We start from the raw sequence: 52230 nt of genomic DNA on the forward strand, positions 1-52230 counted from the left end.
CTTTGGCTGCCAAGGAAGATATTCCCTGACTCCACAGTCTCCACAGGCAGCAAGCAGCCGAGCTCCCATGCTGCACAGTTTGTGCAACAGACTGCGTTTGCACTGTGAGACTCAATCCTGCCTGCTTTTAGGGACATCCTTTCTTTTTGAAAACTTGGGAATGAAGTTTTACATTATCAAAGGTTTGGGTTTTTTTTTCCCTCCCCAGTTAGTGTAACACAAGCTGCATGTAGCCAGAATCTGTGGTGACTATAAATTCCGGCTGCTTCCCCGGTCAGTGCAGTGGTAGGATGCTGCTGAGGCAGTTAAACATGGAAAAATGGAAGCTTTCAGAACCTCAATTTTCCTGCCATACCTAGAGCCAGCCTTGCCCCTTTCTCATCCTCCTGTTCCGTTTTGTATCACCACCTCCACTGCTGACAGTCCTTTTTTCAATGGGAATATCACAGCTGCAGCCACTGCCAGAATCTCTTGGCAAAGGAGCTGCTCTCTGAGTCAGAGCCTAATGCCATTACAAGGTCTGCAACAGCTGCAGCAGTCAGACATCTGCAAGTCATTTGAACATTTTATGATGAATAAAAACTATCCATTACATAGACCTATACATTATATGTTAACCCTAATACTTATTCAGTTACACTAACAATAACCTTTTCCCTCTGCATGCTGTAAACTTCTTTGGCTGCAGCACATGGTAACAGAGATACTCAGAGCTCCAGTCTGGTGGAGCAGTCCCTGTGTACATATTACCTAACTTTTCTACCTATTTAACCATGAAATGATGGAAAGAAAGAAAGAAAGTGAATGCAAAGCTATAAAAACTCATACCATGCATAAGGAAACCATTTTAATATAATTACATGAGACTGCATACAAATGGAGAGGATACAAAACAATGAGAAATGCAGAGGAAAAATGAGAACATGGACTCAAAATATATAATGAAGGGATCTGATTGTCATGTGCACAGATCTCAGACCCATCCAGATGTCTCCAGCCATCAGCCTGATCCTCAACACCGCAGCTAAGCCATCAGACATCTAAAAAATCAAAATACCAAAGACAGGGGAGCGAGGCTTATGGAAAAAGAAACTGGAGTTTTAAGTAGTTAAAATCCTTTTAAATAGTAACAACAATAAAGAAACATAAGTGTGGTTTCATGAAGGAAATATATCCACAGCCACAAATTATGAAGTCAGCCCTCCAGGACATTACATTCCTCATGCAACCTGCTGAGCACATAAAGAGGTGTAAAATACACTCACTGGGTGACTTCAGGAATGGAGCCCCATATGTGATTCCCTACACTGAGTCCTCTACATATGTTCACTTTACAACACTAGATGCAAACTGGGCAAGATATACCTCTCCCTCAGTTTCACCAGAAGAGTTTTAAAGAGACAAGGTGTAAGTCTGGCATGACAGAAATTACCATAAATTCTCCATGAAGTTCATCCAGAGCCAGAATTATCCTAGCAGTCCATATGCATGTCAATGTGATTTCATGTTTGTTCGTTTGTGTCATTTGCAAACTCTTTGGATTCTCAGAAATACACCCCTACTGCTTCCCATTCACTTTTACTCTGTATTTCATGTGGCAGTTTGGTGCCCATCATAATACCAGGATTGCTTTGGAGGAAGAATGTCAATTAACTTCCACTTTCACACCAAGTTAAATGTGTGGATTAATAAACTGGAGAGCAGTGTAGGTTTAAGTAAGAATCAGCCATTAGAATTGCCTTACAGTTAGAAAAGTGACTTTTAGGAAATGTTTTCTTGACTTGATCTGCTTCCTCTGTGCAGTCAGAGGCCAAACTGTTTATTTTACTGGCAATCCATTTTTATTGCTTGTGTTGGCTTTAATGTTTCCATTCAGACAATCCACACATTAAATATGAGAAAGGCCCTAATATCCTAAAATCCTAATACGTTTACAGACCACTCATTTAAAGGGGATTCAAAAGAGTCCAACAAAGTTCTTTTTTTTTTTTTTTTAAGGGTCAGAAAAGCATTACATTTCAAGGATGAAAACCCACTTTGCCTCTGACAGATGGGACGCTTCACTCGACGTCACCAAAATCCCCGCCATCAATTTGTGGAGCACCTACCTCCCAGAAAATAAAATAAAATAAAATAAAATAAAATAAAGTAAAAATAAAGTTAAAATCCTGGCCCTTCTGATGGCAAAGATAACTTACCCGGCGTGACGTGACGCAACGATGCCTTTCTAAGTCAGCAGCCAGCCAGCTGTCTCTCTGCTGCTGCTCCTGCTTTTCCCATGCTCCAGAGGAGTGGGGCTGGAGCAGCCAGGCCACTTGCACAGCCGCTGTCAAGTCAAAGGGCAAGAGCAAAGCTTAGAATAAACACGTTGTTTTCACCCGCTCGCTTGAAGTGCTGCCAAATCTCTTAACATCAGCGCACATAAATGGAGGAGGATCACGGAGCCCGAGGCCCGAGCAGCAGCTGGAATCCTGGAGCTGTTACCTGGAATCCTAACGTCCCAATAAACAGCTTCCCCATTCCTTGAGGCTACATGGAAAAAAAATCTCAAAAAACCACAATCATCAAAGCGCAGCCAACACCAAGGAAAAGAACCCCCGATTATTTCTTTCTTCGGTTCTCGTTTTTTACAGTCATCTCAAATTTGCAGCGATGGAAGCAGAGGGGGGAGGAATGGGGTGTCCTTTCTGAGATCTTTAAAGATGCTGGTTTTCCAAGACTGTGCAGAAGAAAGCAGCCATTGATTCTAGAGATAAATACTGAAGTTATTCAGAGGGGAGGAAGACTATGAAGATAAGCAGCTCTGGGCCCAGCAGTAAAACCCAAACAGCAGGAGCTGAGCAGCTGCAGGAAGGCTGGACTGGCCGATTTTTCTCAGTCCAATGGTGACCTTCAAGAGGCAGGAGTGGGGCAGAGTAGTGAAGTTCCTTCCCTGAACTCCAAAATTCAACAGCTTTGAAATGGTTCTTCAGCAAGGACTTGAGAGAAAAAGCTCCTTCTCCACATCCAGCTGCCAAGAGAAAAGGAGTTGAAAAACACCGATTTCTTATGGCTAACAGGAGGGTGATAGAAAAGATGGAGTCCATTGACTGGTGTCCAGAGACAACAACCTGGTATGAATTCCAGCACCATTCCACTTCCCAGCAGCTGGATTTCTCACCAGGGTGGATTGCTGGTTTTGGACACCTCCCCATTTTTTCCTGTCTGTTAACAGTCTTCCACTAGTAAGTATTTGGAACAGTTGTAAAGCTTTTTTTGTATCTCAACGGCCTTGCCATTGCCTGAATGCAGTTTCAAAATCTCTGGCATTTCTGCCCAGCCTATCTGAAGTGTATTTTTGTCACGCTGTTAATAAGCACTGCATCTCCAGGGAGAACCTCAGCTAGCTCAGAGCTCTTAAATGATGTGTGCCCCCAAGACAGAAGTTGTAAGGAAAAAAAAATCTTTCTCATTTTTTACTTGTTTTTATTCTGAGTTGCTCGCTCAAATAGATGTGATGTACAAAGTGAAAGCTGGGACCACTAACTCCTCATCTATAAAGCAGGGATGAGAGCCTAAGGAATTATGCAACTTGCCAGGCAGCCAGAGGTCTCACAAATGATCCAGTCCAGCACCTGAGTTATAAGGACCATCCTTGCTCTCAGTTCCTGCATTTTCCTCCTGTACTATGAGTTTCTTTCCAGCTTTTAGGAATACCCCAGGAGAGTTTGGGAAACATCCATGCAGTTTAGAATGGCCTTGTCTGGCATGATTTTAAGCTAAATAATAATAATTAAAAAAGTACGGAAGATGCCTTTTGGAAAAGGAGCACCTGGAAATGAGCATTGGGAACATGGAGGGATGGTGCTCTCAAGACCTTTTTCAGGCCTCCAGGGAAGAGTAACTCTTGCTCCCTTCTTTGGGGCATGACATGAGCATTTTTGCGTAGTACAAGGTGTGGCATGGCCTTCACCTTCCCTTTGCCCTGCCAGAGAGATGCTGTCACACATTTTAGAAACCAACTGTACCCCCATGGCCAAATGGAATAGCAAGAGCACCTCACTATCATGGACAGACGTGAGAGAGAAACAGAAAATGAAACAAAATCTGAACCAACAAAAACAATAAAAACAAGCAAGCATAAATTCATTATAAATATAAATTATAATTCATTAGCTCATTTTTTATATTACTGCTTTAGGAAGTGTCTGTTTGGGAAAGGGCACTGCCATTGGAACTCCATTTCAGACTGGAGTAATAAAAACAACCTCGCTAAGAAGTTAAGGTGTTGATTTTAACAGAGACTTGTGGCGTGGGCTCTGTGAATGATAGGACTTAAAATGCAGAATGTATTCTATGATGCTACAGACTTACAGAAACATGTTCCTGTCAATTTATTTTGCAGTTAAAAGTTTGTGGAGAGGGGAGAAGAGACCAAAATAAATTTTGAGAGTTGACCCACTGAGGCAAAGATTTTGGGATATTTCATTATGTATACATTATAAATTACATGTACTTAAACTTATGTCTCTAACTGTGCATTAATTCTACCCCAAAACTGCCACATAACCAAGACTTTCAGAGGTAGGTATGAATTTTCAAGTGTAATTGAATATGTGCAGGCAAAAATAAAAAAAGAAGAGCTCAAAAATATTTGTAGATTGTATTAGGAGTGATCCTGAACACTGGGGATAATGTCTAAGCTCTGAAACCATAGAATCATAGAAAAAAGTATTTACAATTCCATTAAAGAGAGGAAAGGAGAAGGATGATCTGGAAGCTTGGTGGGATATTTTGTTTAAAATCCCAAGAGTTTAATTAATGTTACTCAGAGTTGAGAGGAGCTCTGATAATGGAGTCAATCTCTCTGTTACAGAAGCATTTACAGAAGTTGGTGTTACAGAAGCGACCTGGTCTGAAGGGGACAATAAGGGGGATTCCTACCTTTAATCACCTCCTTGGAGGGTGCAGAAAGGACAAAGCCAAGCTTGTCAGAAATGTGGAGTAAGGATCAGCATCAGGAAACAAAAAAATCCAATTAGACAACAGGTAAAGGTGGTTTTTTTTTTGTTTTTTTTTTTTGTTTTTTTGTCTTTTAAATCACAAGAGTGTCCAAATGCTGCTCAGGTGAGCAGAGAGCCTGTAGGATCTCTATCCTTGAGTATACTCAGAACTCAACTGGGCAAAGTCCAGGACAACCTGATCTAATTGCAGCTGCTGCTGCAGAGCAGAGGACTGATCTTCTCAGAATTTCCAACCTCCTTTTGCACAATCCTGATGTTATGATGATACACACGATACTGGGAGTGTGTTTTCTGCTCGCTCACTGCCATCAGCCACTGACTGGATCCCCCAGGAATTCAAACTTTTTGGAACAGACAAGCAATGGCATCTCTTGTGGTGAGAGAAGAGACCTGGGGCAGGTTTTTAGGGCTGAGTGGATGTGTTCTGGGGATGTATGTACTGTGGAAGATCTGTCAGTGCACTCAGTGAAAAGTCTCATTCCCCAGTTTGAAAGAAAACTTGAAGAGATTCATATAATTTCAGTTCTCATTGTGACTGGAGGCCACAGGAAGCACCAGAAGGATTAAAAAAGTCTTGAACTTGTAATACCTAAAGCTGTAATGCCAGAGGCTGGGTTTGCAGTACCACTTCTGGACCTTTCAATGGCTGTCCAGAACCTTCTGGGTTCCAAGTCACTTTAAAAGATCTGTGAGAAAATTATGAAAAGCAATTTTGTTAGCAGTTCGCTGCACTTAATAAAATAAAATAAAAAAAGGATGTAAAGTTTAAAAACCATTCCCTTTGGTGAAGAAAGTGGTTGCTTCATCTTTCAATGAGAGGTTTCAACGAGAGGTTTCAATGAGAGAAAAGTGAATTCCACTTTCCAGATTTTCTAGTACTCCCCCAGTAAAGCAATTTGCATGGAAAACCCCACTTCTGAAGTCTGTGCTGGGCCTGAACAGCTGGTTTTCACAGTAACTAAGCTGAGACTTAATTTCTTTCCCATTTGAGGTTTTCCAGGAATTATGTTAGTATCCTGGATTATACATTCTTCCAAACAAGATCCCTGACTTATCAGACAAGTGCCTAGCACATCGAGACAAAGTTACTAACGTTACAGAATTTGAGCATATTGTGTCACATCCTGCTTGAAATTTAAATGTTAGCCTATGACTCAGCACAGCAACATCTGATAATAGCCAAGGACAAAAACATGAAGCTTTTTTCATTGAAGTCCAGGAAAACACAACAGTGGGAAAAAAGCCTTGGTGCCTTCCTTGCATTATCTGCCCTTCCCAGAGCAGACTGGTTCACTGAGCAGGGCAAACCCAAGACAGGCACCACAAGAGTTACGAGGTTATTTGACTTCCAGCTTCATTTCAGAGGTGCAGAAAGATCACCAGAAGACGCCAAGGCAGGGTTAAATGGATAGAAAATGCATCCACCATTAGTTTTTGCTGTGATCGTGAAACAAGGGTAGGAAAATGCCTGTCCCAGAATGAGATTAGAATCTCCTTAGTAAGAAATGTAGCTGAGCAGAGGGTGGGAGTTGACTGAAAGCAAGATACATTTCTACCTCAACCCACTCCTCCTGGGCTGATTCAGTCCCTGTTTAGAACACCAACCCTCCTGAGAAATAAAAAAGGCACGAGGTGAGCAAGTCTGACTCCCAACAGCCACCAGTGACAGCTACCGTGGGCAGGCTGAGTAAATACACATTTCACTTTTACTGCGGAGTCTGACAATGTGCAGCCTCCTCCTGCAGCCAGAGCAGCTCAGAGCACAGTTCAGCACCAGCGCAGCTCTCAGCTCCGGGGTCAGGTTACTCCGCGGAGTCTCAGGTAATAACAAATCACAGCTGAGTTACTGGGGCCCTCCCGTGGGCCCTTCACAAAGGAAGACCCCGATTCTTTCATGTTTTTAATGCTGGCAGCCAATTTCTGTCCCTTTGACAGGTAACAGAGTACATGGGACCATTGGTGCCGCCAAGTGACTTTCTGCTCTTTATTCCTCACCACGTGGATTTACACACGAACAGATTTCTAAATTTCAGTTGGAGTCACTAACATGCTCTTTATTTTTTTACAGGACAATAAAATTGCTTGCCAGGAGTTTCTGACTTAAAATTCTACGCAGCAAATTGATGTAGGCCTCTTGATCCTTCTCATCGCATTTTTGCCAAGTTACAGTATAAAATATCTGCTCTACTAATTGCACCCAGGGATTCACATCTAATATCCAGATAGACTCCTAAAGCTGACTCTTGTTTTCCCTTTGATCTTGCCTGGTCTGTTGCTTGAAAGAATACAGACAGGTGATGGAAAATGCTGGAGTTATTGCAAGAACTGCTTAAAGGCCAATTAACTCCAAAAAAACCCAAAATGAACAAGAAGCCAAAATGGAACTAAACCCACAACAGCTGGTGGCCATCAAGGCGATTTTCCCAGAAGGCAGAAGACTGTTACTAATAGGATGGAAATACAAAATTTACTGAGACCAACTGGAACTGCTGATAACATGTATTGAGAAGTGCCTCATGGCTCACATTTTCTGCAGAGCAAGACTGAGGCTGGACAGCAATTTTAACTTTTAGTGTGGGGGAAAAAAAGAAGTGGGAAATTAAACATACTCCCAACAATTAGTACCGGGAGCTGTTTTTATCCTTATGGTATTTTCATCACATTTAAAAATATTCATTCAAGTGTTTCTAGCCATAGAAATAGGTTTTTTTTCCTCAAAGTTTAATCAACATAGTAAAAGTCTATTAGGAACTGCCCACTGAGATTCTCTTACATTTAAAATTATTTCAATTACTGCAGAACCTGAGTGCTGGAGCCCCCAGCAGATGATTAAAGTTGTATGTTCTGTTCTCCCTTTACAAGAGCAGAGCTTTTGAGATGTTTCAATCACATTACATAAACTTGCATTCCTCCACTAACACAAAACATTCACTCTTGCCACAGGAGACAAATGCTTCTTGTGCTGCTCCCAGCCAATGATTTTAACTCCCAAATCCAGAGTAAACATTACCTCTTCAGAGCTGGGAACATGTTTGTGTGTATGGAGCACAGCCCTACAGATATGCCATGGAATTAAACATGGCACACAGTCCACAGGCAGTTGAATCCCATAGGATTCTTTGATGTGGTCCTGTAAAAAGGGTCAGCATCAAAGGTTTGGAGACACAGAAGAGTCAGGACTGTCACAAATAATATATATGGAGAGGTAGAAGACATATTTTTATTCAGTGATGATTCATTTGCAGTTCACTCATAAAAGTCAAGAAGTGAGGGGCTCCAAGAGCCGAGAAGAACTGATCAAAAGGCCATGTTATTACGTCTTTATTATTTATTATGTGATTGCAATTACACAGCTGAAGCAACAGTGCTCAAGAGAACGATTCATCATGGTGCCTGGGTGTTCAGTGTGGCTCTCAGTGCCTCGGTGATGGTCTCCCAGAGGATGGCTGAGGCTGCCTGTACTTTGCCAGGACAGCGATGTAATCGTGGAAGGTGAAGGTGTGATACTCATGGTGCTGCAGGTTCTTGTAGGTGGAATTGTCAAACTCCTCTGGAGCGGGCTCAGCCGTGGGCTCTGTGAAAACAAACAGCAACTGCTGACTATGAGGGTACCACACCAGAGGACAATGTTCTTAAGCACTGACTCAGCTTTCATCAACTGTCAGATCCCTCATCCAGCCAACATTGGAAAGGAAAAAAAAAAAAAAAAAAAAAAAAAAAAAAAAAAAAAAAAAAAACAGAAACTTTAACAAAAGGAGAAGTTCACTGAGTCCAGCTGGTGCCTTGTCTGGCCCTAAAGCAGCACATGACTGTGCAGTGGGGAACAGGGATCAGCACAAGGCATCTCCTACAGCACAGGTTTTTGACCCAAACCACCTCCTAATGCTGGGGGTGGAGGGGCAGAACATTCCATTTCTCTCTGGAAGACGTATGTCTGCATTTCCTGCCTTTCTCAGAGCTGCCTGGGTTTTCATTCCAGCCGGAACAGGAGGTGACATTCTTGGCAAACCAGAAGGGGCAAAGGAGCAGAACAAATGATGTATCATCCTGTCAGACCACGAGATACAGCTCTTAAGAGCTACTTTACAGGCTGAATTTTTGCCATGGGGACAAAGTGATGGAATTAGCAAGATCTCCACCATTTAATTTCAAATGTGGTTATACCAAACAGTAATCTATCCAGAGCCTTTGATGTAAACTCCTTTTCTTGTAAATATAATCTTCTAACCATTGTATTAGCTCTCATTCAAAAAAAGAATAACCCAATAAACTTATTTAGAACTCCTTACTTCCTGTTAAAGCCCACATTAATTCTTATGCTTATAGAATATTATGCAAATCTAGGCAGTATCATTTACATAAAGGTTCCTGTTACAGGCTGATTTTACAACCAAGCAAATTGTAAGAAATAAAACTTTACTCCCAATATCAATTTATTGTTGTGTACCCAGAGTTTTAACAATAGAAGAAGACACACAGTGTAGTGAAAAGCTTTGTCATAGAAATTTGTATGTGGTGGTTCAGGTTAGATTAGCCCTTATTTTAACAGGTCTATCTACAATAAAAACACAAGAACACGAACACCAGGATTTCCCTTATGTCATAATTACTGCAGTGTGCAGCTATTAGATTAAGAGAAATATCCATAGCATTTAGCAAAGCTTGCTCATAAAACTCGAAGTATTAAGTCATGGTTTCAGCAGAACATGAGAGGAAATATCCCTGTGCCTACTGCTCAGTTCCTCCTGACACAGCTCATAGGAGATGACACTCCAGAGAGAAAAGCCAGATGATGCAAAGAGCCCCAACAACAGGCAAGGGGAGGCAAGAGAACAGGCAAACCTGCAAGAGCCAGTTGTTCTAAATTCAGAGACAGATGTGCAGGAAGGAAAGCAGATGGAGCCCCGTTTTTCCTGCCCAAATACACCGCACTTGGCTTCTCCAAGGAAAAATTCATTCCCGAGTTCACCCTCCCCACAGTTCATCCTTCATCTCTGCTTTGTCTCTTAAGGATCAAACACTTCACGGGATGTTCTTCTGAAATGAATCACGGGCCTATTTCTGAGTGAGCAGCTACAACTTTGCTCCTCACTCAGCAGTTCAAGGCAGCAGCTTTTGCTGACTGCTCTGCAAAGGGATGACATCACCTGAACATCCAGGTTTGCACTGAGAAAAATTCTTTTGACATCTTTTGCGGGTGGCTGCTGCAGAGTTTGCAGACAAAAGGGCACAGGGGCAGGGCAGAAGTAGGAATTACAGGTGGTGCAGTCAGCTGTGAATGTTAAACAAGGAAAAACAGTGGCTGTTCTGAAAGAAGAGAGAACAAGATACATCTGGAGACAAAGGAAAAAAGTAGTGTTTGAGCATCTGGAAGTCCATTGTGGATGAATGGTGAGAAAATGGATGAATGGTGGTTTTATCTGTAGATAAAAACAAAGAGCTCTTCCCCAAATTTTTTTTATATTTAAAAGAAAGTTTATGCTGTTGACTGCAAGAAGGCACAAGCAAATCAAAATCTCACTTGCAAACAGAGCTGCATTTTGGTTTTTAAATTGCAGAATTATTTAGGTTGGAAAAAAGACCTCCAAGATGGAGTCCAACCTCTGGCTGATCACCCCCTTGTCAACTGGACCACAGCACAGAGTGCCACTGCCACTTATCTGAGTTGCCATCAAGGCAGAAGGTAAGGAAACAGATGGAATTATGAGGCCACTAACCCTTCTAACAGAAGACAGGCCTTTTATCAGCCCCATCTCCTGGAAGCTGACATACAAATGCAGTTGTCTCTGATCCTGGCCAGGCACTTCAGAGTCACAGAATGGCTGAGGTTGGAGGGCACCTCTGTAGGTCAGCTGGTCCAACCCCAAATGCTCAGGCAGGGTCAGCTACAGCAGGAGGCCCAGGGCTCTGTCCAGACAGAGCCAAGGACGGAGACCCCACAGCTCTCTGTGCAACCTGTGCAGTGCTCCATCAATCACTGTAAAAACACTGTTTACTGATGTTCAGGCAAAACCCTGCGTGTCAGTTTGTACCCACTGCTTCTTGTCCCATCACTGTGGACCACTGAAAAGCCTTACCTGTCTTCTTTGCCTTCTCCTGTTATTTCCACACCCTTCTCTTTTCTGGGCTGGACAGTCCCAGCTCTCTCTGGAGAGATACTCCAGGCCCTCCATCATTTCAGTGGTGCTTTGCTGGTCTCTATCCAGCAGCCCCACACCTCCCTTGCACTGGGGAGCCCAAACTGAACGCTGCACCCCCAGTGAGCATCACCAGGGAGGAGCTGCAGCTCTCTGAGCCTGCTCCTCCCTTGGTGGCCTTTGCTGCACGGGCAGACTGCTGGCTAATTTCCATTTGCTGTTTCCCTGGGCCCCAGGGCCTTTCCTGAAGGATGATACCCAAGCAACCTTACAATTAATGCTGCTTTTACTTCCAAGCAGGCAAATTCTTTAATTCAATGTAGCAATGAGAAGAGGGGTCTCAAGAATGGCAGATTTATACTGCCCAAGATGAAAGGCAGAATGTCGACAGATCAGGACAGAGAGACATCTGCTACTGAGATACACAAAATGAGATCAGCAGGACCATTAATTAACAGCATGGCAGTAAATAAGATGGGTAGGTCAGATAGGGAAGCACAGCTAAGGAGATGATTATGTGATGCATGATGGTCTTTCCTGAAAACACACCACTGTCTCCTCCCCAGCTCTCTACAAAACTGACTCACTACTTCCACACGGGCTGCTTGCAAGCTTCCAGTCTCAGAATCAGCAATGCCTGTTTCTGGCATTACACTGTGATTTCTCAAAGTCTTCTGAAATCTGAAACACTGACAGATTGAAAACAACATCATCAAGACAAAACCCAAAAAACCCCAAAACAAAACCAGAAAGATGGCAGGGTTTAAGCAACAATGACATGGCATCAAATTTGACTCATGAGAATGGCACCTACCAAATCCTTCCAAGAAAAGAGAAGAATGAAAACAAGTGTTGTCATATAAACCCCGTGATTTTGCTCACAGTGGAAACAATCTTGTTTCCATTTTATAAGTGACTGCTTTATGAAACTATAAATACAGAGAAATGAAACTGTTTCCTTTCACAGCATAGCTGGAGACTGAGTATTACTGACAGCTTAGAACAATTAGCAATGAACAATTTATCTTCCAGAAAGTCACTGCCACTCTGCCAATTTCAGTACAAAGATCAGAGTAGATGTGGAAAAACCTTTAAAAAAAGTCAAACCCTAGCCCAGATGAATCAATACAGTTCAAACAATTTAAAGCTGTACCCTCTGTCGTGCTGCCTTCTCCAGCCTGGCCTCCTGCTGCCTGTGTGGTCTCCTCCTTTGCTGTGGTGCCCATCACCAACACTGTGCTTCCAGAAGTCTCTTCCACTTTTGGGGCAGTTACTTCTTTTGCTTTCAACTGCTGTGCCTTCTTCACTTCTTCCTTCACTCCTCTGGATACCACATTTTGCTTTTTGTCTTCCTGAGTCACTGCTGAGGCTTTCAGCTGAACAGCTGCTCCCTGGGTTCCACTGGACTTTTCCTCCACACCATCAGATTTATAAGTGACATCAGTCAGGTCCAGACTTCTCACCACGTGTGGTTCTACAACCAGCTTCTGCTCTTTTGCGGTGGATTTTACTTTGGGGTCTCTTGCTTTGGATTTTGACGTTTCCTGGCTGACTGATGTTTTAGAAAATTTAGCCTGCTTTGCAGGAGCCAAGTTAATTTCTGGTTTACGTGGCAGCTTCTTAATTCCATATTCTTTGAGGGATTTCTGGGACAATTTCTCTTTTGCCACCATGGATGCCTTTACTGCTATGTTCTCATAAAGGATCGGATCTCGTCTGGGAAACTCAACTTTAGTTTTAGCGGCAACTTGCGAAACATTTTCGTCCTCGGAATCTGAGCTAGAATCTGACTCTGAGCTGGATGAAGAGGAAGTCTGTCTATCAGCTAACTCCTTCCTCAGGCCTCGTCCTGTGGCAGGTGTGGTGAGGTTTTTTTCCTCCTCACGGGAGGAAACAACTCCTCGCTGAGGAAACGCAACCACGGTTTTTCTTGCCATGGACATCCTCGTGTCTTCAGCAGGTTTTGCAGCTTCCTTGAGGTTGGGACTAGATGTGCTCTCACCTTTGTCTGCAGACAGCAGGAGAGAGCTAGAAGACAACATTTTACGAAATTCACCTGGTGCCTTCATGGCAAGCAGCTTGGTGCTTCCCTGTCGTGCCACTACATCTAGGAAACGGCATAAAGAGGATTATCATCATTGTATCTGACATTGCTGTTACTGATCTTACTAACACAGTTTTAACTTTCAGACATAATCTGCTACCAAAATAAACTGAAAGTAATTATAATGCTAAATACAGGCACTGCTAAGCAGAAAGTTTTTAGAGGTTTTAATTTAAGGAGGCTGGAGTTCTAGTAGCACGTAACAGTTTTTGCTGCTGCCATGCCAAAATTCAAGAGATAAACCCTTATGTTCCTCACTCTGCCAGACTCCTCCAAGAGCTGGTTCTCCCTGTGCTTCAACTCTGCATCACTGGGAAAGGTTTAGGGACACTTCCCTACCTCAGGTGAGCATTAGGGTGGCCTGTTAGCCAAGCTCTACAGACACTGGTCTGTGAACGAGCCAGTGAAGCAGACACACAGTGAAGAGACAGAGCCACAGCTGCTGGCAAGAGTTATCCTGGAAGCAGAAGGGAAGGATGATTCCCAAAAGGCAAAGCAGCAGGGTAAGAGATACCTGAGGCCATCCATGAAAGGATTACTTGTTCAGTGCCCACCAGAGCTGCCAGCTGAGGGGTGCCCCCACAGTTCAGCACTATTTCCCCAAGACCTCATCTCCTCCAGTCCTCACTTCCTATTTCTGGTTTGGGACCTCTGTGTTAACGAAGTCTTAGAGGATCTCCTGATGCTTCACGTTTGTTTCTGTCTCTGTTTCCTCTCCCTCTTTGATACCTGCATTAAGCTACACTCTCCAGACAAGGAACCAACAGTTGAAAGAGAGAAGGCAGCAATTTTCAGGTCCTTTCAGGGAATACATAATACCCCTTGGATGTTTATCATCATCCTCAAGAGGCTGAGCAACAGCAAATACTGTTGTGGTCACAGAAAACAGGATGTCAAGGAGCACTGGGAGCACATTAGGAAGATTCACCATGGCTGAAATTTGCTATAGCAAAGCCAACTCCATTATGAGTTGCACTACTTCCAACCAGCAGCAAAATCCAACTGATTTCCAGCCCATTATGCAGAGTTTGGAAATCCAGATCTACTTTATATGCCCATAAACCAGATACAGCTTTTCCCTCACTGGTATTTTACAGTAATACCTTGTATTATTCAAGGAGTTATTACCATTAGTTCTGAACACAAGCAAGTCTTTAGCAATGTCTAAATGGAAACACCACAGAAGAGACAAGAAAACAAAAGCAAAGTATTTAAGAAAGAAACACAAGAGTTTTTATCATAACAAAATGCAATGAAGAAAAGGCATCAAGTTTACAGGTAGCATTTTGAGTAATTCCAAGCACATACTTCTCTCTGCCAGATGGAAGGTGCAGGATGGGAAGGAAGGGCAGGGGGAGGCAGGAGGATGGGCAGCCACCTTTGGAAGAGGCCTGACTCCCTGCACAGAATGACCCAGCCAAGCAGCAGCCTGGAGAAACTAACAGGTGAGGAAGTGTCACTCAGGATGGAAGAGTTCTTCAGAGAGGCAGAGAAGAGGTTAAACTAACACAAGAAAGGCTGAAGGGAGGACAGACAAGGGAAAGCTGAGCAAAACCTGAAGAAGTATTAATGTTAAAACATCCTAAGGAACCAAGAAAGCAAGGAAAATTCAACTTGACTATTAGTTCCTGGAATAACGCTTTAAACAGTTAAGTTTGGATAAGTGAAAAATATAGATTTTATGATTAAAAGCTGAAACATCCAACACAACTGATACGCTTTAATTAAGGTACTTCAACCTTTGCACCAGCTAACCTGTACCTGCATCACTTTGCCCAAAGAACAACACATCCAAATCAGCCACAGAAATATCATTCCCAGATGTGTTCTGCCTGATGCCTGGAACATCAGCATCATTCCCAGCACGTGTTTATTTAAAGCATGTTCACACTCAGAGAGGTGACAGGCAGAAATTACAGGTCTATTTCCCATCACTGACTGTGTACGTAAACACGTGCATTTTATCAAAGCAAGGAAAATTTGCACATCCTGTTCCAGCCAGAATCTGGCAAAGGCAGCTGCATCCTACACATCTTAATTAACCTGGAGTGTTTGCAGGGGGAGCAGCTGCCTGGGAGAGCTCCTGACACAAATCAGAGCTGCAGGACAGGGAATCCAGAAACCAATATTAAAGCACATCTCAAACACACTTAGTGCAAAAAAATAAATCATAATAAAGAGCAATTTGCTGTTCAATCAGTGTGTGCAGTAAAGGCTTTCTTAATGGAACAGCCAGGCTTTTATTTGCTTTGGCATTTAAGAAGGTGGCAGAAGTCTGCCTTCAGCTACTCTTTCAGTGATCTTTTCAACAGCAGTCAACAAGTCTGATCACTCCTACATATGGTTCCATGGAGCTTTCCTGTTTCAGCACCTGGATCTCTAATTTGGGACAGGAAACCTCAGTGAACCACCAAGCCTCCAGTTATACAAACAAGGCATCAGTCTTTGAAATTGGTATTCCTGTTCTGACTTTGGTCAGGGATGAAAGGGTTCAAATAGTCCTCAATGCAGGATGCAGGGCAGCATCCAAACCAAGGCTTGGGCTTGCAAATCTATGGGGCAGGAAGCATTATAACCAAATTTAACACAGCAGGGCCATGGCAGCTTCTTACACCACTGCCTGGAGCTGCTACTGGGCATACTTGGATCTTGGAAGTCCTTCTCTAAGTCCTTCTATTTTTTAACCCTGATAACACAAACATTTCATAGGACAAGGGCGAACATCTAAAGTTAAAAACTAGATTTTGAACCTCATTAAGGACATTTCCGGGGATAGGGCATCTACAGCTTCTCTGGGCAACCTGTACCAGGGCCTCAGCACCCTCACAGTAAACAATTTTCCTCTGATATCTAATCTCATCCTACTTTCTTTCAGCTTGAAACCATTTGCCCTCCTACACTCTGAACAATCTGACACTGCCCCATCCACCCGCCCTTGAATATTAAGGTGAAGGGAAACAGGAAAGAAGTGACAAGCTCATAAATATAAACATATATAGGTGTACATACATATATATTTATATACCCATATATATGTGTGGCCTATAAATATACTCCACGCAGCCAGACCTTTACTTTTACTTTTATTACTACACGGTACATTTGATCAGAAACCCTCGTTTACACAGCGGTGACCTTTCAGTCCTTGTTTTTCCCAGCTTATGCAGCGCCTCTTCCGAGGCCTGGTGACCCTTCCCCAGCTCTCCTCACCCACTCCTTTTATTGACACCCCGATTATTCATCATCCCCGATACCTCTCACCACCAAACCACCCTCTTACTCTTTGGCGGCGCCGTCCCGGTGCCCACCGGCTTCGTGCAAAGCCCCCGCGCTTCCAGCTGCAGCACCTGCACGGCACAACGTAACAAGAGTTAACAGAGCGGGGGGAAACTCCGACAGCTGAGGGAGGGCTGAGGGGGCAGGAAATCGCCCCGAGGAGCGCCTTTACCTCGCGGCTCACCGCCCGCCCGCCGCCCCTCAGCGCCGCGGCCGCCGCCATCTTGCCCGGAACCCTCCCGGCGCCGCAACGTCCTCGCGGTGGGCGGGGCCTGCGCGGCGGTGACGTCACGCGGGCGCGGTGACGCCATCGCGCACGTGGCGGCGCGGGCGCATGGCGGGCGGCGATGGCGGCGGCCGCAGTCCCGGGGCCCGCCCGGCGCTGGCGCTGCGCGGGGCCGCGGCCGTGGCGAGCGGCGGGCGGCGGCTGCTGGCGGCGGGGCGCGGGCACAGCGGGTCAGTGCGGGGCGGGCGGGCCCGGGGCAGCGCGGGCCGCGGCGGGGGCTGGCGGGGCGGAGCGGCGGAGGCCGCCCGTGCCCCTGAGGGGGCTGGAGGGGGCCGTGTGTGGCACCGCTGGCTGCCCGGGGAGCTGCTGGGGCAGTGCGGGAGCCTCTCCGTGCTCCACTTCAGCGTTTTCTGCTACAGAAACATCGCTTTTCAACTTTTCTGTCATGGTTGTGCTCCCCCGGTTGGAGTATCTATGCCATAGAGAATTTATATATATGTATATATGCATGTGTGCATATGTATATATATATATGTTTAAAATGTACACACACATATATATATACTCATTTTAAAATATATATAGCATACATGTATATGTGTACATAAATTATAGAAAACGTATATGTATAACGTATGCATTATATGTTGCATAATATATGTTATGTATTATATGTTATGTAATTATATGATATGTAGTTTATATATAACGTATTTTTAATGCATATATATATAACATGTATATATAGCACATGTATTGCATGTATAGGTATGGCATTATATGTAAAACTATAAATGTATAGAATGTATATAATGTTATTTTATATATATACCCACATGTATCCATATGTAATAATGGTTTATTTTATGTCTATGAGGAAGGTGCACATAAATAGGCCCAAGGTGGGTGCCAAGGAGATGGTGCCAGACTTTCCAACTCCTGATGCCCAGTGACAGGATGAGGAGCAGTGGCCATAAAACAAAACACAAGAAGCTGCACCTCAACACAAGGAGGAATTTCTTTATGTTAAAGGTGGCAGGGCTCTGGAACAGCTGCTCAGGGAGGGTGTGGAGTGTTCCTCTCTGCAGACATTCCAGACCCACCTGGATGTGTTCCTGTGTCACCCTGCCTGGACAGGGGGTTGGACTGGGTGCTCTCCAACTGGAATGATTCTGAGATTCTGCGTGGTATCTGCAGGGAGGTGTCAGAGGATGGGCCAAGCTCTGCTCAGTGGTGCCCAGCAATGGGGCAGAAACTGATGCTCAGGAAGTTCCACCTGAGCATGAGGAAGAACTTTCTTTATTGTGCAGTGAGTGAGCACTGGATCAGATTGTCCAGAGAAGGTGTGGAGTCTCCCTCACTGGAGATATTCCAGAACTCTCTGGACACAATCCTGTGCCATGTGTGCTCTGGGATGACCCTGCTTGAGCAGGGAGGTGGGACCAGATGACCCACTGTGGTCCCCTCCAGCCTGAGCCATCCTGTGATTCTGTGACTGGGTAAATGCAACTGACACGTCTGCTGAGTCTGACAGACGTAAGGTTTATGCAAAATACAGAGTTACATCGCCAGCAGAGGAGGATTTCCTTTTTGACATGTGCATACAGTCCAAAGTTATAAATTCCTGCTGCCTCTGTAACACCTGGGTAGCCCAGTCAGGCAGAGATGGTTCCTTGGGATTGTGGGCAGTTGTGCAAATAGCTTTGAAACAAGAACATCTTACAGGAGAGTTGCCACTCCTCATAGTTCAGCTCCTGGTTGTTCTGGTCCCAGTAATTTTAGGTTTGTTTTTCCTTTGCAGTGATGAGAGTCTCTTCATGTACGACTGCAGCAGTGCAGAGAAGCAGCCCTTAGGAGAGAACGGGTGAGAATATCTGCTCTTTTCCTGCTCTTTCCCTGGAGGGTGCATCTCTGAGCTTGTGTGGCAGTGAAGGCAATAAAAGACTCCCACAGGATAACTTTTTGAGCAGGTGAAGGGTTGGTTTTGGTAACCCTGATGCATATATACGGATCTGTTTTTGTTTCCATTTCATCCAGAGTTTCATTCCACTGTGCACCTTTTTCTCTCTTTTTTTTTAACAGAGAAACAGCAGAGACAAAATCAAAATCCACAATTCTCTCTCTTGTCAGCCAAGACATTTGTGGAAAAGTCCTGCATTTTTTTGTTAAACATCTATGACCAAAAAAGCCCACAAAGCACTTACATAAGTTCTCCTCAAGATCTGTTCTTTAAGTCATGAGAGTTCAAAACACACACACACACACTATTTTTCTTAGCTTAGATTCACTGGCCCTTGTTTTATTTGCAGCCAAACAGGAAACATTTTACTGTTTTCCTCATAATTTATATCAGTATCTGCCAGCACAAACTTGTTTTCTAAAGGGGTTTTGATACAGGTTTAGATCTTCTATCAATTTCCTTTGCCTTGACTTATTTCTTTGCATTAATGTCCATGTTGACTCAATATTTTAAGCAGAAATAAAAGCATTTAAAGTTTTGCTTTGTTCCTCACGCTCCTGGTGGTTTGGGAACAACCTCCTCAGGGAATTCAGTAGCTCTCAGGTTGTGAACTGTTGGTATCTCTCTATTAGGCAGGATGGAAAAGGGACAGATAAAGGAAGTGATGACATCCTGGCTTTTGCCTTCTCCCCATCAGGAGATTATTTTGCCCTGACAGATGACAACAAACGCCTGATTCTGTTCCGTACGAAGCCTTCCTGGGAGTGTGTCAGTGTCAGGTAAGGAAAGCAGGATAGTGCATGCTGCTCTGGAGTCAGGCCTAATGGATTTAGGCTTCTAAAATGGGAGGATTTGGGATGCTGATATTTGTTATTACTTAGCTTCCTTTTTTTATTTTTTTTAAAATTCCCTCGCTCAAACAAATTTGATGTTTTTGGGAGTATGTGATTATTTGTATATTGTTTGGGGGAATTGATGTGTGGTCTTCCCCTCCCCAAGAATGGGAGTGCAGATGTTTAATATCACTGTCCAAGGAAGGATAATTTTCCTTATTCCAAACTCAGTGTTTTTTATCTTTAAGAACTAAAACTTTACCCACTCTTGGTACACTGGGGTTGGGCCTGTAGGAGTAACGCCAAGCAGTTCAGTGAGTGCATTCTCTATTCCTTCTGGTTTTGAGGAATTTTGGGGAGTTTGTGAACTTTCTAAGAAGTTGTGATCATTTCAAAAAGCACATCTTTAGAGATGCTGCAGCTGCTTTCCTTCAGTACATTCCTCTTGAGGGAACAGCCTGTAGCTGTCCACCAGAGGTCCTCCAGTTCCAAGTTTTCTGCTGCTGCTGGTGACAATTCTCTGTAGAAAAACCAGGACCATGAAGGGCTTCCTGAGAAAGTACCTGAGCACGTGGCATCTCTGCTTCTGTTGGTCTCTGACAAATGTGAGACCCTGGTTGCAAAAAAGCCCCAAGTGTGTGTAGCTTGTCTCTGTGTGTAGGATACAGGATGGACCAAGTGGGGTTTTAAGCAGTGTTGTAGTGAGGATGGTGGCATGAGGCTGTGCCAAGGGACATTTAGGTTGGATATTAAGAAAAGGTTTTTCACCCAGAGTGGCTGAGCACTGGAACAGATCCCCAGGGAATGGTCACAGCACCAAGGCTTACACAGCTCAGGAAGGGTTTGGACACTCAGGCACTGGGTGGGATTGTTGAGATGTCCTTTGCAGGGCCAGGAGTTGGACTCAATGATCCTTGTGGGTCACTTCCAACTCAGGCTGTTGTGTGACAAAAGCAGAAATGCCCAATTCTGTTCATTCTGTGTTCCTGCCTTCCCTGCTGCCCTGCCTTGTGTGTCTTACCTGTGACATGCCACTGGGTAATTGTTGGGTCTTTTAGTTTCTGCTGAATGTTTAACTAGGGCCACAGCTGGATTTTTTGGGAATGTCATTATCTCATACTGGGAAACTGGGAATACAGGCAGAAGGCTTTCTGCATGGATGACAATGCCAAACTTTGAGCTGTGTGACTTGTGTTGTGGCAAGCTGTATAAAGGTCTCACATAGTGATGGCCTTTGTAGTCAGCTTGTCAGACAAAGAGGAATTCTGAATCTTTGTGCTCAAGATCAGAAGTGGTACAATGAACTTGCAGCAAGACTTTCTGGTTGGCGAAGTAACCTTTTCTAGAGCTGTGTTGCCTGTGATCCTGTTGTGGTGTTGCTTTAAACAGCCACTAAAATGTCTGGAAATTTCTCTTTGCCTACTTGAGGCATAATGTAGTCTCCTCTTGCCTCCACATGGCCACTGAATTTCAGAGTAGGTGAACATAAATACCTATTTCCTATGATCCTTGGTGCCCACAGTCCTGTGCTAACACACAGGATGTGTTTGCTGGCTTCTTTGGTCCTTATGTTTATCTGAGTAACTGTTACCTGCTACACTGGCAACTGGAACTATGAGATGATGGTAGATGATGAGGGAAACTCAGAGTTTAGGTTCAAAGCTTTGTCTGGACAAGGAACACAGAGCTTGTGGCTCTGTGATTTGGGATATGAGGAGAAAAGAGTTCCAGGGCTCTCCATGAAGCCTTTACAGTACAGAGTGGCAACTGGAGGAGTAGTTCCTGCACAGTTTTTAAAGGTGTTGCTGCAAAGGACTCCTAATAGGACAAATCCTACCTTGTCTTTTCTATGTGTTTTATTCATGTTTTTATGGTGTAGAGTGCGAGGAAGTCTCCTAGCCTTCATTAGAGTCCTGGCATGCTGCCTGGGTGAGGTGCTCAATTGAGAAAATACCAAAGTAAAATGCAGTCATGCAGCTTTTAATGGTCTCCTGTTCCTCTCCCCACCCCAGGTGTCTGCTATTACATAATTCACTCATTTACTGGACTCAAAAGTGCTATTTCAGCCCCATAATGTTACTCTCATTGCTGCCATTTCAGTAATGTTTCATCTGAGAACTTTCTGCCCAGCCTCTTGGTCTGTTCAACTTCCAGACTTGCCTGAAGCTGCCATGCAGAACTGTTCAAGCTGGGCCATTTGTCTTTCAGGTTTGTGAACAGGAGATGCACATCCCTGGTTATCACAGCTGCAGAGGATAAGATTTTTGTTGCAGATAAGTCTGGTGATGTCTATTCTTACTCAATAACAGAACCTCAGGCAGATGGAAAACTTGAGCTGGGTCATGTCTCTCTGCTGTTGGATGTGGTAAGTGTCTGCCTCTGTGTATTTACAAACCTGCATTCCTGCTCGTGCTTGGGTCTCTCGTTGTTCCTGTTGACCCAGATTTGTGCTTTGCTTTCTTTTTTTTAATTATATAAATGAAATGTGGTCCAGATTTCTTCCTACAGAGTTTGCGTTGGCAGAGTTTGGTAAGGAAACAACTTATGAGTGTTGAAAAAGCCTTTATGTTACAGTCACAGAAGTCTTGGTGACACAGTGTCCACAGGAGTTCATCCACTCTGTGTCACAAGAGGACAGGAAAGAACCACACTCACCTGTCAGGTGGTGAGATGAAAAGGGAAGTTTGTTTGGGGGATCTCAACTTACATAGTTTTTGGAATTTGGTCAAGGATTGGGGGACGAGAGGAACACCCCTCTGACCCCAGTGGTCAACTCAGAAGTCCATCACTTTGTCCTTCCTTTAGAAAGAATGTTTTGTTTACAAAATATCACTCTTTGTTTTTGTCACAAGCATGAGAAACTCCAGTAGAAAAGAAAACAGTCTGAAAAATCAGGGAGACAACTCTGCCATGTCAGCCGAGCTCTTCAATGTGATAAGTTTCTTTTTAAGATGCAAGATGTCTTCCAGCTGTACTGTTAGGGCTCAGTGGCTTTCACTGGACCTGGAAGTCAGTGTTGCTCCTTGTAATGAGTAAGTTACTGTTACAAAGATTTAGGCTTCCCTTGTTGGTGGAAAAAATTGGCTTAGTGTTTGTACCTCCCTTTTAAGGTGAGGAGATATTTTTTTTCTTAGTTAAGAAGAATTTCAAGCCTTGAACTGCTGGGCACTAAAGCTCTCCTTTTCCCCCAGGCCCTGAGTCCTGACGACCAGTACATTATAACTGCAGACAGAGATGAGAAGATCAGAGTCAGCTTGACCAAGGCTCCCTACAGCATCGTATCCTACTGCATGGGACACAGAGAGTGAGTGCCCTGTGTGCCAGAGCCACTCCCTGCACAGCCACCTTCATCCACTGAAATCCTCTCCTCAAATCACATTAAACAGCAGCTTGGTCTGTGATAGAATCATGGAATGGCCTGGGTGGGAAAAAAACTTTAAAAGTTATCCGGTCCAACATCTCTGCCATGAGCAGGGACATCTTCAACAAGATCAGGTTGAATGTTTCCAGGGATTGGGCTCTACCGCATCTCTGGACAATCTCTGTTTCACCAACCTCATTCTAAAAAAATTCTTCCTTCCTTACATCTAGTCTTGAGTCTACAGTGAGTTTAAAGTTGTTATCACTCCTCCTATTGCAACAGGTCCTTCTTAAAAAGTCTGTCTCCATCTTGTGAGCAATGGATTTGTAGAGAATTCTCAAAGCCTGACAGAAGGCTCACGCAGCCTTGTGCATCTTTATGCAAATTTTGAGATAAAGTGTGCTGACTTAGAAAGGCCACAGAATAGGACAGACATTGTTGAGAGAGAAACTGAACTAAAAACAAGTTTCAAATGATGACCTTGCAAATAAACTAGATATTTTGGAGAAATAGAACTATGAAAGATGTACTATACCAAACCTATGTGGGGTGTTTTTATAGATGACTGGCTTAGAAGCATTAACACCATTGTTAATCAGGCAAAAGCTGATAGGCCAAAAAACACTTAAAATGCATTGTAATTAAGAAATAGTTTGGCTTCTGATTGTGATGGTGTGAATTGTAACATCTGTACTGTCTCACATTTCAGATGAGACTGAAAATGGAATAAAAGTCTTTAAAACCTCTCTCGGGAGCCCCATCTCTGGGTCAGAAAAAGGGTTTTTCCCTTTCTCTTTTATAGGACCCCTTTAGGAACTGGAAGGCTGCAGTAAGGTCTGCCCAGAGCCTTCTCTTCTCCAGGCTGAACAACCCCAATTCTCTCAGCCTTTCCTCACAGCAGAGGTGTTCCTGCCCTCTGCCTGTTTTTGTGGCCTCCTCTGGACCTGCTCCAACAGCTCCATGTCCTTCTTGTTCCCAGGACTCCAGAGCTGGACACAACCTCCTCTGGGGCCTCACCAGAGCAGAGGAGCAGAATCATCTCCCTCCACTTGCTGTTCACAAGAGGCTCCAGAAACTGTTAACTCAGGATGGAGCCTATCTTAGTCTTAGGAAGGGAAGCCTTAGGACTGGCCTTTCGAGGTTTGAACATATGCTAATTAAATTAATGTCATCTCAGTGCAGAACTCAGACTTGTAGGTTCAAGGGTGGTGAGGCGCTGGCACAGGTTGCCCAGAGAAGTTGTGGCTGCCCCATCCCTGGAAGCATCCAAGATGTTCATTAGTGGTAGGAGAGTGAAAAGCAGTGTAAATTAATTGAAATATATTCAAAAGTTCAAAATTTAAATTAGAAATTAATTAATTAATTAATTTTTAAAGGGTCACATAAAGCAATAATTGTCTTATTTCACAGTCCTGAATTTTCTTTTCATGATGATTCTTGCTGTGTCTGTTGTGTCTGCTTTGTCTTGGAAGTTTGTATTACAGTGACCAAATATCTTCCTTTTAGTTTTTTCACTCTATGGCTTTAAAGCTAAGCCTGTTTTCAAAGGCAAGACTGTCCCAGTCAGGTCATGTTCTTATTTGATATTGGTGAGCTCTGAGATAATAATGATCCCCAGAAGTTCAGGTCTTCATTGCTCACCAAAGACAAAGCAAGATCACCAACTTCTGGAAAACAGAACTTCTGGCTGAGTGCAGGCACTGGTAAACTGCCACATTAAAATTCTGTACAGATGCTTTTAAATTATCTCCCAAGTGTGGCTGGAGAGATGTGGCACTCTGGAATCTGAGCCATCTCCGTTGTGCTTTAAAGGAGCTGTTGATTCATGTTTTGAATGTGCATCATGAACTGAGAAAGGGAAATGTTCTACCTGAGTAAATCTGTCTCCGTTGGCATTTTTTGATCTAAATGACAGTGTTCTCAGCTGGGCAGAAGACAGTACAATTCCCTGAGTGCAAATGGGGAAATGTAGTTCTTTATTAAGTAGAAGGGCAGTAGTTTGTTTAGTGCATATTTAACTGATGACATTTTCTTCTTCCTCCTAATTATCTTGATGTGGAAAATCTGTTTGTTTATTGTAAGGTTCTCTTGAAAACTGCTGTTTTCTCTTACTCTGTGTGTTTAAAGAGCAGGGTGTCAAGGAAGAGAGTTCAACTTTTGACTGCTTTTCCTTCAGGTTTGTAAGCAAAATACTTGTAATACCCAACTGTCCTGACCTGCTGTTGTCAGCTTCTGGGGTATGTATTGCAATTTAAGTGTTGCTTTTTGTATGTTTGAGTGTTTTTATTATTTATACTTGTTTTGACCACATTCCTTGGGACACTTGGAATAATCTCTCATGATTTACAGCATGGTCTCCCTCCTCCTCCTGCCCCCTTTTTCTTGGTTCTGTTCAGTGTTCAGCCATTCTGTTGCTGGATCACCTGAGAACCTTTTACTGTGCTTGTAGTAAAAGGCATCTTTGGGATGGTGAAATAACCATCAACTCTTGCTCTGGAGCACAGACTTTGTCTGCTTGGATGAGAACTGTAGAAATAAATGTTCCCTGCCTTCCCACCCCAGCCCTTTTCCTGAACTGATGGCATCCTGCTGCCATGTCACACCTGTACAGAGATGGATTTGGCCTAAAAGAAGGGAAACAATATTCTTTGTTCCCCAGACTACCAAAACTGCACAGGAAACAAATGATGTTTCCTGTGAAGATATGGAGATCACAGTAACTCCTGGCATTTGGTTTCAGCTGCTGCTATTGCTTCCCTTGTTCTTGTCCCTCTAATTATTGAAGCAGTTCTTGTGCTAGTGTTGCACATGACTGTATTTCACTCTTGGCAAATGCTCTTGGCTTTGTTTTTCCAGAGAGGTGTTCAGCCTCTCTTCAGGAGGTTGCTAAATCAAATGAGAATTTGGTTGATAACAAGAGCATGGGGCAGAGAAGGGCAGCCTGAAAGAATTGCCATTAAAATGCTGAGCACATGTGTGACTGTGCTGTTGGAGACAGGCTTGAAAATGCCCTCCTCCAGCTACCCAATTTCCACTTCAAAAGGAGAATTAAAATTAGCATGATTGAATAATTTAGAATGCAGGGGGAAATTACGTTAATTAAAATGCTTTATCTGCAATTTGAGGTCTTAACCAAGTGACTATTTAGCAGCTTCTGTGGGGAGCTTTTCAGGGAAACAGAATTTAGCTGAAGGCCAGGAGTGGCCTCTCTTTGCCTGAGTGCTGGTAGTAATAGACTTGTGTCCACTTCCATCCATCCAGGACTCCACTCTGAGACTTTGGGAGTATAAAAGTGGAGAAGAAGTGCACTGCTGTCAGCTGAATGCCATCTGTGGGCCTCAGGCAACCAAAGCAGACCAGGTATGTCCATGTGTGCCAGTGCTTTTGTCACTGTTCTAAACCCTTCTGTCACTCGGTTTAAAACTTAGAAAACTGCTACAATAGTCTGGGGTTTTAGGAAGACAGTCCCTGAAATCCGTTCCTGTGTTTTGTGTGAATTTCTAAAATGTGCCAAGTAGTGACCAAAAGAAGATGCTTTTAATTCTTCCCAGATTTAAGTTCTGCACAGTGGACAGAGCCTTCACTTGAATTTTTTTTTTTTTCCAAAACCACAGGTAGTGTAGTCTCCTAGGCAGAAAAACCTCCTGTGACACTGGGAAGATCTAAAAATTCACTCATTTTTAAAAAATGCTTGGAATTTCAAGTGTTAAAGTTGCAATTTTCCTGAGCAAAAAGAAGCTTTGTAATATTTTTAACCAGCGACCTGCAGTCACTGACCCTGTGGAGTCCAAATGATGGGCTTGTTATTTTAGGTTCTCTTGCAGCTGGACAGTGTCCAAAATTTAAATGTGTGAGTCCTACACAAAAACTGAACACCCTAGGAGCTCTCCTGAGCTTCCAGTCCATCAGCAGCCTCACACACACCAGTTTGGGGTGCTGCTGTGATTCGAGATGCTCACCTGATGTGGGCAGTCCTTCTGCTGGAGCTTGAAATCTAGTTTTGTTTTTTTTTTTTCCCTTGTCATTTAATGTGCCGTAAGACCAATTAGCAGTGAAATAGCACTGTCCTTGTCCCTGCTGCCTGCATGGAATTAAACCTCCTCCTCATCTGCTGGGTTGTTTGAGTTCACCTCACCACCCATCCTGCTATGTGTGATTTTTCATGTGAATCTCTTAAGAACTCTGCTTTCCCTGCAGACCACAGCTGCCTCCCAGTTGTCAGGTGTCTGGGAAGCTCTTGAGGCAAACCCACTGTGGAATCCATATCCAGGCAGAAACTGAACTGAAAACTTCTGCCTTCCCTCCTTTGTGTTGTGGTTTTGGCAGTGGAAGTGTGTTGTACTTCACCTCCCTGCAGTTGAGGAGCCACTTTCATCACAGCTTTCCCGTTTAGATACTGGAAATCCTGGGTTTGGCCTAGAGTTCCTGTCAGCAGGAATTCAGGGTGATATCCATGTGGATAATTTAACCTGCTCCTTGGACTTGAGAGTCTTCTTGAAAACACACATGACCCACACACCTCTCACACACATTCACCAGGTCTCTGCCTCATTTCAGCTTGATGCCAGTGCTTGAAATCTTGGAAAAAGCTGTTCTTGGGGGTTTTGACAAGTGAAAAAGGTACAAGGTTGAGTGACAAGCCCATGTAACTGGTATCCACTGATACTCTGGCTGCAGCAGGATTTGAGCATTTGTTTTCGAAGGAAAAATGGGTTTATTTTAAAACACTTTGCCTTCTAGATTTAGAGGATCACTGAGGACAAGTAAGCAATTAACTGAAGTGGGGAATTCTATGATTAATAACAAAAATGCTATTGGTTGCTTAGATTGGCTTAGCATTATTAAAATGGCTCATGTGTAAATTAGCAGTGGTTGAACTGACACTGAACCATAATTCCACTGATTACAAACAAGTTAATAAAAAAATAATATTAAGCTATGTAATAAACCTTGAATGTAGCACTGGATAAACTAACAAATGTCAAAAACCTTGTTGCTGCAGGTAGGAACTGATCTAAGAGGATCTCTCCAACTCTCTTAGAACATTTTTCAATGTAGTTTAGCAATACTTATCTTGTCTCCTAATAAAATTCCTTCCATGGGATATTCTTCATGCTGATGTAGCCTCAGGAGGAGGTGCCCTTTGCTGAGGAGTCCCCATTTAGCTTCTTCACCTCAGTGTGAGTAAGCAATGACAGAAGGGGAAAGCCCATAGACTGTGGGTTAATAAATAGAACACAGCAATTAAGTAATGAACCTTATTCCTGCAGTGCTTTGCAGTTTTTCCATCCACTGCCACGTGTGGTGGTGTTGGAAGCCACATGTGACTTGAATCTGTGAAATCCTGGATGCTGCTCACTCTCTGTTCTGCAGTGAAAGGGACACCTGTGTTCTGCTGCCATCATAGTGCCAGAAATGGCAGAGGTGACATCTGGTGACAGTGTTTAGTCATGGTCTACGTCCAGGGATGTCACAGATCATCTCCACGGCCCAGAGTGACATTTGTGGCCTGAATTTAAGGACACAATCTCTCGAGTCAGCGCTTGCAGATACTAACAAGCACAGGGATCAGATGGGGACATAAATGCTTTTTCTTTCCTTTTTTTTCTTTTGTATTGTTACATTTCATTTTTTACCATTGATAGCCAGTGTGAATGCACTGGAGCTTCAAACACTGCTTGAAGCTCAATGAGGGTGGAATCATCACTAATGGTGGGTCATGTGAGCACAAAAATGTGGGCTTATTTTGCTTGGCAGATGATGAATATGTGTCTGTTTGGGGAATGTAGGAGTGTTTGGAGCAGTGTAGCATTGGTTTCAGCTGATGGCTTACAGATCCTCAGTTCATTTTCCCACTAGAATGGGAGTAATTCTCTTAATTCCATAGTGCTATATAAATATTTTCCTGCTTCAGAGCCTTCACCTCATCTGATCCTCTTGACAGCAGAAGCTTGTTTAAAGTCCAGAACATGAATTGCACAACTCTACCCCAATGCACCAGTACATTAATTTTTTATAGGGTCACTTCTTCTCACAGATGACATCAAAAGTTAATTTTAAGGTGTTGGCAGGCTGATAACAGTGTCATATAAACACTGATTTGAGTTCAGAGAGTATCAAGTGAACATCTGTTTATCACAGAATGTTCTTGTAGCCCTTCCTTAACTGATTTCATAGCCTTGTCCTTGACCACGATACTGCTGTGGGTCTTGCATTCATTTTGCTGATTTTTTAACTTACCCACACATGGAAAGAACTTGGAAAGAAGATGCATTTTCCTGTCTCTTTCCAGCTGTGAATAAAACGTGGTTTAAATCAAAACAGCCTCCTCCTCCCTCCTCCAGTGGGGTTGGGAGAGAGCTGCTGCCTAATTCAAGTTCACAGAACCCTTTGTCTCTCTAACAAAGCACTTGGCTGTGTAGGTGGGCACTTCCCTGCATGTTTGTCAGGCAACAGGCAGAGAGGCAGAGCTTTGTTATTAGAAATAAATAACACAGCTTTCAGCTTATATATATATATACATATATATTTTTATAGATATGTATCTTGGCTTGTTCCTTTAAGTGTCTGAAGAACCCACTCATGGCTTACAGTAAATAGGAGCTGTCAGTTGTACTCCAAAGCTGTGGTGTCAGTGGCTCCAGCCTGCACAAACAGCATTTAGCCACATTTGCTACAGAGAACCTTTCTGGTTCAGCCCACTCATCCTACCTGGTACTTGGAACCATCTTTTATGGTCTGTGTGAAACAGGGGTCCTGGGTTAAACCAGGGCTAAATATGGACTAATAAATTTGTATTTCTGCAGAGTAGCAGGAGATCAGTCCCATCTGTTCCCATCTGAACCTTATCAGTCCTTTTGATGATGTTTTTTATTAAGTGCTCCTCTTCTGTCCAAACAGGTGGTTGAGATGAGTGAAAAGTGTTTACATGCTGTTCTTGCTTTCCCCCTATGAAATCATTTCACACAATTTTTCTGATGTGCCAGAGGAAAAAAAAATTGTTTTCAGCTCTGTTATACCATGAATTAATTTTCTTTCCCACAGTTGGTTTATCTCCTAGTGGTTACATCATGTGCTGTTGACAAAATAGTTAGCTTCTGGTGTTAAACTTGCTGACTTGAATTTTTGGAAGCTGTACAGCTTGTTTTGCTTTCCTACATGGATTGCAAAACTGTGAAACAAGCACCCTGACAATGCCTATACATCAGCTGGGAGCTGCAAGGGTAAAATCCTGTGGTAACTCCCAAATTTACCCTAACTTAATGAACCTGAGGTTCTGTCCAGTCACCAGTGTCATGTTAGGGAAAGAGGTGGAAGTTAAAAAAAAAGAATACTTGGGGATACATCAGAATTCTGCCAGCAGAGTGTCAAAAAGATGTATTTTCCCTGCCCTAAAGGAAATAACTCTCTACTTTTCTTCTTGGAAGGTTTTAGTCATCAGCAGGGTTGGTGTTGTCGCTGCTTATAAAATACACATGAGAACCAGCTTTTTGCTGTTGCAGTTTTGCCATTCACATTATATAACAGATACTTTTCAAAAAGCACCCCAGGACATCATTTTGCAATTTCTCTGCTCCTCCCAAGTTCTTCCCACTCCAGGAGCCTCAAATCAGTTGTTTTATATTTCAAGTAGAATGGTTTGTGCAGCAAAGGTGCTGCTTCTGTCCCAGATAACCAGATAAAACTGTGCAATTTCTAAATTAGGAGTGTGATGTAGGGTTTTTTGTTTGTTTGTTTGTTTTGTTTTGTTCTGTTGGTTTTGTTGGGTTTTTTTTTAAATGAGGAAAATGACCTCAGGCAGGCCTTCCTTGTTGTTGAGAACACATTTTCTGTGGAGCAGGATGGCTTCACCCAGACTCAGGTTGAAACAGAGGCAGCACAGCAGGGATATTAGGGATATTAGCTATGCATCACTATCTTGGTTTTTTAACAAACAGAACAGCAGCTAATAGCTTGTGTTTGTAATATCTGAGCTGTTGGAGTGATATTCTGCCTGAGCAGGCTTAATGTCAATGTTTTTGCCATTAGCATTGCAGGAGGAGAAAATGTTGGAGGGTGGTGTATTTTCCTTCAGTTGTTGGTTTTTCTGCTAAGAGTGGTTCACTCAAACCTTTACATTTGATCTCTGGACAGTGTAGAAGGGAGAAGTGTGGAAAACTTCATAAAACAGCAAACACTGGTACAAAAATAACCTTGATTGCAGTTAGAAGGTAATTAAGTTGCTTAACTTGCTGTAAATTAAGACATCTGCTAAATTTTAAAGGCTCATTGTGCTATGGAATGGGAATTTTCTGCCCATAAATGGTCTAAACTCACAAGGATGTGGGTTTTTTTCTGTTCTTAATAGAAATACACCGTGTCAAGAATAACCTATTGCTGTCAAGGTGGTTATGTTGCCATTCTGTGTGACAGGTAAGAAGAGATGGAATAATGCCTAAAATCATCCCAGTTGCTGCCAAGGCATGAGCAGCTTTCCCTGCTGGGTGTCCTGGCTTTCCCTGAGCCTGGAGTTGTTGGTGCTGTGGATCTCCAGATGTCCAGGAATGCCTGTGGCCTCCCAGGGAGCCTCTGTGTGCAGAGGGGAGTGTAAGGCTTACCTGGCTGAGTTAATTTTTGTGGAGTTTGTGATGCCTTTCCCTCAGTGGAGGAAACACGAGGCTGGGATGTACCAGAGCTGGGGGATGTTTTGTTTTGGCTGGTGCTCAGCTGTATATCCCTTCAAGGGCAGCCCTGTAGGTCAGTGTGTCACAATGCAACACTCCTCATAAAAGTCCTTAGTAATCCTTATGAAATTCCCTTTACTACCCTTTCTTTTAAAGAGGAGGCAGCTCTGACTGCTTTTTCTTTCACATAACACTTGAAAAGCTGTTTGACACTTTGGGTATTTACAGCTTCTGACTCAGATCATGTAAGCAAACAGCATTTGAAGTGCTCATCCTAACCACTTGGCTTTGGCTCTGTTTGGAACTAGAGTGGGTGTCTGTAGTGTGCTGTACAAGTGACGGCTGTAGGTGGATTTGGTAATAATGGTAATTAAGTTTTTCCTCTTAAAAGTATTCCCACAGTCTACATCTTTGAGCTGGATGTCACTGCCCAGCAGCTGCTTTACAAACAGCAAATCTCTCTGCAACACAAAGGCTGGGACGTTGCATTTGAGGAAACAGGAGACCTGTGGATTTTGCAGGAGGACAAGGAAGCTCCTCTTCTTCTGTACAGAGCAAGTGATGGACAGTGGAAGGTATTTTTAATGCTGAAAATCCTCAGTGTTTGGTGATGTCTTGAGGCCACAACAGAAGTGGAGTTTGCTGTTTCATGAAAGCTAAGAAGGCACCTTTCTCTCTGTCTTGAGATGGAGTAAAAGCCATAGATACTCATCTCATTCTTCTCACCTGTGTATGATGCAAAGGTGTCAAGAGCTTGTTCTCAACACCAGTGTGTCTGTTCTCAGCTAAAGCTGCCATCTGCACAGCAGGATCAGAGTGCTTGTCAGCACTCAGTACTTTAAACCATTGCCTGAGCTTTCTGTGGGCTACACTTGGTGATTTAAAAGAAAAAAATAAACCCACAAACCAGCAAATCCCTTTGGGTTTGCTCAGGAATGCTTTCCACACAGCTTTCCTTGTGCCTGCCTCTGAGGGATCCTTTGCAGGACAAGGCATTCTGGGAGCAGTAAGGGAATTTCTTTTTAGTGAGAAGAGGGAATCAAATTTGGGGTATGTGCTATCAAGTTCTCTTTTATTGCCTATTAAACAACTCAACTCATTTGTTATCCCTGTAAGTCCCCAGCTAATTATGGTTTGGTTGTGAAGTGGTTTTAAATGAAACTTCTGAGTGTGTTCTTTGACCTTAATGTGTTCCCTGGGATATTTCTTTTCCTCACAGATTAGTAAGTGGGAATCAATTTCTTTGTTCAAATGGCAAAGCTTTCCTAGCAAAACTTGAGATCTCAGGCCAGATTTCAGTAACAGTTCTAGAAAAAAGGAGCCTGGAAGAGATCATGGAAGTTTTACACTTGCTGTGTTTTGCTACGCTTTTCTGAGAGCTTTTGCATTTTTCATCATGCTGTGAAACACTTAAATTGTCCATTAATCCCAAGATAACGTGCAGCTTCCCTTCTTTTCCCAGCCTGCAACTGATGACAAAGGATTACAGAAGATGTCAAAATACATTCAAGACAACTGGACAGTGTTTGAAGGTGAGAAATTTGGCCTCAAGATTTAGAGAATGCAGTTTTTACAGCTGAAGCACAATATGTAGAACAAGATTGGAGTTCAGGTCAGTTCAGCTGGCTGTTGAAGTCACTCAGTCTTTTCTCAGTTTCATCACTGTCTGGTCTGGAAGTCAGTGCAGATAATGAAATGTGTTCGGGTCACTGTTACCACAGAACCATGTAGATATTTAAAGCTGAATTGCAGCCTTATAACTTTTCCATGGACACCTTATCACAGGGATGCATCCAAACAGCCTCTGGCAGAGCTGCTGGAGTCTATCTTACTGCTGTGGTATCAAATACTGGTGTTTGTTGTCTTGTCTCCTGCCTGGGTGTGAGACTTTTATCACAGGCACAGTGGAGACAGTCAGGATGGACCAGCCGTGGGAGCAGCAGCTCTGTTATTAAGAAGGGTTGTTGGGTCCACCTTGGCAGGGCAGATAAATGTGGAGCCTGCTGTGACTGGAGGGTGTGACCCTGGATGGAACAACAGGTGACATTACTTAATGTCAGGGCTGGCTCGTTTTGCTCTTGCTTCCTGCCCCACTCCCAGTCTCTGTCAGAAAAATAATGCCTGGTATCCCCATTCAGAAGCACCCTATGTATTCAGGATTTTTTGTATTATTAAAAAAAAAAAAAGCCCAGCTGAAATCATAGCAGTGGTTGTGGCTGCAGAGTGGAGAAGAGCTGTGGCATGTGCTAAAACCTCAATTATGTGTTGAAACTTCATTCGTAGAAATTTCTATCCTGTACTTTGCTGAGACTGGAATCTTCCTTAAAAGGTGTGTTACAGTTCCCACCAGTCTTATGGCCTGTTCATGGTGGCCATATATGAAGATGGAAGAGCTGCAGAAACGCTGGTGTAAAGTCTCCTTAATATCTGCTACTGGATGATTTAGCATGTAACTGTCATTAGGTTGGTCATTAAATTGTAATTAAAGTGCTGCAGTCTTTGCAAGTCAGGTGCTCCTTTGGAAAGGAGATGTTTGCACGGAGATGTTGCAGACTTGATAGTTACAGCCAGGCAGATAATTAGGGGGATGAGGTCTGAGTGAAAATGAGCTGAGAGAAGGAAAGATCAGGCAGGGGGGAGAGGTTCTGGGCATAATTAGCCCGTGGAACAAACAAGTGTGAAATGCAGTCATGGGCTCATCTGCAGCTGGGAAAGGAGCAGGGCTCACATGACAGGTTCATTATCCTTAATTAGTGAGGGGAAGCTCACTTGATGAGCACTTACTCCAGTGCATAATTAGTGCTTCAAAGGTACTTTCATCATCTGAAACAAGTGATGGTTACATTGTTTGAATCCAGTCCTAATCCTTGCACATTGTGCTTTATAAAATCTACTCTGAGGTTTCTGTAGGATTTAAGATGCAATGGTCAATCCAGAAGTATCACAGAATCCTAGGATGGTTTGGGTTGAAAGGAACCTTAAAGACAGCCCAATTCCAACCCCTTGCTGTGGGCAGGGACATGTTCCACTAGTCCAGGTTGGTCAGAACCTCATCCAGCCTGGCCTTGAACACTTCCAGGGATGGGGCAGCCACAGCTTCTCTGGACAGCCTTTTCAAAGTGCCTCACCACCCTCACAGGGGAGAATTTCTTCCTAATATGGAATCTAAACCCAGTCTCAGTTTGAAGCTATTCCCCCTTGTACACATGGAACAGTTTGACATTGTGCTGTAAGTGATCCCAGAACAGGATTTAGTGCAGACTGCTCAAGTGGAGAGCAGCATGGCTATTCAAGCTGGCAGCATGTAATTTCTCCCAGGGCCAAAGGCCAATAAAGCCTGTATGAGTGCAACACCCCCAAAAGTGAAAGCTTCTGCTTTGCTGGGTACCATAGAGGGAAACTTGCTTTGTTTGCCTGCCAAGAAACAGAGGGATGCTGTGTGTGGGTTCCTGTGGAGCAGCACACTTAGCTTCAGGACCAAGCCTTAGCAGGTACTGGATTTCTCCTCATTTGTCCTTTAAAGATTGTGAATTTTGGTGAGTGAGAAAAGGTGAGAACTGGAGATGACTGGCTTTGTCAAGTGCCATTCCAACAATTGTTTAGAAATATGGACCAAGCCAGCTGGTCTCATTCTGTGTTTCCTACAGAAACAATCTGATTAGGGATTTTTGGATAGCAGTTAGTTCCCTGCTGAACTCATCTAAACCTACAGTCTTGGGGATACTGTCAGGAATATTACCCTGAATTTACAGGTGTAACAAAGCCATTGGAACAAATGCTTAGCAATCTGTGTGCTATAAACATGATCATTTGAAGTCCACTCCTTTGTCCTTCTTTCAAGTTAATACTCTAGGAGAAAAGGCAGCTAAGCATCATTAGGTGGCAACTCCCTTTCAAGTGCTTGGGTCTCAGGGAACAACTTCGGTGGTTCAAAAGCAGAAGCCCTGAAGTTTGCAAGTGTCCAGTGTTTGAGGAGAGCTGTGTCCTCTCTTTGCTTCACTGTGAGGTGCTTAACTCTGTATGAATTTTTTTTGCCTAGAAATGGAGGCTGTGCCTGGCTGTTGAATGCTGAACAAGTACTTGCCAACACAAATCAGGCTTACACAGTGAAAATGTTGGTATTTAATCACAGAGTGGTTTGGGTTGGAAGGGACATTAAAGATGATCTCATTCCATCCCCCTGCCATGGGCAGAGACACCTTCTGTCTTCTGTCCCAGGCTGCTCCAAGCCCCATCCAGCCTGGCCTTGGACACTTCCAGGAATCCAGGGACAGCCACAGCGTCTCTGAGGAACCTGTGCCAGGGTCTGCCTACCCTCACAGTAAAGAATTTCTTCCTAGTATTTAATTTAAATCTGCCCACCTTCACCTTAAGACCATCCCCTCTTATCCTGTCACTACATGCTTTTGTGAAAATCCTTCTCCAGCTCTCCTGAAGCCCCCTGAGGTATTGGAAGGCTGACACAGTGGATTGAAGCACAGTAAATGAATTGGAGTGCCACTACCTAAAATTACAGTGCAGGAAGTAATCGATGAGACCACTGAGGGAATTAACATCTGTGTTCTTGCTTTGCCCAACTACAGGTTTTGTTGGTGCAGGGAGCTACTACAGCCACCTCTACAAGGCCTCTTTTGACAACATGGATGAGTACCTGCAAAGGAAGGAGGAAAGGTTACAGCAGCAGAAGAAGAAAAAGCAGAATCTGCAGCATAACTCCAGTGGACAGGCAAAAAAAAAGATGAAGACTGAAGAGCCATCCCTGTGACTGCTGTGATCTTGTGACCTTTGCCTTGAGGAAAGGAAGTGGTCCAGCTGTGGATTGTTTTTACATAAAAAGTGAATTATGCAAAAGGACTGGTTTAAAATTTTATTCAGGTTTCTCAGGCAGGCTGATATGACAATATCCTGTTTGCAGCAAATAATGCTTTTACAACATACCTAAACTTTCTAGCAGAATACAGTGTTAGTGGCTCAGTCCTGGGAATCTCTGATGCATGTTATATGAATATTGGAGATGGTATTTTCCTTGAAACAGGATTTTCTTTTTGCCTACTGTGTTCAGGCTTTCTTTTTCAGGTGGAAACACGCTGATTAAAGCAGATGCAACTTTGTTTTTATTACTTTTGGTTTGGGTTGATTTGGGGTGGTTTTTTTAAACTTTTTTTAAAAGTCTGTTAGTTAATGTAACTAATTTAGTGTACCTGGGTATGGGAAAGGGAGTGCAGAAAAAAAAAAATCCTTGCTGAATATGAGAGGTTTCAGCCGAGACTTTGCCTTCTCTGTTTTTATCCTTTAACTTGGGTACATATGGTTGGGATTTTGCCTAGCTTTTAATCCATTACTTCTTACTTGTGGAATATCTCTACAGGAAGAAGTGCAAAAGTTAATTTTGTATGCTGCAAAGTAAAAGCAAAACGTGTCAGTCAACGTTGTCTTGTTGGAAGCTCCTTCACTGCAATATGATCCTGCTGGTGTCTGTGAAAATCATTCCAGAGGCCTGGGAGCAAAATTTGGAGTGCATCCTGCTTTTTTCAACGAGAACTTTTCCATACTTTAATTATCCAAGAGATACATCTTCTGGAGAAGTTATCTGTAAGAGACTTATGGGGCCACTTGTTGCTGCATCACAGGGCAGAAGATGTGTTCTTGTACCAGATGGTATCATGTTCATGTGGAATACATAAACGTCCTGCACAAAACCAGGTGTGGAAATCTGTACAGTCCATTAAAAGCACTCAGAATTAACCTGTGCACTGTGAGTGGTTCTCTCTGGAGTGTCTGGACACGTGGAATTTTTGCAGTCAAATGCAGGTGTGTGGCCCAGCTGCTGCGTTTGCTGACAGCTCCTCTCCTCCCTTTCTGCCCTGGAAGATTCTGAATGTCAATAACAGAGCTCAGCAACAGGAAAATTTCTTGGTAGTTCACCTAAATCCCATGCTGATGGGAAGCTGGGATGAAAACCCCTGTAATTTCAGTCTTCTGAAGGAAGGTGGGGGGTAAAAACCTGGAGACTGTACCTGGAGCAGCCAGTACAGTGGTCCAACACTGGTGATGAGTATTTTTCTTGGTTCTCAGGAAAGGGTGAGAAGGTCAGGAAAGGGTGAGAAGTGCTTTGATACTGGGTAGGAGTGGTGGCTTGGTCACTGAGACACCTGTGGTGTGATGGTGGCTTTTCAAACTTTGCAGTTCTTGTGTTCATTTAATTTCAGAGAGGCTCTAGGGAAAGCAATTGGGGAAGCACTTAAGGAAGCTCAGCCTCAGAGTGTAGCTTTTATTTAGGAGCAGAGTTTGCTGGTGTGCAGATTCTGTAAAACACCACCAGAAACAGGATTGTTATTCACACTGCCTATGAACCAGACAAGACAGGAGGAAAAAGTTCTGACCAGATCTTTTGTGATTAGCTGTGAAAAAGAAATGATCCCATGGTGAAGCTTGCAGACGCCATGCAAACTCCCAACATTTTAGAACAAATTTGTATCTGCAGCAGGAGCCTGTATTGGGTCACTTCCAATCCATTTTCTCACTGGAGGAAAATCTGAGGAGGACAGAGGTAACTGCCTTCAGTGGCTGGTTGCAGATCCTGTGTGTCAGTATTGTTAAACTCCTAAAGGATCAGAGACTGCCATGGCAATTCCTATTCCTGAGGGATATTTTCCCTCAGCACAAGATAGACAGTGATCTCCACTGGCTGGAGGCACTCCTGTGATCCTCACCCTGCTGCTCTCCTGGAAGGAACCCACATTTTCCTCCAACACTTGAACTCATGACAGATTGCAGTGTGTGGGAGTGACATGAGATGTGATATCTGGCAGATGGCTCAGGCCTTTTTGTTCTTCTTCTTGCAAGTTCTCCTTTCCTATTCCATTTCATCTTTCCTTTTCTGCACACAGCAGTTCCTGAGCTTCAGTTGTGAGACCACGTGTGCCTGTGCATTGCTTTGAAGGGCTCTGTGCAGGGTGATCAGAGAAAAGCTTTGCTGCAAGGTCTAAATCCTTCCTTTAGATGTTTTCCAATCTGCCTTGTCTAACTGCAAAACACAAGTCATTTAAAAGGAGTGGATGCCACTGCTGCAGAGGGGGACACAACACGCCTCTCCCTGGTATTTGAACTATTTATTTCTGGTGGTTAAACCTGATGTCACTTGTCTGTGTTTATTTTCTGAACTTGAACCAAGGCCTGTCTGTGTGTCTGGCAGAAGGGGGTGGGTCACTGAGGGTGTAGTTTTATAGCAGGACTGGGAACCCTCAAACCATTCCAAGAATATTTGTAGGGCACAGGAGTTCACCCCACTCTGCACTGCAGCTTTTTGTGGCGATTGTGCAACTCCCCTGCTTCTCTCCAGAGCACTGACCATCCAAGGAGCTTTTTAAAATGTAGGTAGGGGAAAAGGTGTTTCTTTTCCTCAGTATTTCAAACCAAAACATACCCTTCCTTGGGGATTTCATAAAAACCCCCTTCAGCAGCACATAGTTGAACAGTGACCTTTTATCTGTCACAGCAGGAAGGAACCCTAATCAAATGCAGCCCAGAACTATGCTTTGGAACAGTCCTTACATTTTTAAGAAAACTTTGAAAACAAGCTTGTTCTATAAACAAAAATGTCTGTAAACAAGGATGTTCCTTTCTCTGAAAAGAAAAAAGCCCAATACAATGTAGTTGCTTTATCTCCAGGCTAATAAAAAGTTGCTGCCAATTTCAGTGCATTCCAAAATCTGCTTCAGCTTTCTTTGCTGAACTATTTTGTGTGGAGTGTTTTGATCTGAAGGGGAAACACCCTGTGGGTTTAACTCTTACTGGTTGTCCTTGCTGCCATCAGTGCTGGTGACTTGGAGTGTGGTGAGGGAAAGCACAAGGTGATTTGTCACTAGTTGTGGATGCAGAGGCTGGAAAGAGAATTAAATGTTGATTTTAAATGTATTTGCACAGGTTACCCTCCACTACTGCACACCCAATACTGCTTTCAATACTCTGTTTTTCCTTTCTTTTCTATTAATAGATGGGGTTTTTTTTTACTAATGGATGTGTTTGCACAGATAGATGTGCCCATGGGCATGACCTGAACATCCAGAGGAGTTCCTGCCCCTCATTTCCTGACGAGCACTTACAGCCTTGACTTGGAACAGCTTTTGGGAAATTTATCAGAGTCAGTGCCCATTGGAAATGGGAGTTGGGTGCTGTTGGTTGCTTAATTCAACATTGAATTCAAACAGCTCTTGATAGCTGGGTGGAGGTATTAACTCCAGAGAATCAGCACCAGGCAAATACAGGGAGAAGCACTCAGCCAGGGAGCCTCCCCTGCTTCTGTCAACAGCAAGGTTCCACCTGTCCATGGAAGAGCTTTGTGCAGGTACTCACCTGTCTGAGATTCACCAGATTTACACCTGCAGGCAGGGTGTCATATTTCTGTATGTTGCCCATAGGGATAACAAGAATTTAATAACCTTTAATATCTGAATAATCAGAATTTCATATCTGGCATGGAAATTCTGATTTTGGACTGTCAGACCTATTCATATATATATATGTGTGTGTGTGTGTGTGTTTGTGTGTGTATGTATATATGTATATACACACATACAGACAGAAATATATACATATATACAGACATATATTAAAATGTATTAAAATATATATGGATAAATATATATATGGATAAATATATATGGATATATGTATAAAACTTTTTTCTTAAATATATATATACTTCTTATCTATATATGATACATATATCCATATGGATAAATATGGATATATGTATATAAAAATATCTATGTAAGAACCCCCACACCAAACAAAAGAAAACCCCAGCTGTTCATGGACCCAAACTTCTTTCTAACACAAAATAAGGAGATCCTCATCATGTGTTGTGTCTTGCTGTTGTATCACCTTTTGGCTTAAACTTCATTTGTACATGGCAAAGGAATTATAGTGCACATGGTCCTCACTTCCTCAGCCTCCCTGGGAGAGAGAGACAACCTCAGCCCTGTGAAATGTCCAGGGAGCAGCACAGGTTGGCACTTTTTTCATGTTTTCCATGCCTTGTGTTAAAGAAAATAGACTATAAACAAGTAGCTGTGCTGTTAATCCTTTCTGAAGTGACTATTGGAGGGAGGCTGTTATGAAACACAATATTCAACGTGAAAAGACAATTAAAGTGTCCATTTTTGGCACTCCATCTGTGCAGGTTTTCAGGCTTGCAGCTTGATTCACTGCCTTTACAGCTGTGCTGCAACCCACCAGCGTTTTGTGCTTTTAAATAAGAGCTGTGTTACTGTGTTTTCTCATCAGCATTTGTCAAGATGGCAGCATCCCTTATAAATTCTGGTTGGTTTTTTGCAGTGCTGGATGTCTTGGAGGTCTCCACTGACATTTCCCCTTTATCACTGCAATATTTAACATAGCAGTGCTCACTTTGTAATATTTCAAAGCTCAAGAAAAGCAGAATGTGACACATCAGCTACATCAAATTATTGACATTACTCTGATTTTTTTTCCTGTTTCCTTGCCTGTCGAAGAATTCATATTATTATCTATGTGCATTTAGTTTTACCTGAAGTAATAACTCATCACTGCCTTTAAAGCCAACAGTATTCAGCAAATAGACCAGCAATTTGAAAGTGAAAGCTTCTTCTCGTCAAGGAAGATTGTACTAATTATGATTGTACTAATTAGTGACTAAGATTTGCATCTGCTGTGTTCCTGGAATGCTTTAGTGGGAAATTCTTTTAGTAAACAAGGCAGAACTGTTCTGTGTCAGGCAACATCTAGTAAGAGCAGTATCAATCAACTGGTACTTCTCAGCTTCCCTGAAATCTGTGAGAGTTTCTTTACGGAAAAGAGCAGCTTTTACCTGCTTGTTTTAATACACAAACACAGGGACTTTGATCATCACATCATAAAATTGAATTTTAAGCCTTCTCCCTCTCTTGCCACTGCCTTCATTGAAAGCCAAAAAAGCTCTCTGAAGTGACCAAACCCCCCCCCGACAAATCAGATCAAAAGACCCCAGTGATCCTTCTGCTGAGTGTAAAGCCACCTAAATAAGATTTCAATTTTTTAGGTCAAAAGAAGACATTTCAAATCAAGCTGTGTCCCTTCTCTCCTCTCCATGGTGCAGCCAGGAGGGAGTTTCAGCCACCACTTGTTTTGCTTCAGCGCAGGTACAATCTACAATAAAAATAAAATAAAATAAAAATAATTCTAAAAAATAAATAAAATAAATAAAATAAAAACTGTTTCACCTTTGCAGCTGCAGAGACCCCTGAGCACTCACAGCACTCAGTCAGCTCTGTTTGGATGGGTCAGGCACCAGCATGGAAAAGCTGCAGCTGCATTTTCATTTCCTGTAACTAAGCAGTGGGTAGATCCAGGAAGGCACTGGCTGAAATGAGTTGCCTGAAATCAAAAAGCAAGAGGTTCTTTTCACCCTGTCAGCTCTTTATTGTGCTTGCTGGGAAACCAGAAGCAGTGTTCAGGTAGGAAAAGGGGAATCTGGGTATGAATTATCCACAGCTTCTGTGGTTCTTAGGAGGTTCCCAGGACACTTCTTGCCTTGTGGCCTCACAAGTGGCTTTTGTGGCACCACAGAGGCAATGCCTGGATTGTCCCCCAGAGGTTGAGGGATGCTCTGTGTGCCTGGGGTTTGTGCTGCACCCCTTTTTGGGGAGACAAGGCACGGCAAGAGCTGCTCCCTTCACTGGCTGGGAGTGTGTGATGGTTCTTGTTTCTGTTTTCTTCTCCTGAGGTCAGGAGGAATAATACCTGGGAAATGTAGATACTGAGTTTGGAGTTGGTTTTTTATTATATCTTATCTATTTACAGTATTTACAGACTCATGAGCTTAACTGGCAGGCTGGAAAACTGAGGTAAAATGGAGAGCTTTTAACGCTTTCTAAGGTTACTTAAGTGATAATCCTCTAATAATGAGGTGACACCGATATTATTTATTTTTTTGACCCAGTAACGACCACCCAAGGCCCGCAATGCAGGCCTTTTTCACCCAAACCCATGAAGAAGGAAGAAGAAAAAGGCTCAGACAATGCCGAAAGCCCTCCATCATCTTGTGTCCCATGTATACACTAAAATCTAAGTTTTACACCCTGTGAGATCACACAATGCTGTTCAAACTCCACACCCACAACCCCTGTGTTATCACTTAACCTCAGGAGCCTGTCCTAAGGCTCAGGTCAAATGTGGTGCTTGCCTGAGGGTCAGCACCTTTTAACAGAGGAAGTCTAAAACTTTCAGCCTCCAGGGTTCCAATAGATGTAGAAAAGGAGGCTCCAGTGCCTGCTGAGGGACGTGTGAGCCATCAGAATCCTGCACCCAGCTCTCCCCTCTGGTTTGATGTGTCCTCTCTGCCCCAATCCCCTCACTGCATCCCACCTGTCTGTGACACCTGGCTCCTGCCTCAGCCTGGCTTCTGGCACCGTGTGTCACGAGGAGTGACAAGTGCCAGGCTCTCCCTGCAGGTGTCCCTGGCATGACTGCACCAAACGGTTCAGTGATGAGGAACAGAGAAGCTGCTCTCCTGGCAGGGCTCTCCAGGAGCTACAGCTGCCTCCTCTTTCCCACACTCATCCTTCATCACTCCCTGAGAGATGCCACTGCTTTTTTCTGCAGGCATGGGCAGGTCCATGTGCCCTGTGTGCATGGGCAGAGAGGGGGAAGAAAATCCTCCCTGTGAGGGTGCTGAGGCACTAAAACAAGTTGCCCAGACAAGTTATGGATGCCTCAACCCTGGAAATGTTCAAGGCCAGGCTGGATGAGGCTTGGAGCACCCTGGTCTAGTGGAAGGTGCCTGTGCTCATGGCAGAGGGTTGGGAAGAGATGATCTTTAAGGTTCCTTCCAACCCAAACCGTTGGGGATTCTTTTTAAAATATAGACCACATCAAAGTTGCAAGAGATGAAGGAAGGGCGAGGAAATAGGAAGCAAAGAGTTGTGCAAGAGTGGCTGCCTTTATTCCCGACTGGGATGTATTAGGGATGAGAAGGTATTTCACCACTTGGACATTCAGTCCTTTGTGCTGCCCTGGGGAATGGGCTGGCAGGGAGAGAGCTCCCTCCCCACTGCCCTTGCTGCTCAGCTTCCCTGGGTGACAGCAGCTCTGTGGGAGTGAGCCTGGCAGAGGCAAACACACGGGGACAGGAGAGCTGCAGGCTCGGGCACCTGGCTGTGCCTGGGGACACACACTGAGGGAAGTGTGGCTGTGCCCCCAGCTCACTGTAGACATCTTTTTACAGGACTTTTTACAGGACTTTTAAAATGGGCATGTAGTGATAGGGCAAGGGATAATGAGTCTAGGTTTTAGGAAGAAATTCTTTACTGTGAGGCACTGTGAGGTGGAGAGACCCTGGTGCAGAGAAAGCTGTGGTTCATCCCTGGAAGTGCCCAAGGCCAGACTGGATGGGGCTCTGAGCAACCTGGGAGAGGGGAAAGTGTCTCTGCCCATGGCAGGGATTTTTAAAATGAGTTTTAGGATCATTTCCAACTCAAACTGTTCCGTGATTCTGTGCCCCTGGGCAGGAGACAGGGGGACAGGTGGTGGCTCTGAGGCTGGGAGCTGATCCCACCCTGGCCAGCTCTAAGCCACAGAGAACATTTGCAGAAGCAGATGCCAGAGAAGCCAACCTGCCCTGGGGCTTTGCTGGCAGAGCTGGGGGAGCACCTGGTTTGCAGCACGGAGAACCTGCACAGCCACTGCCCACACCCACCTCAGCCTGGCTGGGCTCTCTGTGGGACAGAGAAAGCTCCTGTCCTCCTGCAACACATCCCACACACCCAGCCCCATCTGCTCTGCCTGAGTCAGGTCCTTCAAAGCCCCCAGACAAAGGGGATTTAGCCCCAGTGAGCACCCACTGCTCATTTTTAGGCTTGACAGGAGGAAATCCAGCCCCTCTTGGAAAAGACACCACCCCTGTGGTGGGCACTGCTTTACCCAGCCCTCACTCACCCAGGGCAGGGTGAAGTGAGTGTGACCTGTGAGGACACTCTGCCCTGCTCCTGAGGCAGCACTGGGCTCTGACTTCCAGAGAAATCACATGTGGTGAGTCAAGTGCACCCCATGGAAAGGAAAAGCCTTTCCTGGGATGGCAGAGGCTGCCTGCTGTTGCAAACCCCAGCGTTTTTTGCTTTGTGCCCATGAGTTCAATGGGCTCTTTGCCCTCAGCTGGGCTGAGCACAGTGTTCCCAGCTCAGCTCATCCACTCACAATAAAATGACTGATTCATGAGGAAATCATATCTAAATTATCCTGGTTTAAATCCATCAGAGGAGCGTGGGGGGAACACAGAGATCTAGGGCAGGAAGGGAAAGTCTTCCTGGAGCTGAGGTTTCAGCCAAACTCCCTTGGGAAGTGATCAGATCCCCTCTGGAGAGTTTCCAAGCAGGATTCTGTCTATCTGGAGGAACTGCATCAATCCCTGCCACGAGCAGGAATTGTGCAATCAGGAAATCATTCCTGAACTACATCTGGAGAAACTGTGGCCATCACTGCCCTTGCCACAAGCCAAGCAAGAAACTTTAGCTAAAAAAAAAAAAAAAATAATTCAAGTGGCTTTGCACTGGCAGCTTCTTTCTGGAGGAATGTAATTAGTGTTTTACTGCTTGGTTTCTGCATGCCAGTGGCTTTCCTGGCTTCTCTCTCAGATGATCTTGGTGACCAGGGGTGGCACCAGCACTGTCCTCACACAGAGGTTCAGAGCAGGACCTGCAGAAGGAATAAGGTGGGAGGAGGAATTCGCTGTCCCTGCAGGAGGTTCAGCACCAGCACTGGCATCATCTGCTGACTTTTTTTCCTAGGGCATGCAGTGCATCACTGGAATTTATCAATGTCCCCTTTCTGGTTATGTGGTCAGCTCCTCGAGGCAGGAACTGTGCTTCACTTAACACTTGCAGACTGCCCAGCATTTGGGGCTACCATGGTGTGAAGCCAGCTTCCAGAGGGAGTCACATGCAGGATTAGGAGTGGAAACAAAATTAATGGCATCTGCTCAAAGGAGGAAATTGTCCTTTTTCCTCTTTCTTTGAGAGAGAGGACATTCCCACCTTATCCTGACAGATCTCTGTCTCCTGGTGGATGAATTTTAAGCTGAGAAGCTCCCAGTGTAATTGACAGTTTTATGTACCCCTGTGGACAAGCACTGTGGAAGTGTTATTAGAGCTACAGTGAAGAAGCAGTGCTTAGTCCTGAGAGATTTAGCCTCAGATTTGAGGTCAAGGTTGCAACTTGAGCCAAACCCATTTGGGATGATTCACTCACTAAGATCTGTGATTACTGTAAAATTGCCAACTGGTAAATCTCAGCTTGATATGGAGGAAGAAAATACAGGAGAAACTTCATGATAAACTCAGTGTTGAGAGGGTAAGCTCTGGCTCCATTTCAGCTGTTGTGGTTTTAGGGGCTTGTTTGTCTTTCTGGTGGCTGAGCCTGTGGGACCACTCAGGGCTGGATGGCTGATGTACGTTTCCTATGGATTCATATTCCTGGCAGAGGTATTTGAAGTGATCAGTAGCTTTTGATAGTTGCAACATTTACTGCCAGCACCATGTAATCACTGAGAAAAGTGGCTATTATCCTCTCCACCCCGCTGACTCCTTGAGGATAAAAAAAATAATCTAAAATTTTTTTGTGTAATTTTCTCCTTTGATCCTCCCTTGGCCATGCTTTAGAACGGTGGTTGTGCAGCTGGGAGTGGGGAGACTGATGTGGGTGTCATGTGAAGGATTTCAGTGGGTTTTGTGAAGGGATAATGAAACAGCCCTCAAAGATGAGGAGTCCTTTTAAATGATTGGTCCCCTTTACAGAGAAGACGGACATCAATAATGTTGTTCTGGGACTCTGTGAACAGTATGTACCAGCATGAAAAGAAATGTCAGGCTCTTACACACCTTTGTTATTGTGCTGCTTTTCCTTACATGAGAATACATTTAGATGGGCAAAAACGAGGCTCTTAATGGACTGGAGTAGGTAATACCATAATGCTGAAGAAATGAGATGGTGGAGAAGGTAAAAGGTTCCAGCTTTGGGCAGTGTGGGACATGGCTGGAGCTGATTCCAGCTGATGAACCCATGTTTGGGCAGAAGGAGGAATAATCCTGCCTGATGCAAACACTGCGGCCATCATGTGGCAGGAATACAACTCTTGGCCTCTTGCATCCATGAATCTCTATCTGGAATTTTGTCTGATGAGCCTGGTCTGCAAATTTGTGTGCCAACAGAACTGCCAGACCTGCTTTGTTAAAAGTTGTACTGCAGCTTGAGAGATACACAGCATGGAGACATTTCACTGGTGTCCAGGTGACCTTATTCTTGGCAGCAGCGCCTGGCACGTTGTTCCTAGCTAAAGCCAGCCCAGCCCTCAGTTTTATCCTTTACACACAGGTCCAGGTGAGAGGTGTCAGTGCCCTGTGTCCCTGTGGCTCAGCAGTGGCAGCTCCTGCCTCTGCTGCCCTGGGGGCTGCACCTTGCACGGACCCCCTGCAGCAGGAGGGACCCCTAAAACACAATCCCAGCACGGTTTAGGTTGGAGGGGACCTTTAAAACCTTCTTGTTTCACTCCCCTGCCATGGGCAGGGACACCTTCCACTATTCCAGGGTGCTCCAAGCCCCAGTGTCCAACCTCGCCTTGGAAACTTCCAGGGGTGGATCAGCCACAGCTTCTCTGGGCATCCCCACACTAGCTGGTGTCCCCATGTTAGGAAAGGATTTGAGTTTCACCCCTTGTCTTATTTATAGGGTAAACCCCAGAGATTTGGATGCCTTGTGCCAAGACAGACACCTGATGGATCCTTGAAACTGCACCTCAACACCTGTAGATATTTTCTACTGAGCAAGATGCCAAAAACCCCTCCTAGAACATTACAAACAAAAAGGAGAGCACAGAAACTCTCCCTGCATTTTTGGGGAGTCTTAGCAGGTGTAAGGGACTTCCCTGCACCTTGCACAGCTTCTCCTCATTTGTTTTGTTACAGTTTGTTATTTTTGTCTTAATTAAAACCTTTTGCTTTTCCAAACACCTCTGATCACGCCGTCTCACTGGTTTTATAAGGCATTTTCTGAGGCTGCTGGCAACTCTCAGGTGGCTGATGCACCTTTGTGTGGCCATCAGCATTCTGGCCATCACTGTGCCAAGGGCTTCGCCACCCTCACAGGGAATAATTTCTTCCTAATATCTAATCTAAACCTACTCCTTTCTGCTTTGAAGCCACTTCTCCCTTGCCCTGTCACTCTTTAAAGGCACTGGCCTCGCTGGAAGTGCAGATTGGAGCATGAGCTCCCTGTCCTGCAGGTCAAAACTCTCCTGCTGTGCACCGAGGGAAATGGCAGAAGGATTTGCCTACAGATGCTCCTCTAATGTCTGGAAGGAAGGAAGGAAAGAAGGAAGGAATAAAAGAAAAGAAGGAATAAAGGAAAGGAAGGAATAAAGGAAAGGAAGGAAGGAAGGAAGGAATAAAGAAAGGAAGGAATAAAGGAAAAAAAAGGAAGGAAGGAAAGGAAGGAAGGAAGGAAGGAAGGAAAGAAGGAAGGAAGGATCCTCACAGCACAGAGCATCTGTGGCTGTGCTGCCAGGCAGTAGAGGAGTAGCAGCAGCTGGGATAGGAGAGCAAGGGCAGCATGTGCTACACACCCAGAGCTAATCCAGGCACTTTCATCTGCCCTGGTGTGTTTACAGAGAAGCTCATGCTCATTTTCCAGGCAGTTTGTTGGAGGCACCAGCCTGCAGCTTCAGGAATTCTGCCCTGTGTAAATGCACATTCAGAGGGTGGAGTGCATTCTGATGTGACTCAGTGATGAAATGGACTTTTTGCTGAGCTCTGAAGAAGTCAGGGCTCAAAGATAAAACTTAAAAACCTCAGGCAAAGCCCATCTGGCAAGCAGGCTTTGATTTTGACCCCACTGCATGGAGTAATAAATCCATCCATGAAGTACAGGACAGGACTCAGTTCTTTTCTGAAAGAATGTGCCAGGGGTTGTTATTCACTTTTACAGTCTGCAAACACCATTTCTCACTCTGCAAACTCCGAGTTCCTCCTGCAAGTCACGCCATGGAGCCCCTCTCCATGTACAATGTGTCTTTCAGAGTGATTATTGTCTCCCTAGTTAAATGTTAATGACTGGGATGAGAAAGGACCTTTGTCCTAGAGATAAATTCAGAGGTGTTACAAGGTTGTTGCCCTGGAAATAATGGATTTAATCTCAGCATTGAAAGTAGTAACTCTGAGTTAGCTTGCATAGTTCGTGTCTGAAAGAAAGAGCTGTACCATGCTAATTGGTACAAGCTTTTAATATTAATCAGCTTGTAGCCCTTTCAATTTAATTTTAGGTATTTTCATGCAAAAGATGCCTGAATCTGTAGAACACCTACGTGAAGCCATGTGAACGTCTATAATTCAGTGCAGTTCAAAGCTGTGGGAGCTGCTGAGCGTTCACAATTTTCTCCTCAGTAGAAACAGTCAGATAAACACATATATAAAAATGTAGGCTTAGAAATGAAATTTTTTCCCTGCCTTTTGCATGTGGATGAAGCTGGATGACCTGTCCTAGCTCAGTGTTTTATGAAGGTGCAGCCACAAGGCACCACCTGATGCTTCCTGCATGGGTGGAAAAGGCAGCCTGAAGCACAGGTCAGGGAATAAATCACCGTGCAGGGTGGGGAAATGACACAGCTGATAGAATAAAATGCCAGACTGCAAATAAAAAGGAGATTCCTGTACTTTTTGTCCACTGCAAACCAGGATCTCCCTGGCTCTGGATGACGCAGCCTTGGCTCAACAACCCAAAAATGGGTGATTGTGTCATCTGCAAGGAAAGGAAGAAGAGTCACTGCCCCTGGAGATCTGCACTCACAGCAGGCAAGAGGAGGAGGAGGACCAAAGTTTGGAGTGAGGGGGAGAAAACAATTCCAGCCTGGAGGAAGTGAAATTGTCCTTTATGACACACACGTCACCCCAGTGAGCTGTCAGGAGCACATGGCTCTAACAGTTTTGTCAGTATCTAAAAATGTCAGTACCTAAAAATGACCTCTGATAGTGTCCCTTCCACAGGAGATTAACAGGGCGGTGCTCCTCTTCAACTAAAACCAAGTTATGTTAACCCATGACAACAATGTTTTACACCCGTCACCCAATAACCTTTGGGAAGATGTTTCTTCAGCTCTTCCTCATGATAACAAATCCCCTCCCTGCAGCCAGTCCTGGATGAGAAATCCCCTCCCTGCAGCCAGTCCTGGAGGCACCAGTGAATCCAGTTGCCCTGGGGAGTGGTGGGAGTGGAGGAGCCACTGGGGAAGCACCAAATTCCATGGTTTAGTGGGTGCTTAACCTGCTGCCTGCACAGCTCCCTGTGCCTTATCCATGTCTTTGCTGCCCACCACACTCCACAGAGCCCAAGGGCAGCAGGGTTCCCAGCCACAACCATGAGTTTCCACGGCTGTTTCAAAGCCTGGCAAGGAAAAGTGGTGGAAAACACTTCCAACAGGCACGTTGGGGGTTTGTTTTTCAATATAACTCTGCCTGAAATGAATAATTTTTTGGTTTTTGGAAGGGAAGTAATAGCTCAAACACATAAGCGCTGCTCTGAATGCTCATTTCATTTAGCTGAGGCTTGCTCAGTAAAGAAAATGAAATTTTGAGCTTTCAAGTTTGTACTGGGTTTTGGGGGGTTTTTAGTGGGGAATTGGTTCATCAAAAGGGAAATATTTCCACCTTCCTTGGTTAGTGCCTCAAGCCTGTTGGTGCTCAAGATTTGTTCTGCCAATGCCCTGAATAACAAGCTGTAATTTTGGCCAGCCCTGAAATGGTAGCACGAGCACTGAGGGACAAATTGGCTTCCAGGGCTTAACCAAGGCAGCTGCTAACTGGGAACTCCAGAAGGCATGGCTTGGGCACACACATTTGAGAAGGATTTCTATGTTTTTGTGTTGATTTTCTCCTGCCATTTTCCAGCCTGGAGTGTGTCCCAGCTGTCCTGAGCCCAGAACACCATCAGTGGGCTAAGAAGGTTTTTTATTTTTGTATAAAATGACAGAGCTGCTCCAAGTCCCTGTCAGTTTGGAGCTTTAGGGCAGAGATCTGCTGGCTGTGCCAGCCAGGCTGTAACTGTGCTTCCACACAGTTTGGAAAACAGAGATTATTATTTTTTTTTTCCTCAGAGACTTTATAGCAAACGTTGGCTGTGACAACACCGGTTTGCACTTTTCCAAACCCTCCTGGTTCTAAGTTTGTCTTGCAACAGAGCCAAGAGTGGTGTTACAAAAATGTCTACAGATAGCTGCTTTATGTGTGTGCTGGTGCCTGAGTACACCTGTGATTCCTGATTAGGTGCCAAAATAGCCAGAAAGCTTTATTTGTGTGTGTGAGTTTGACTTCTCACTAACCAAGAGCCAGGTCTGCTGCTGCACCACAATGTCTGACCTGTTGGTTACACCTCCTTCGTTTATGAGGACTCCTAATAAGTGGGTTTGGCCAGACATTTTTATTTTCTGGTAATGGGAACTGTTGGGTTTTGCATCCAAAAAAACCACAAGGTGCTTTACAAACATGGCTCTCCCTGTTTGAAAGGAGAGGGCAGCCCTGGCTTGCTGGCTCACTCTAGAAGAGATTTGGAACCAGTGGCACATTATTAAGTTTATTATGATGATTTTCTGGGGTTTTTTTGTGCTATCACAGCAGTCACACACAGACCTTCAATGTCCTATTTTTTCAGAGCCCAAACTACACTTCTACCCTGGAGAGCTGAGAGAAAAGAGGGATCACCTGCTGCTCTGGCATCTAGAAAAGGAGCACCCAAGCTCTTTGATTTTAAACACGTTTCAGAAAGCTCTTGCTGTATTTTTCTGGTACTGAACAATCCTTTGACAAGGGTGCTGCATTGGAAGAGAGTGGTGCATACAGAAGGGTGGCTCAGGAGGTCCCAGAACAACCTCTTGGACAGAGATTTTTTTGAGTTGGGAGCAGCAGCTGGATGAGTCTCCTTTCACATAAACTCTTCCTCTGTGGGCTGGGGGTTGAGTGCTCCTCATCCCTGGAAGGCACGTTCCTTTCTTTTATAACCACAGATCAGTCAAAGGAGATGGGAAACAGGCAAATACAGGGAGGTTTTGCATTAGTGGGGTAGAGGATTTGCCCACTCTGCTCTCCCACAGAACTTTTTACAGTGTGAGAGAAGAATAAAAGCAGTGTCTGTGCTCTTAATCCCACAGACCAGGCACGAAGGTAAGATTTGTTCTTCTGGTGATTTTAGGGAGAAGTTTGCAGCAAAAATCTGCTGTTTAAAACGGGAACATCCAACAGTGCATGAGAGTGCTTCTCCTGACAGGCTCCAACTCCCACATGGAGGAGATGCTGTTGTTATTTCTGCTCAGAGGCAGCTCTGAGATGAACAATTTCCACGTACAGGTACTCCTGTGTCATTACATGACTCCTGTGTTAACAGGCACTAAACTTCCCTTGTTGTAAATTGGCTGCTGTGGGGGTACTCACATTTTTAAAAAGCTGTTTCTCTCCCAGGACATGCAGCCCCAGTTTGATCTGATTATCAAACCATACTAAAAACCAGAGTAATGGGCTGTGGGATCTCACAGCTATTAAAAAAAAAAAGAAAAAAGGAGGAAAATCCCAGAGCTCATCATTAGTTTCCCAGGATAAATGCTGTGGAACTGTAATA

General features: G+C 44.1%; 2 protein-coding genes across 5 annotated transcripts; one reads left to right on the plus strand and one right to left on the minus strand.

Moving 5' to 3' along the window:
• Window positions 1-8313: 8313 nt before the first annotated feature.
• Window positions 8314-16869, minus strand: NDUFV3 (NADH:ubiquinone oxidoreductase subunit V3). Of its 4 annotated transcripts, XM_066314127.1 has the most exons (5): window positions 16693-16827; window positions 16525-16591; window positions 14553-14682; window positions 12294-13168; window positions 8314-8577 (listed from the first exon to the last, which is right to left on the minus strand). In XM_066314127.1, the coding sequence occupies exons 1-5, from the start codon at window positions 16741-16743 to the stop codon at window positions 8417-8419; spliced, it is 1284 nt and encodes a 427-aa protein (XP_066170224.1). In that variant the 5' UTR covers window positions 16744-16827; the 3' UTR covers window positions 8314-8416. The 4 variants fall into 4 exon arrangements, with proteins under 4 accessions (XP_066170224.1, XP_066170225.1, XP_066170226.1 ...); XM_066314128.1 differs by lacking the exon at window positions 14553-14682 and having other exon boundaries at window positions 16693-16869; XM_066314129.1 differs by lacking the exon at window positions 14553-14682 and having other exon boundaries at window positions 12294-13247; window positions 16693-16826.
• On the plus strand, window positions 16840-37308 carry WDR4 (WD repeat domain 4). The gene is made up of 11 exons (XM_066314131.1): window positions 16840-16976; window positions 18548-18610; window positions 19339-19485; window positions 21748-21904; window positions 22731-22843; window positions 25077-25137; window positions 26162-26260; window positions 31248-31312; window positions 31955-32138; window positions 33026-33095; window positions 36147-37308. Exons 1-11 carry the CDS (start codon window positions 16855-16857, stop codon window positions 36326-36328), a joined length of 1263 nt encoding a protein of 420 aa, XP_066170228.1. The 5' UTR covers window positions 16840-16854; the 3' UTR covers window positions 36329-37308.
• The last annotated feature ends 14922 nt before the right edge of the window (window positions 37309-52230 follow it).

The sequence above is a fragment of the Sylvia atricapilla genome, chromosome 2 (genome assembly GCF_009819655.1).
Source record: "Sylvia atricapilla isolate bSylAtr1 chromosome 2, bSylAtr1.pri, whole genome shotgun sequence".
NCBI lineage: Eukaryota > Metazoa > Chordata > Aves > Passeriformes > Sylviidae > Sylvia > Sylvia atricapilla.

Coding starts and splice junctions, on each gene's coding strand:
- NDUFV3 (XM_066314127.1), bottom strand. CDS start 16,743: ATGGCGGCGGCCGCGGCGCTGAGGGGCGGCGGGCGGGCGGTGAGCCGC. Junction 16,592..16,692: donor GGCGGGCGGTGAGCCGCGAG/GTAAAGGCGCTC, acceptor TGTGCCGTGCAG/GTGCTGCAGCTGGAAGCGCG. Junction 13,169..14,552: donor CTTCCATCTGGCAGAGAGAA/GTATGTGCTTGG, acceptor GTTGTCTTCTAG/CTCTCTCCTGCTGTCTGCAG.
- WDR4 (XM_066314131.1), top strand. CDS start 16,855: ATGGCGGGCGGCGATGGCGGCGGCCGCAGTCCCGGGGCCCGCCCGGCG. Junction 18,611..19,338: donor CAGCCCTTAGGAGAGAACGG/GTGAGAATATCT, acceptor TCTCTCTATTAG/GCAGGATGGAAAAGGGACAG. Junction 21,905..22,730: donor TCTCTCTGCTGTTGGATGTG/GTAAGTGTCTGC, acceptor CTTTTCCCCCAG/GCCCTGAGTCCTGACGACCA.